We start from the raw sequence: 66114 nt of genomic DNA on the forward strand, positions 1-66114 counted from the left end.
TATTATCACTATTGTTGTAAACTTCCGTCGATAGTTCTTGCTATTTTAGCTTCCCATTGTTGCAACGGTTCGTACCGTAAGTGTTATACCGAAGCCGTCGTCATAACTATTTAGTCTTCGAAGAACTATACGATGTTGAGCTGATAGCTAGCCATCAGGGTGCAATGCGGCAATATGCTCGACATACTACCAGGTCTAATGACCTGTTTTGGCCTTCTGGGAGGTCGTTTTAAATTTCTCCTGTAGCCTACCTACTCTCGTTTATCGCTTTGTAGCTTCTGGGTAAATTTAATGGGGGCAATGAATGGCCGTGTCTACAACTCTGACTTGATATTCATATTTGCATGGGGCAGAATTTAGGATGAATCCTATAGCGCAGCCATGTTTTAACCGATATTTCCCAAACTGCCGTTAGGAACATAAATAACAACTTCACAATATGAGCGCGCAGTAGCAAGACTTAACTTTCCAAGGGAGAGTTGAATTTGACCCAGAAAAAAAGATAACATTTTCCTGTAATTCGGATTTACAAATAATCTATTGCTATTCAATTATTACCAAAAAAAAAAAAAAAAAAAAAAAAAAAACCTAACACTTACCTTGAACGAAAGTGCACGCTAGTGAAGCGAAGGTGGCCAGGTAGTTTTCATTAGTTTAAGGTAGTCTTATTAGTTTCTCTCGGACTGTCGGAATCACACCGATGGTCGAATTTCCTAAATAGATATTTTAAGTTCTACGTCCGGCTTTACTGTCTTAGGCAAGTGGCGCTTTATACGAGGTGCTGCCAGCATGAATCAAAATGTGTCTACGTCAGGCTTTAAATCGACACTGTCTCATTTAACTTTCTTGAGGCACGCACGTGAAAACCCTCTACCGAAGGTCAATAAACACACATTTCAAGTTACACGTTCGGCGCAGTCGATAAACATTGCTTGAGACTATAGTTTTTTTTTACCCTCCTCAAGATATCCTTAATTTCCTTTTCTTCTTAATGCATGGACGCTATCCCTATCAAATGGCCAGCCAACATCAGCCATAATTTTGTTTACAATTACACATTCTGTATTCATGCTAGCTGTGCTTTTCTACGCTTTATCGCTACTTCTCTACCGTTTCTGTTCTCAATGAGTTCCACTGTTCCAGCACGTATTCGCTAACTACCGTCTGTTCTCTCTGTATGTAGACGGTAATACAAAGGTAGCTTTATACTGGGATCGGATAATTGGGAAAATGTTTTACTCGCAATTATGAAAAGTATACTTGAAGCTTATACTTGAAGCAATATCCGCATAGTTTATTTTTTTCCTAATCGAAGGCCCGCTCTTTTCATTGCTGACTCGAACCTTTTTCCGCTGTAAACCTAGTCTCACGATAGATATGTATATGGGTCTGGTTCTTTTGCTGCTGTATGGCTCCCTCGTAGCACAGTCGGACTCTGAAAGATAATGGTGCGATCGGTTTACAAAAAGGCCGTCTTGTGCCTTTTCGTTTAACCTAGACCAGTTTCTACAGCGTTCGTTAAACTATCAGTATACCTACGCAAATATTTTTCGTGGCCTGCTACCGCCTCTCATGAAAATGAACGCGTTGGAAGCATCTGTGGTTCCTCTCGATGCTGGTGGTCTAAGTCAAACGGATCAGACGCCGTTAATAACGGAATTGCGATTGTCGCTATGGTCTCGTCGTTGTTGTATCGCATTCGATAGATAGATAGAGCGCAACGCGAATCTGCACTGATGAAAATGTCGAGGACGGAGGAAACGAATGTCATCATCCTATGTAGGCATGGATCTCCCAGTCAGAGAGAAGGAAGTCTTCAAAGCATGGCACTGTTTTTTTCCAGCAAATTATCGTTGTTGCCATACACATCATTTTCCTCTCGCTAATAACGGCCCGTTCTGTCTGGCGCTGTGTGAATAACGTAGGTTAACCAAGAATATCGTTTGAGTTAAGCAACGTTGAAAAAAACGTATGTTCGGAAAGATTCAAAAAAAAAAAAACCTTGTAAACAACATGTGATCCTTTATCCCCGTAAGAGGCTTGCGTTTTACAATTAAAACATCTCGACTCGATCGAATTAAGGATGTTTTTTTGGATTCAACTGGTGCTACTGAATTATATAATCAGTCGACCGTACGTATTTCCACGGGGTATTTTTCGGGAAAGTTTTTTTCTCGTTCCAACATAAAGTATTCGTTTTGTTAGCTATTGGTTGCGACTTACACGTCTCTTACGCCTTCGTTTTTAATAGCATAGGTATAAATAAATAGTTTACGCTGTAGCGCTTTGTTCGGTTGTAATACGACTTTATTAATAGGCCCAGAATCGATCGTCTTCTGGTGTTATAAAAGTATCAGCTAGCATAGAAATCTAAGAAAATCTAAGCGTGGCCTGATTAGGGTGCTTCGCTAGGGGGCATCCTCTAATGAGATCTTAACTTCTTGCGTTTTTGAATTCCTAAAGGATAATATATTCGTCCATGTGTTCTTCGCAGTTATTTTTTCCAAAATAAATATTGGTACATTCGCTTAAAATATAAACAAAGGTATACTCACCACCGACCCTTAATGGACGGAAACTATTGGTGCCGATAAAAGATGATTTCAATCAAATATCTAACGATTATAAAACGTATGTATTTTTTGCGCCTATAACCTAATGGCGAGCTCGTAATTTCTATATTTTATCACAGTTTTAAGGGACAAGTCAAATATACATTGCCTTTTACAATTTCCGATAACATTTTCTTTGCCTATTTTTTTCTTGGCTGTTGCACGGTGCGCTTTCTCGACAGGTTAGGTACAGTCATTTATTACTGAGAAGTAGTTGTTATGATCATGATCAGAGTGCGCCTACGGGCTGTTCCGACTACGACAGAGTCCGTCGCGAGCCGATTTTCTAACCTGCAGTGATCAGAACGGCCAACTCAATTTTCTTCGAAGGAAATTTTTTCTCTCTCTCTCTATATTTTTTTGAATTACTAGTACGGCAGAAAAATTCCGTTTTACTGCCTTTCAACGTCTGGCTCTAGCTTAGATCTTCTCCGAACTGCGATACTCTACTCATCTCAGTCCCACAGCTGTTGGCACGAGCACGTTTTCTACATATGGACCCCCATATTCAGGCGTGCGTACAGCAAGCTAGTGAACCCTGATACACCCACTCAGCTATACGTTGAGCAAAATACGTTTCAACCGTGTTCACCCTTTGTCTTTTGGATTCATCGCTCGGCCTTTTCGTGCGATTTCTTGTGTTCACTCATGCGAGACTCTTTCAGTCTCATTTAGTCGCCGTTTCAGATCTCTCTGATTAGCAGCGGTGAACTTGCGCATGCCTCCTCGGCACCGTTGTCGCCAGCGGATGTCTAATCTTACTGATCCTCCGAACGGAGCAGGGCCTGCGTACTCTGAATTATACAGCTCTGAGGCAACACAGAAGCGCAGGCCGGACCAGCATCGCTCGTAGGACTCTATAAGTCGTGTAATCCTGGCAGAACTAGAGTACCGCAAATGTTCCCCTTAGCCCTCCGGAACTAAAACCGAGTCTGCTCTTTGGTGCTGCCGAACACACGGCCACGGTATTTATTATCATTGCACTGTACGCGCTACAACGATATCTCCATTTATATTGAAGCAACGAGGGTACAGCTAGGCGGACTAGTTTATCTGCATGGAAAAGCAGCAGGCAAAGACAAGACATAAAAAAAATAGAGGCTGAGTGAGCGTCTGATTGTGAAAGATGTTTGGACACAAGGTCGCCTTATTGTCGCCGTGTAGTAGATCTAATGATCGTTTCTCGCTCTATCGTGGCCGGCAAGCGTGTTCGCATTAGTCGAAGCTGGGCTAGCGATTCCCAGTTTCCCTACCGACTCCAGCGTCCATCAAGTATTACCCAAATTCTCAAGTGTTTTCGTCGCTGGTGGTCTGAATGTGGTGCTCAGCTTTCTGTGTTCTGTCATTGTTGTGGCAGGATAAGGGAACAGTTGTTGAGTGTTCCGGATTGCTGTCTGCGCAGTTCGTCGCCATCTGTTGTCCGTTAAGGTTGTTGCTCGAGAGGATCGGAGGATCTTTCGAAATTGGTTCCGAATAAAGGGAAGATCTAGCTGCATCGAAAACACCGACAACGGTGATCAGGAACGATGAAAAAAATAACAGCTAAATGCAAAAACACGGCTGCCATTGTGATCAGATGAAGCCGTTAGCTACGCTGAGGTCATTTTTGGTAAGCTGATATTGATTGCCACAAAAACAAAAATGGGTGCCAACATCAAGGAGAGCGGAAGATCGCTCACATAATCCAATTAAATAAAAAACATAGTATGGAAATATAGGAGTGAAAAAATATTTGCCGTCCTTTTCCTTACAGTAACTTAATAACTTATTTTGCTTTCGTTTAATCTATAAATTTTGTTTGTCAGCTGAAAACGATCGGTTCGGCGAGAATTCTAGCTGAAACACTTAAAAATAAGTTTTCTATTGGGGCACGTAATAAATCTACAGTTAAGAGAAAAAGATCAGCTTTTCATTAGGAAAATGTTTACTTTTCAATTCTGTCAGATCCTGCTGGACTTATAAACGAATGTTTTTCAAACTTTATTTTTTCAAACAAAATTTAATGTTTTTATAAGTTTCAAATCGTGTTGTCGCTCGCCGCTATTAGCCCATTACTGCCTCGCCTCGTATAAGCCGAAATATACTTTACCCACGGCCGTTTATTAATTGACATCTGTGCGATTTGAAGACAACTAAAATCACAACGTTCTACAGTTGCTTTTACAAATCGATCATTCAGCGATGTTTGTAGTAGGGCTATTTCCGGATGTTCTAATAATTGTAATTTTTCTATGTACAATGTTTCTAGTTTCATCTGGTTATCGACTAGTTATTGTTTTTTTAACTTTAATCACTCACCTTCACACAGCTATCCAAGGGTATCTATCATTTGGCGCTTGGTTATGTCTCGTCGAAGGCCTAGCGGTCGTAAATCAAGGCATCCATACACCGGTTGAAGCTGTGAATAACGACACGCATTGGCCTGGAGATTCTAGCGATGCACGCTTGATGGTGACGAAGTAGCCTGGAAAAGTTTGCCTTCCGACTTGAGCCTTTGGCCTTAATGCGGAAAGTGTCACATTAATCGTAGCCTAAGATGATAGCTTCTTCGCTGTGAGCCTTTTTTACATCGGATTAGGCTAGTGTAGATAAAACTGGTGATCCGTTTGTGCTTTTGGTAATTTGTGGTAATATGGCTTCGGTCATGCGGTGTTCGAGTTGCAATTAACTAATACTGCTTACGACTGTGATCTAACATCAGTTTCGTATATGCGTAAAATGATCTAAATTTATGATATTTTTGCGGAAATGACAACGGAAGTGGGCAATTTAGATAATTCGCTATATTCATATATAATAGGTTGTAATTATCTGTCCTTCGGAGAACCCGGAGTTGTCATACCTAACCTTGCTCAGCCAGGATTATATGGCGGCCAAGCCCTTCGCCTGATTCAGGCTCTCCAACCGTTGACAACATCCGACCCAGTCAAGTATCGGCATTTAATGATAGATAAAGAAAACTAATCTATTAAAGCTGCACAATCATTATACATTTTCACTATATCCTTACTGACGTAATGTAGTCAGCTCTTCCCCAATAAGGCTGTCTTATTATTTCGCATTGTTGTAAATAATCGCTATCAAAGGCTGGCTTTCATCATATATAAGCACTTGTTAATTATATATAGTTATTAGTAAACGTATCTATCATGTATTTAGGCATCAGTAGCGTACTATTATTTAAAAGGAAGTTAGCCTTTATGTTATTATTTTTTTTTTTTTTTTTGAAATTCTCCGGTCTTGCTACAGCTTTCTTTTTGTTGGCCGTTTCCGTCTGCGATAATGCCTTTGCGTAGCAAGTTGGTTACAAGTAGTTACCTGAAATAGCAGGCTTAGCTCGAGCGGTATATTATTATCTAGGTCGGCAATTTAAATTGCTCGAACAAGTTGTTAAAAAGCAACACTCTTGTGCCGGGATGCCGCGGCTAACATTATCTAAGGTGTTATCTTCTTAACTTCAGGGGTTCTTCTTAACTAGGGTTCACCGTTCAGTTTAGTGTTAGGCCGAATTTCGACTCTATTGAACTGTAATCATTTACTTTATAAAAACTCATGTTTGCCATCAATCGCTCAAACGTATATAGGCAAACTCCATAATGACTCAGTGGGAAACGTGCTAATCTTCTAAGTGTTCTAAGTTCGAACCCAAGCAGAGACAGGCTTCCGTCTGATAGAATTTCCAACAGCGATACCGAACGTAAAATTTGGAATATAGAATTTAACCAAATTGCTCCGCTAGGCCAAATTGGAAAACTTGATAAAGGCAAATGTGCTTATGGGATGAAAGAGTTTTTTTGTCAGGTCATTTTATATAGAGTAGAACCAAAAACAAGTCGTAAAAAAGGGTTGGCTGAAGACTGATTTTCTTCAAACTGTCAAGACATGTTTACTCTATACGTATATGAATATATATGTTAAGTATATATCCGTATACGTACATGTAAAAGCCGAATAATTGAACACACCGCGTGTAGTATAAAGTTATAAACTGGTATTGGTGTTAGCGTGATTCAAAAAAAATAGACGTACGCTTCTAGACATCTAGATACGGTACGAGCTTTCTTATATTGAAGGTACCTAAAAATGAAGGGGAAGGTTTAAAATGGACCCTGTTCAGTACGGTAGCTTTTTTCGGCTGTGCGATAACGATACCCCCCGATGCTTTTCTCGTTTAATAGCGCAATGTTGTTCATAGCGAGCCCGCCACTACGAGGTCGCGCTTTGATACCCTGTCTGGCTGCGAGAGACACGGCAATGGCTTTAGAAGACGAAACGTTTACCTGTTTGGATGCTGTAACCCGAAGGCAGAATGGTGTATTTCACATGCACGCAATTGTACACAGTATATATATATATATATATATATATAACTTATGTACTGGGGTACATAAACACCGCGCATAACGGTGACGAACCCGACCGAGAGCCGAATAGGGCCTGACTAGGCAAGTGGGCGATGTAAGCAATGATCTACGTAATAATAATGTTGGTGCCATTACGCGGTGTACAGGATGTTATACAAGATTGTTACTCTGCTGCTAGCAACTTTGTATGTCGACTATTACATACTCTAAACCTCTAGACTACAGGTACAAGCACAACCCTTTTATTGGCGTTGTTGTTCTCTACAGGTCCCGTTGCATGATTGCGTAGGCTCATAGTCAGGCACACGAGTGCATTCAATTATTCCGTGTGTATAGGTCGCGTGCTATCTCTCACTAGATCTATTTCCCCACGTCCTAACTTTGCGCTAAAAGCTCGAAACTCTATGGTGGCTCGGATTAGAATTAGATAGGCTTCTTTCGAACTATGAACTACATGATGATGTGTTGTTTGGAGCAGTATGGCTGAAAGCAGGATCGTCGTGGTAGGTCGTTACCTCTAACGCGGCCCTCGGACGCGTACTACATAGCCTGTACGCTGAGTTTGGCACTGTATGCGGCGCGTTCTAGCGAGCATCGGTTGTACGAGCTGTGAAGCTCATCTAAACCTAATAGATGACCTACCACCCGACTTACTGAACCTTATTCCGGCCAATTTAGGACCGAGCTCTCTACCATGGATACTTTCAGGCCGTTATATCGCTATTCATGCAAAAGCGTACCTGCTTCCTTTAGCTGTACCGATAGGCTTATGTATTGCCATACGATATAATTATTTGTTACCTCGAGTGTAAAAATAGAAAGCAGGTAAGAAGAGATAAACGGTAAGGCGCAATTAAAGCTAATCAAATTCTCGTGGAGCAATTAGCAACAATATACCTCATGTGTTTCTATCTAGTGTTTATATCTAGATAGATGTACTAACTTCGTCAATAATGAAAACTTATTGTGAATCGGGATACGCCGCGTCGTTATTGAACAACACCTTAGAACAGTGGTTAACGGGGCTGAGAACTGCAAGTTTTTTGCTTGTGATAAATACGTTGTTTCTATCACTCAACTATTTCAAAAGATTTGAATATTACCTGTTAGAATTACCCGCACGTAGATGGGACCGGTTGGTGTCATTTGCCGGAAACAATCTGGTGTTTCGCTAATAATCGTGTATCGAGCAACAAGAACGTGGCCAGAAAAACAAATCCATATTGAAACTTCGACAGTTTTGCTATATAGGAGTGAGCTAGAAAGTCAAGAAGAAAAAATGATATTCGCCAACATATATTGACCTAACCTACTATAGAGTTCATTTTCTAGGTTCTGGACCGCCGACTTTAATAGATGCACATTAATACGTAAACTGTTTCCGATTAAATACTGATTTGCTGGGTCTAAAATAATAATAATTTTGACCATTTGTTTACGCTACAGAATTCTCAGTACTGCAACGCCCTTATCGCTGAGTAATACAGACATTTTTGTGCATCGTCATCTTCATATGTTTTGCACATGATGACCACTAGCGACCAGACGGAATCCGCCCTTTTTTCTGTCTCCCTTTAATTAAACCTTTAATAATTAACCTTTAGTAATTAACTTTGACGTTAGCTTACATTGTCACCCATAAAATCCCGCTACAATCTAACAAGCACAACACACACTTCAACACCGCTTGTATTATACTTTATATTATATATGAGTATTACACTTGAGCTTAGAGATCGATAACACCTTTTTAAGATGTACACTACATAAATCATAGCAGGAAGAATATTGTCTTTCGTGCCTTTCAGGCTTTGCTCCCGATCCACTATAGACAAAAAAATTAATTTATTCGAATTAAATTCTTTCGCGTCTATCGAAACACACATCATCACCTTGCAGCCATATGATCACACGTACGCGCCCCCATTTATGATCCTTACCGCTTTCAAGCAGGAGCATCGTCAATGTGCTTGCTGGCAAGATGCTCCTGAAACCCGCATATTGCACAGCGAAAAGGATCAGGTCATCGTCGCGCGAAAACGTTTAGCCCGAAAATATGTGTACGCGGCCTAGTGTCAGAGACGTCGGCGAAGCGCAAAAACATGACTCAATCCAATTGTTCATCAGGCTTAGGTGCCTCTCCATGAATAGGGACAGAGGGTCAAGGACAAAATGAGGGGGAAGACGAACAACTGAGAGACCAGGGCATGATGGCCCTGAAGCAGGCGAGAAGTTGATGAGGGGATGCGACGGAGAATTGGACGGATGAAATGCCACCAACGGACTTTGTGGGACGCCAGAGGGTAAACACTATTTAGTGGCGGCAGTAGCAAACACCTAACCACTCTAAAAATGCTCCTAACAATACCTCAACCGATCGGTCGTTGATTCTGCCCTGTAGTTGGGCCATTGCTTTATCCTCTAGACTTGTACTGTCCTGACTGCCCGTTGAACTTCTTGTTTGCTTTGGTAGTCGTTCTTTTATGGTATTCCATAACTTTTATTAATTCCGTTTTTTTTTCGCATCCCTCGACGCAGCGTCACCGATCACTCATCATCGCTTTTCTCAAAACCGGACATCGCTTAGTAAGTGAGCGAACCTCTGTCGTAGGGGGTCGGTCTGACGCGCCTTTCACTATTCTTACTTCAAACTCATAGTCAAACAGACTGGCTAATTCTCGAAGTGGCAGCTGGCTTCGAACGGCTTCAGTTTCAAGCGCCTGCGTCGAATATCTGCTGGTGCAGTAGAACCTTGTAATATCTCTTTTTACATTTTTTTTTTATCTCGCACTTCACTCGCACTCAGATTCTCCGAGCTTCAAGATTCGAAACTATGTATTCCAAAGGCTACTGGCGATCGAGGGCAATGGCGCAAAAACATGAAGGTGATAATTATTCCCAATGTGAGATAAAAGAGCCGCTGGAATGGGAGAGATGCACGAAGGCGCGCATCGGTTTTGGGAAACAAGAAGATATGAAGTGGTCTATGGCAGCTATGGCAGATTCTAAACGATGAGAAGTAATATCATCTTGCGGATGTCGACAACCTTGAAACAGAATGGGTATTAAGTGCCTATAGTCGAGGGGTACAGGTATTCGAGTATAATAAGCGATGGATCGTCACAAATGCAAGTGTAGTAACTTGAAGGTAGAGCCTAGCTGACAGATGCTTGATTTGTCAAGATAGATCTGTACTATTCAGCTCCAATTGTTCGTGCATGTTCATCGAAGGAAAGTACCAAGTAGAATTGAAGCCTATGGGGAAAAAATAGGTACAATGAAGTGAACTAGAAGTTCACCTAAATAGTAATGCATAGGGCAATTGTAAATTCAAGGTCTTTATCAGCATTAAAACATTAGGAGCGGTAATCCCATATACTGGTTAAGTGTTTATAGAATATACAACCGTTGATTGGGTATTCTTCGGCTAAGTCCAATTCGACTGTGAAGTCTGCAATACGTCGACGCCAATACAAGAAAGTTAGTCTTCCTATAATTAATGCCTTAAAGACAATTTTACCGTGTATCAATATACATCTGAAAATGAAAAAAAAATTTTTTTGTAGATGCGAGGGCACCAAAGAGGGAGCAGACCCATTCACATGCAATTTTGGGGTTTCGTCTGTTTATCAAGTAATACTTTCAAGTACTTGAGTTTGCAGAACAACTTGTTTTTTTAGGTAGTAGGTTAGGAAAGGCTTTTGAACAACGCATCCCATTCGGTTTGCAATTGGCCACACCTCAAATGCAGTAAATGGGTTGGTGTATATACCGCAAAGCAATGGGCGTTGATTTTATACAAATAAGAGCTACTGTTTTTGGTTATATCGCAAGGCTGTACGCATATCTATATCAATCTGATAGGCATGGCTTTGCGTGATGCTACTGGAGCTAGCATATTTTAATTAGAAACTTTATATTGCTGATTGCTATTAACATGTAAAAAAAAAAAAAAAAAAAAACATTTTTACCAAAGTTGCTAAAATAGCCTTCTCAACGGTGCCCAATAGGCATGTCATGATGCGAATGACTAACAATACAAATAATGCGTAAGACATTCTTGTCAAGCGATTGCTGCCATAACTACATCCCTTATATATATATATATATATATATATATATATATATATATATATATATATATGTGGGATGTAGTTATATTCCTCTATCCAACAAATGAAGGTCATTCGAATCGGATGATATCTTTAATTGAAACAAGTATGTTTAACAGTAATTTTTATCTAAGCAGCTTCAACACGTAACCTGTTCTTTGGACCAGTAACACTTGGCGTTCGTGATGCGACAGCACTTCTTTTTCTGAGGAAAAGCTTTCTCTATCCATTGTTCAATCTGCAAGGCCGACGCTCGAGCGAAACGACAAGGAAACAGACAAGTGACTAGGGAACAACTCAAACACGCTGTCGAGCCCGTTCCTTATGAAACATCATGGTTAACACCGCCAGCTGCGGCAGACTTTGCAGACTGCTTCATGGATAAGCGATAGACGTGAAGGCGTGTCACAGGCCTACATGGTCGCTTGCTACCAGCAACACTTCAGCCGGCTGGCATTGGCGCGCCGGTCCTTGTGACACGGTCGGACCTGATGCACATTCGATGTCACCCGGTTCCTCCATTGGCCTCTAGCGATCGATTATGGCCCCCTTAGGCTGGCCTTCCCATTTGCTCCAAGCAGATACAGGCTCTCAAACATTCTCTGTTTTCAGCGATAAGGCAACTACACCGCTGATACACCACGTCCTACAGCCAAGCATGAAACATACTTGCCTTTTCTGTGCAGGGCCAGCCATCAACAGCAATAGCAATTGCAGCAGTAGAACGAACAACAACAACAGAAATGGTTGGGGGATGCAGCAGATCTTATCCTGCAAACATTTCCTGAGTCATGTACGCTAACGGGCTACTATACAGCCAACTGGCAATAGCTAACAGTGGCCGTATTGCCAACTTAACGTAGTGGTGGCCAGTGGGAGAAACGAGTCATGTTGAGTGCTATAGTCGAGAAGGGAGCTGCACAGTGAAGAATCGCGGACAGCTCTGCCTTACACGTACTTAGCACGGAGCACCACTTGCTCAAATGGCTAGATCTTGAGAACAGGCATTCCTGTCGCATAGGCTACGCTTGAAACAAGCCTGAAATCCTGATATTCTTACCGTTCTATAAATAAGTCTACACCGAGTCCTCTGTGGAGAGCTTTGTGCCAAATGGGTTCTTTGACCCAGCCCAGGAACGAATGAATGTATGAACGTTGCAAATTTCACTGGATGCCTCTATTCCGATAGGGTCAATTCGCATTGCTTTGTCCAAGCTCCTTGTCTAAGTATTTCTTTGTCTTCCTGCTCAATCGAGTCGAATATAAATAACCGTATAACGTGACCTTGGGGCCAACACAGTTTTTTAAATAGATTAATGGAAACAACTTTTTTGTCGACAGAAAAATAGGAAAGGTGTATGCTCTTCGTATAAGTTCTACGATAAAAAGTTTCTCTCTTCTAACTAAAAAGTACGGGCATAAGCGCCGATATTGAGTATTTATAAGTACTCTATGTATAGAAATTGTCGATGTCCATTTATGTTCAAGGTAATTTTAGGGGCATCCAATTAAACGAAGACTTAAGATCAGCCTATTGGCAGAATTTATTCAATAATACGTCCTTTGGTACGTTTTGAAGCATCATTCATCCTCCGTTAGAAACTAAAGACAGAACTATGTGATTGTCAGTCCTGTTACTTTAACTTTCGATTGTCGGAACGCCTCTGCTTCGTATTACTTTCTTTGTCACGGCTCCGCGTTCTCATCATGTCAGCCTAACGATCTATTTCAACACATACATAATGTTCCAGTGATTAGGGCGAGTATCCCTAAGCATTTCGACAAAACGGAGCGCCGTACAAGCCAGCGTATGTACTGCGAACCCTGAAGTCCTTTCATTCACAAGATGACAAAGAAATTTCGCTATAGTTACCATAGTTTAAAACTAAGTAAAATTAAGTACAGGACATGATTGATTACTGACAACTGTTGTTTGCCTGCTAGACAGACATAAATGACCCAGTCAACTTCCTGGGCCTATGTTTATGCCTTAACTTTTCAAGGCTCGTTTGCTCAGCGTTCGTTAGATCTTGACGGACGGTATGAGGATATTAAAAGAAGACGCTATCTAACTATTAGGTACCGTACACGGTCCCTGTGACGTACAGTGGTGACGTGTTCGTCTACTAAATTTACCGACATCTAAGATAGTTCGGGTTCGAAACTCGGTGCCAGCACAGGTTTCTTTGTAGCAGAAAAAGCCACTCGTTTGAGGCAATACACAACAGCAGCATGAAACGTAAACTTACAGGATAAAATGGATTTATTCTTTATAAGGAAGCAAAAGGCAGCTAGAAATCGTTGAAACGCGCATGTGTATGAAAAATACATATATTTCATTTTACTAAATCCCACTTTACCAAACTTTTTTACCACTTTACCAAAAGTTTTTAGCTTTTTTATATTCCGTTTATCATATTCCCCATATGTTTATAAGCAGTTTAAACACACTTTAATGTCGCCAATTTTATTACCAAAGCCCATGACAGCTAGTGTACAGAATAGTCTATCAGAATATAATGTAGAATACGAAATAAATTAAATGAATGAGCTACTGAATGAAACTTTCTTAATATTTCATTAATCTAGTTATTTCTTTCTCTCAACTACAACTAAGACCTGCCGAGGTAGCTCAAATCGTGTACGCATCGCACACAGAGCGTCTTTTATTAGTAGAGGACGTCACAGAAAAAAGACGACGTATCTTCACGTTATGAACGGTCATTCCATAGACGCCCAGCGATAGATAACGTAGACCAAGCAATGACAATGCTCTAGTTGCGACGGCATAACAATACTTTCCGATGAACGGCTTTAAGATTAAGGGAAGTGGAAGTTGCCCTGCTGGGAAACTTCGTTCAGTACGCGTTAGAGTGGGAGCTTAGTTAATACTAGCGGTTAACGGTGGTGATAGTGGAGAGTGTATAGGAAAGTGCTTACTAAGATGGTCTATCTCGGCGTGTATCAATATTGCACGATTTGGCAGATGTGGTGATGGCTATACTAACGACAAACGGACATGCGGGGTCTTTTCGGGCGAAACAAGACAGGACGAGGGGAGTGCATTGAGGAAATGGGAAGCGGAAAGTTGGGCTTTACAGAAGGCGGTCGGTTGTTTGGTCAGTAGTGCCCTAGGGTGCTGACACTTTTGTGACGTTCTCACATCGCGGACGGGGCTTCGCTGGTTCGTCGTCTCTGCAGACGTATCCGAACGCTTACCACTTCCGATACGAGCGTCTTAAGCCTCTCGCTCTGCTATGACCCCACCGCATAGATATGATGGCGTTCGGCGACCCATCGGGACACAGCCCAAAGGATAGAGGAGCGGTAATGTGACAAACTAACTCGTAGAGCAACTGTCTTGGCTTAAGAAGACGAAGGCAGTGAAACCAAACAAGGAGTGCGTAACTATGTCATCGAAGGACGCCCTTATCGGCTGCGGTTAGGGTATCACATCGTATCAGAAAACGGTCCTTTGATTGACTCGCGATTCGCAAGGTAGTGATCCAAATATGAGAAAGGTCTGGCGAAATACAATATACCGAGTGTTTTCTAATCATTTAGTCGTAACCGTCTCGTGCAAGCTGATATTTCTCTTGGATATAGCCTTTATACCACTATATACAGTTACGACAAATCGATTGGAATAGTACTCTAAGGAAGGGCTCAAAAACCACATGTGCTTTTCTACGTGTCGGCTAGCACATGTATGTTCCTACATGGAGCTAGGAAGGATCGGCGACTCGCTTAAGCAAAGTAAAATAAAAAGCCATATTCTAGATTTTACTTCTAGAGGTACTTTTGAGATAGTATGTGCATCTCTGTTAGGAACGAGATTCCGTAAAAATTGCAAATGAAATCTACACCCGTCTATGCATGTAAATATGCGTAGATTCCACGTCTTTTGAAGAATTAGGAACCTGTTTACTCCCTGTGGTAAGATGCAGTATTTTAGTACTATCGCTAAAGCTCTAAAGCAGTTAAACTATCAAAAAAAATAAATAAACAAATAACTATATTCCGAAACACCTGTAATACGTACATACAGGCCAGCTGACTGTCACTATTGAGCATCCCAATTATACCAGTATGTTTTCCCCAGGAAATGGAACTCCCGGGTCACCTTTCGAAGAAAGTCACAAACCTTTGTTATCGTCAGACACGTCGGGACAACCGGGCGTGGCTGTCAACAGAGCAAAGCGATTTGATGTCAGAGAGATTGGCTTTAGACAGAAAGACAGATAGGTATATCTTTTCGCGCGATCGGTATTACTGGATTATGTACGCAATATATATACATATATACGGCACAGTTATCTCTGTCCTGCACAACGTACAACAGACGGCGACCAATACCTACCGACAAGTGACGAAAAAATAAGTACAGAAGGGATACCACACGGTGTTCAGCTTGCTTTTGTCTCTGCGCACATGATGAGTGAGCAAAATGTCATAATTTGCTGTCGTAGCCAGCTCCAGTTGAGCTGCCACAGTGGGTGTCCCCAACGGCAGTGGGCGCAGATACTACACAAAGGGTAGCGGAGATGCGCGATAGAGGTGTACAAGGTACGGACCGCAGGTATAGGTGGGATATCGGGGGCTCCCGGTGCACCGGATTGGACGCGAAGATTGCGCGGACCGCTGCAAACAACTGGGTCGTAGCAGGAAGGGCGTAAGGCAAAAGGTAGTAGGATGAGATTGGCAGTTGAAGGGGGGCTCCGTGTGGGGTTCGCGTCTCTGACTTCCTGGCCAACTAACGTCAGGTGAGTGACAGGAAGGTGGCGTGGAGCATCGAACAAGCCAGAAGAGTACAGATGGGTCGGGGGAAACATAGTCAGACGCCTTTGCAATGTAATGGACTTAACCATTGGCTCCTTGCTTTTAGGGAACATAGGTTCAGTATTTTTTGTGTATGCTCAAGTCACCGTTTGTGCCTAAAACACCTCAGTATTGCTTGTGTGAATGCGACTGTTTATCCTACGTTAGTGTGCTGCAAGAGGAACGAACGGTATAGACGGAGGATTTGGCGGAACTGTTTACTGCGCATACAGTGTGAAAGAAAGTCTCTTAATGGTTTGAAAATATCACTTGACAGTTTAGGAGTCTTTATTTTACATCTGATTCAGTAGCAAGAGTGTCAGAAATAAGAGTAAAAAAAAATCGGTAAAGGCATTCAAAGTGACTCTATCCAGGTGACTGTCAAGAGATTCACCCTGTGTGCAGTTAGAACTATAATAGCGTTTATTCATGGCAACCCGATAAAGCACAGGGCTGGGCGATGTGGGCCAAACTTGAACGGACAGCAGGGAGATCCTCCTTGCTAGCTTCCTGCTAGCAATCCCTCTTAGTCGAACAGTAGTGGACAACGCCTGTTTCATCAATGAGAACAAAACATGAGACTAAGCTGCCGACGGGGACATGAGGCCCACCCCGATCAGATATATATATCCACAAAGAATTAACGAGATTGTCAGGGCTAAAGCTAAAGTGAGGGCGGAGACATACCACGCGATACTGTTTTATCAAAGCGGTTCACATTCCCGTCGGGTTATAGGAACCAAACTATCAAGCTAGACAGTTACTGAGGTTCTTGTGAATATCGGGCCACAGCACGTACTTACGAGCGACCCACTTACATGGGCATGCCAATACGGATGATTGAAGACAACGAACAGTATGTAAAGAGACCAGAAGCGGTGTGTAACTGTGCAGGCTACCACGCGGAAATCATATATATGTGATCGTGTGGGGTGCCAGTATCGGATGGATCTTACTGCCAGAAAATCAAAAGAGATAGTTTGGGGAGTTGGCCGAATTAAGAAATCGTTGTATGTAGATTATGTGCAATTAAAGGCACAAAAAAGTAAAAAAACAGGCACACGTGTATATATATAAATTATTACTAAAGTTAACTCTAAAAGGTGGCTGCACATTGCCAAATTTTCTTCAAGTATTGACTGTCGTTACGTATATCGATATATTCAACGTTTTTTTCCTTGTAATTTTTTAGTACAACTGCTACAGTCATAATGTATAATATCACATGGTATGGCTGTCGTTACTTTTCTAATGTAATTTTCACGTGACCCCTAGGGCCGTTTAAAGGGCACATGAACGTTTACTCTGCGCGTATAGATAAAAAAGAATTTTCTATGAACCATAAATAGCACTGAAAAAATGGTCAAGGATATATCGCAACTTTATGCAAATTCGACCGTTTATTGGAAATTTCCTTATTAATACTTAAACAAGGTGAAGGATACTCTTCGTATGATTGTAACATTGTACTGCCATACTATATATAGCCAATGCTAAGTTTACTAAAGCGGGATTGCTTAATGTCCTTCGTCTCAGTCCATGACAAAATCGACATCATGCATACTGCTGCTCCGAGAACAAATGATCCGCTCAGGACCTCCCAAAAGAGCTTGTTTTATGTGTCGGGCTGTGCCTGCCAAACGAAATGGTGATCAGTCTGACATGCATCTAGTTTGATGTGCCGTTCGAACTATTGACTTATGCATGATTCCTCGCCGACAAAAAACACTGGGCAATCTCATGTCACCAACTCAACGGGGTGTTACCATAGCGGGTTGTGAAGACCTGTCACATATATTTGATGTGAATAGAAAAAGAATACGTAGTTGGACTCGGTGCTTCAGTGTTGAGGGGCCGTCCTGCGAAATTGCATAACCACTAATTTATCGTTCACTCCGTTACTACGGCAATAATAACTGAAGCAATCTCGTTCATATAGTGGGTATTGCCTTCTTTTGACCTAGAAGGGACAAAAGAATCACTCGATTTTCAACTAGATCATTTCAATCAGGTCGTGTTAGTCATCCGACTAATACGTTTTAGATAGGACACTAGCAAGGAAAAATTAAGGACAACCGAGAGTGTTCTAGCAACGATTAGTGCAAGTGCTAAGACTACGTCTCGCGACAATCGTCATTGCTTCGGGGCGTTTCGTAATGCGTCCAATTGTGGACCATTGGAATCACGATGTGCCGGTAAGCTGTCCAACAAGATGATTACGCAAGTTTCGAATTCGAGCCAGAAAATCGGATCAACGTGAGAGGGGAATCGAATACAGAAGAAGCCATTCGATGTTTTCGGTTTCTGGATGTTAACGCCGGCGCGCTTAATTCCTACTTAAAGAAACGTGCACCGATAGCGGCACCTCCGTTCCATAATGGCGGGAGCCTTAAAGCGGGCTCTCTTTTATGGCCTCTCACGATTCACAAGGAAATATTCTGAAACTGGATACCGATCCTTTTGGACCCTCCACGATCAGGTCGCACTCAGGTCGTCCGATATCTATCCGAGTGGCAGCACGGGGAACGCAACACCACAAGGCTACGATCATTGGCCATTCCCACTCTCGGAGCCCCCTATTTGCAAGCACATTCATTTCGCTAACCTTCTGAACGTCTTCTCTTGGGCACTCCGGGCCGAGTTTTGACCGGTAGTCCAATACTTGCAACGTCAGCACCCTAGTCTGATCCACATAGTTTACTCCGCGCAGCCTTAGTTTCGATGAGCATTGCTACTTCTATTGGTGACAATGGGGAGCTCCTCTTCTTACAGTCAACAAACTTGCAAAGCGTGCTTGGTGCCTGGCCAGATCGGTCGCTACCTAGCAACATTGTTGCTCATTGTGTTATTCTGAGCGCTGCGTCAGCTCATGGCTTTTGCTTTCCTTTGCACCAGGTCGCTGCTGAGCATTGGGTCTGGTTACGCCGATGACGCAACGTAGTGGCTGCGCGGACTTTTCGTTTCAATCCAGATTAAACTTTGCTCTGCTCTGCACTTTGCCAGGTCCAAGTCCAGCCCGAACCAGAGCCCCATTGGCCATGGGGATTTATCCCTGGATTCCTGCATTCATTTCTCCTGGCTATATTCGCGCTACTTTCTCCTCATACTTCATTTGGCCCACCTGCGCGTGAATTTCCAAAGAGTTTCCGAATCCTCGTCGTCCCGAGGCGTGGACAGCCCTCGAAGGCTTGCGACGTCGGTTTTCAGTGGGGGCGGCAGAGCACCGGCTTTACTTGTTGCAGATACCGATAGTCGCCCCGCGGGAACTTTCACGTAGCCATGCAACGTACACAAACACAAATGCAACAATATCCGACAAAGCCGGTTTCGTTGGATCTAGGAACAGCGTAATTTTCTTTTGCGGCTCCTGTTCGCACTCATCGTCCTGGTCCCTTTCCTAGAGTCATTTCGGTCTTGCTACCCCCAACGCCCTACTATGATAGTAAGGTGAAATTGAATTACCCATTGAAACGCACGCAGCTGGGTCCATGCAGGCTCTTGCAATTGAAGTGCGATGTATTAGTGATACTGTAACTGCCCCCTGCCGGCTCCTTCATTTGCCTTACGCCGAACTGTGGTTCTTCAACGGAAGGCGTCGACGACTGAGGCCCAGGCTAGTGCGAGTACTCGTTGAGGTGTTCTGCAAGAATCACTGGGGTTGTCGAAGTGCCGATGGGAAGAAACTGGAGCAACGATTATTCCTCCGATACAATCGCTCGACAGTTCTCACGATTTGCTCGTACGAGCGCGCTTGCAAGGTGGTTCAATCAAACGGCCGATTACGGTCTCTTGGCCTGCGCTGCTCCACATTTGCGGCAGATATTAGGTTATCCTACCGAAGCGGCTGCCTTACGCGGCACGGTCCTGAGCTGGCCTGGGATGCTACAGTGTATGGGAAAACTGCAAGCAACAATTCTCGACTATCCTCGACGTCCTCATGCCGATTGTACACAGGTTCAGGGTTTTCAGGGATACAATGATCGGATCAACAATTGTAACGCGTACAAATTTATCGTGGAGCTGCAATAACAGTTGTCTCGTCCATTCGTTTCTAAGTAAACGATTACTAATACGATAGTATGAGGAAGCAGTGTGGCTTTTTCCTGAGCTTGTTAGCACAAAGCTGGAGGGGAACATAAAATATGGAAACGTCGAGATAGGAACATGATTCTTGTAATTGTTTTTTTAAATTACGAGCTCGATGATGCTACAGTATAATTATTATTATTTTCTACGGTTACTAACTAGTATTACAAGCGTGGATGATTCTACTGAAAAGAAGCTTTAAAAATAGATTACATGTGGCAAAACCTCAATTTTTAGTGCAATGATCAAAAGGTGAAGGAAAGAATAATTCAACAACAAGTAAATAAGATAGACTTGTTTCCACCTTTTCTATCACCTTTTGGATTTTCTATCGTATCGTCTAACATAACGTTTTAAAAACGCTGACCTCCTTTTTTAACCTATTTTTAATCGGTGCAAGACGTTTAGACACGTGACGCCCACAATATCGAAATTGTACCATCTTAATTACAATGCTATAGTATATGCACGCTCGCCTGCCCGCATGCATTGTAGCATTGAGAGACGTTATATATGCGTTACGATATGATTAAATGATACGTCTAGGACCAGATTGAGCTATGGTTATTTCTCCAACGCGCATATGTCTAGCCATATATAGAGCATACATTGTGTCAGCAAAAGTAAATTCACATAATGTTGACGAACTATATACTGGGATGGGGACTAGTCATTCAACCCACGCCGGAGCAGATAATAACGTGAAACATTACTGTTGCTTAGTGGTTACGTGGGTAAGATATCATTTTTACCTCTGGATAAGACATAATTTCTGCTATTTCCGCACCGTGTCGTGGCGACATTCTCTTCAGAATAAAAGCGAGCAATGTTTCTCCTATAAAGGTTCCACATATCCATCTTGCGTCGGCAGCTATCGGGCACGGGTACCCCTAGATTTTTTGAATCGTCTTGTCTCAAAATTATGTGAAACGCGCGAGGACAACCGGTGATTTTCATTGCCTTCACAGGAGTTCCATAAGAGAGATGTTTCTCTCTTACTGTGCGCATTCGTTATGCCACGCAGACGTCGTAGCAGAGACACAGGCAAACAATCCTAAGCCTTGCGAGTCGTTGAAAGATATAAGGAGTAGGCTCTTGACAACGAAGGGAACGAGATCGGACAACCTTAGTAATTAGCAGCTCAGAGCGTTTCCTACCTAGGGAAACTTAAGGTAGGCACACCTGTTTCAAAATAGGGCAGTACAATAATATCCCATTCTATTGTATGTATATGAAATAACGTGCAGAGCAGAATTCGAAAGTTTGCGAAAAGAAGAATTCCTCGGAAGCAGTCACACCAAGCGCGAGAGAAAAAAGCAACGATGTCGGGTACTCACGCGAGGCTGTACGCCTCGCGGGTTGGCTCTTTTCAAGTGGTGAGAGACAAAACAAAGAGAAAACGCGCATCCATTGCAAGCACGGGAGAATTACAACCCCTTTCGTAGGCTTTCGTTGTTTTCTGTTTCGGCAGCGCACACGTAAAACCTCCGCTTTTTCTACGTTTATGATTGGCGTTAGAAAATATGACAACCTTCCACTGGCACTGCTTGAATGTGGAAAAGATGCCCACGATAGAAATGGTGCGCTTCCCGCTAGCCACTGCAAAACGGAGTCGCCCGGCTTCGTTGGGTAATCGAAAACGAGCTATCAAATACATATACTACTAAAAAAAAAAGAAATAAATTCAGACGTCGCTGGGCAGTCGGCACACGAGTAGTGAAAAGCTGGAGGGCACAGCCTGTTAATCGTGGTACAGTTAAATGAAAAACGCCACAACGGAAGATACGTGTTAATATATAAATGTGTCACAGAGAAGGATTATACAAAAGACTGCTTAGACTCCCGCCTATAAGGATAAGGATGACACAGCTTCAAGAAAGAGACGCGTTTTGTTTAAATAAATGTGGTCTTCCTGGAGGAGTCGTGGATTGGTAGCTTCGACAAGATATCGATGATCTTCAAATATCGATCCGGTCATTCAATGTTCTGTCAGCATTATAGAAATGATGTAACTGTGCAATTATAGTTATTATTAGCTACTATTAGAGCTTTTAGAAAACGCAAACAAACTTATGTACAGCGACCGAGACAGAAAGTACTTTAACTGTAAACGTTTACTTTATTCCCAATATACTAGAAATCTAACTTTAAGTTAGCCTCTCACATACTGTAGAATATTAGAAAAATAGATAGAAATAGTATCGACGACTCTATAAATACTAGACTCTATTAAAAAAACGTGTTTGAACCACTGACTTGTTTTATTTATGTTTTACATTTGGCCAATCTATTAATCCATGCGTAGCGAACCATAGTGCGTTAAAGTCAAACGAAAATTCTGATAACTATTTCGCCATCTGCCTGCGTCTAGTGATCAATTTGACCAGGCTAGAGTTTGTAATTTCCGCCAAAAAGGCCACGAAAGAGCATATAAACCCGATAGCCAAAATCACGAAACTACCGAACAAATCGTTGAGCGTCAGATCGGTAATTATTTCCTTTTCTTGTTGAAGGCAGTTGTACGCCCTGCGAAGGAGCCAATTCAATGATTTCTCCAAAAGATAGCTTTCGTTGGATCTGCGAATTCTATCAATAACAAAAACGAATTTATTGATGCTTGTCTCTGTCATTTATCATTACCACTTAAAAAGAATGACTGAAAAGGTTTGGGTGTTAGCAACGTTTTTTCGTTGAGAGATCTTCCTGTGGGTGTTCAAATGAAGAACGACAAAATAGCTTGCAACAGTTCCGACCCAATGCGAACACGTCTCACGTAAAGCGTTCAGGTTAAAGAGTGTCTTAGTACGGAGGAACCATACATTGACTGCGGTTTTGGTACGACGAATCTTTTTACTTGATAATAGCTCTGCCATGGGCACGTTGGAGGCCCACAATAAATAGACTGTCCGCACTGAAAGATCGCCTTTTATAAGAAGAATACTGCCTCACTAAACGACATAGAGCTATAGATTTAGATGCAAACTATTCGACCATCCTCAGCAGGCCGAAGGAACCATATACGAAAGTTATATTTGGATATATATATAAGTTGAGGGTCATGTCTTTGAACTTATCAACGTGAATTAACGAGTTCGCTAGCTGTTTTTTTGGTTTGCTTAATTTCCGAACATGTCCAGCTAGCGTTGAAAATACTTTTTGCGGCATTTTTCATTCTTCTCGTGCCACACTCATGTTCACCCGTCTCTTCCCTGGAGAGCTTAGCTTAAGCAAAAGTAATAACATAATGGAATATTTATACAATGGGACAACTCGACGAGGAACATGTGACCGTAAAATAGCTGGAGGAATTACGAGAACACCCGTAGAGGTGCGTGCCCTTACACCCCAAAATTCCATGAGGGACATCTAAATTTTTGAACAAAATGATTAAGTGGGTACGCTAAGCATACGGTCGAATCGAACGGACGGCAGAAACGGCCGGCGAGCATACATACGGAGACAATGCGGAGCGAGGTCGAAACTATTGGAAGTTACTACTGACTATTCTATTGGAAGAAACCTTCTCGCAGCCAGTAAATAGGATAGTATCTGGAGTTCGCTAATCATTTTAATATACTCTTTGTTTATATTGGGCAAGTGCGATTTACATAAAAGGACTATTGGATTTCTATTTGATTCACGTTAAAGCCTCACTGATTTGGCGTTGGTCAACGTCATTTGTAGAAGCGTTATACGTTTGGCGTATAATGATACAACGATTATAAATTATTGAGAAGTTAAGTGAACTTACCCCAAGGTAATCAGACGACGAACGCTGTCGGGCAGGGTTCGGGAAATAAACAAGAAGCCGACTAAAGTACCAAAGTTGGCCTTTAAAAAAGACGACAATTAACAGCGGTACCACAAATGGTACCATAACAGTTTTAGAACAACTACATCCAGGAGTTCAACAACGTCTCAAAGCGTATTATATTGGTAGGTGAGGTCAGCTGGCCAAAAAAATTCAGCCCAATCTAATGTTTTATGTGGAAGTTACTTCTCACATCTAAAAATAAATATTTGAAATACATATATTGGGTAAAATGTGGAAATAATACGCTTTTGACCTATAAATATTGCTAGAAATATGTATCTGGAAGAAAATTAGATAGAGCGGTAATTAAAGACATACATTAAAAGAAAAATTATAAAACTGAAAAGGTTAGACAGTTTCTTCCCCTGTTTATTAGTAGTACCATAATGATGATTCGTAAATTAGACAAGCTATAATATATAGTATATAGATAGAAAATGCAAAATGGCTTTTTCAATTGTCGTCCGCTTGCACCGTTCTAAATGTGTCATTTACCTTTGTAATGATTAAACGCGGGCATACGCCACGGCGATGCTTTTGAAACTTTTCGATCATGTTTACAAACATATAATCGTCCCCGACAATAACGCGCTCCTGTCGCTCGACTTCCTCAAGGCGAGGGTAAAAGCTTGACGGGACAGCGAACGAGCCTGTAATCGGAATATGCTGACGATTCACCTTACGGAGCAAGGGTGACTGGGCATTCTGGAAAGAAAAACGACAGTTACTTACAGATAACGTGTGAAGTGATTGTAACTATTTGACATGTCATTCTGTTATTAAGTCTGTTTGTATTCGGTTTATTTTTGTCTTCCGCAGTGTATTGAAGGTGGGTGTACTGGGTGAAGTGGATGCTAAACGATGTTGCCGAAGCTTATCGTTAGAAGGTAAGCTCTTAAACGTGGAAATGGAAAACAAACGGGTTATTCCTCTGTTTTGGGCCCGGAGCGACAGATGTGTAAACGTTATCGTTGTTGTGTTTGGTTGTAAACGAGTAAGCCCTCCACCGCTCTAAAACTGTAAATCAACAAAGGTAGTACATCTTCTTTTATTATTATCTTCTCCCTTAGGTCACCTTCAGCCGAGCTCTTCACTTCCACTACTACAGGCTGAGGGAGTGGCAACCGAAAAAGAAATTGAAGTTTCCAGAGGTGACCACAGAGTATCTTTGTGTCCGGGACCTCTGACAGACTGTTGAAAATAGTAATTTACCTATGGTAAATAATCTTGTAAAAGATTTATTTTTTTCTACGATTTACTTTAGTGCCCATTCACAGCTTATAAACTGCCTGTAGATGTAATTCCCAAATCATTCAACTGAGCCAAATGTCCCATGGAGAAGCAGTTAGGGGAGCAAAGCCCGGAGATGATGCGTGCACAATACATCAAGTCTTAGATAATAGTCATCGACAAACGTAAACATATTGTTTGGTTCTGCTGCTACCTAGAACACATCTGATCAGAGATTTTTAGACGACAACTCACCTTGAACATTAAACTCAAGGCGGATCTGATTTCGGCATAGATGCGGACCTTTTTAAACCGGAGTACGTCTTCGAGTTTAACGATATGATCCTCTTCCTCACGAATAGCCATGCTGGAGGTTAATTCTCCACTGAAGATCACCATAAGTTGCATAGGCATGGCTAGCATGAAAGCTAAGAATGCCACCCGTAGCCAGTTTTCATTGCGCTTCAGTGGCTCTTCACAGCAAGGCACACGCAAAGGAATACGGGTAGAAGTGTATTAAATAACATTACACATTAGCATCAATTCAGTAGATAGGATTTGGGCTGACGTAAGTACCTGTACATTTTTTGGCTTTAAAACCCTCATTGGCTGAAAAACAAATACAAAGTCTAAGGAACAGACCACGTCTATCCTAGCAACTGACGGAACTAAACGTGCTGCACTCGTCTGCAATTTTTACAAATGCATTTAAGCACAATAAAAGTAACAGCAACAACTCCTATAAGCTCTTGAAGCGGCTTATTATCCCTGTTTGTTGTCTATTTATTAAAAAAAGAAAAGTACCTTGGGGAAAAAATCGTCTCCAGAAGTTCCAGATATAAGCGGATAGAGTCGCAGGTGAGGTTCCAAATCTCCCTTTCACTATGTATCGATCAAGGAGAAAGATACAACAGGCTGCCACGTTTATGCTTGGAAATAAGATGTACCACACGTCTGGCTGAAATGCCTAGCAAACGGAAACAGGCAGCACACATAATTGTACTTAACTGTGAGATATTTAATTATTTAGATTTCATCAACGTTCATTGTAACGCGCGAGGGGAATTAAATCCTATTGACTATATGAACGATTAATAATAGATCTGAGATTGTCTCTACGGTAATGCAAAGTTAAAGATATGTAATGGCCTAGATTCGAATCCGAGCATAGACACAAACTTTACTTCGCGGTGAAACGATTTACGCGTCTAAAGTAATATCAGACAGCTCAAGTACCGAACGTAAAGCTAGAAAGAGGGCCTTTCGTTTACGTCCGAATCGGCTTGCCATTCGAGAGAATGGTAGAGGTTGTTCACGAAATCCCTCAACACGTAACACAAAATTAATGTAAGTTCTACAGTAGCGAGGGCACAGTTATCCGAGGCAACGTTTGCTGGCGGTTAAGAAATTCGAAATAGTTATTTGTTTTATTTTCAAGTCTAACTGATGTTTCTATAGACGATATAGCAAAAGTCATACCAGGCACCGATGCGTCCAACACGAACAGCCCTACAAACGCTCGCCCGAAACGTCAGCGTTCGTAATAACTATATATAAAATGTCCACGGAAGAAAACCTATTGTTAATTATTTGATTTCGACAATCCTTACTTACTACGTATCGACGAATCATCTATGCAATCTGCTGCCTTCGAATTGCTGTCTGAAAACGGTGCGCTGGATTTGAACCCAAAATAAATCGTGCCAATAGCACGTTTTAGCAAATAAACATAAAGAGAGGCTACACATTGACAAAAAAAATCAATTAAGGCAATGTGCCGTCCTATCCGGACATCGTTCCCGTTTGGGTGCAGTTCTCACCCGGAGAAAGTTGAACGGGTGGATAACCTTCCGTGCTTTGGCTGTCAGCAACCGATAAGCACTTATCAGTAAGATAACAGGGTCCACAAATGTAAAACGATTTTCGTCGCATATGGCTACGTTAAGGATGAGATGTGCCTCCTGTAACAGACAAACAAACTCAAACGTCCTTTCATTTTCCTCCTTAGTTTTTTACGTATCCTTTGAGGGGACGAGCTTTTTAGGGTTCTCGTTTAAATATGCGTCAGAGATGGCCAGTCAAACAAAAACATTTGTAGCAAAGGATAAATTAGATATTGCCGAAGCAATGTCATGCGCTAGAAAAATGCAAGAAGTCTGTTTGGATTTCTGAAACAACTCGTAGGAGACGTAAGTATATGACGCATGGGCTATAGCGATTGATAGTATGATGATTATACGAAAATTTTAAGTTAACCAGTAGACGGTTTTGATACTGCGTCTGAATACGGTTCGGAAATGTGACTCGAATTTTTCATACACACTATGAAATCATAAATGTAAAACTATCCGATACGTCACAGTGATATAAGCTTTCTACACAAAGGCTTTATAGCATCACTCAGGTGTTTAGAACTTAGACACTCACTTACCCCACTTTGCACCCGGCCCAAAATACCTGAATGGGTTCCATTGCCCATATCAACTCCGTACGGCTCCAATCTCGAACTCACAATGGTCGCACTAAAGTAACATGAAAGAATCTGCTAATCTTATCCTTGCTGCATTACAGAATCTTTCATTACGTAGCACTAGTATATACATTGGCGTCGCTATCAAGCTTGTTGACCCAACTGATTGATATTAGAGTATTCAGAGAGCTACTGATTCTTATTCTTAGAGGAACATCTTAATTAGCTTACTTCCGAAGCTTCAGGGCAGCCATAATCGCTTCGAGCGTAATGACCAGTGGTCCTGCGATGGTTACATGGGTTGTGGATCTGTTTTGAAAAATGAACGGTTCGAACTGCGATAGGTACGTTGAGAAGTGTACGGGATCCGTTTGACAAGAGTGAGAAAGCAAACGCACAGATTATAGGTTAGGGCTGCGATAGAAATTGTTAGTGCCGAAACAACTGGTAGTAGAGCTAATCGTCAACTGAATTTTTGGATTATAAATATGCCACTTAGTATCCTCAATCAACGCTTACTGGGCACTTTTTCAACTAGTACTTATGAAATCAGACCTAACATTAACACTATTCCTGTCTAAATGATGGCTAAAACCTTTATGCTAGTAAAACCCTACTTCGTTGTGTACTAAACACTACCTATGACTCCGCTGAAAGTAAGGACAGGACCGAGTGCTCAGCAAGACGTGTGCTAATGGATTCGATTATTACTGGTACCGTACGTGAACGCTGGCGAGTCGGAGAAAACCATCGTCGAGTCCTTTTTGCTCGCCTAGAGGGAACGTACTCTGACGGCAAAAGTAACCTCTAGCGAAGTCAGGAAAAAAAGCTGCGGATGTCATGGTGGGTCGGATGTGCTCCCTCACGAAACAAGCGTACTGACACGTACTGATCTCAGATCACATTGAGGTTCAGAGCGAAGGACACCTTAGCGGGCCCTCTATCTGTAATCGTTCCGTGCTGTTCGAGGGATTCGCCTCGGTCAAATTGTCCAAGCTTGCCTTTGGCGTAACAGCGGCACTTTACGTTCTCAACGAACGCAACATCGTTGAAACCTAATAAAAAAAGGCTGTGCTAGATGGAGTGCACAGAGGTAAACTGTGTTCCAACTGCGTTTAACGATCAAGTCGCTGACAAAGATTCCTTCATTCCTTTCGTATGATATTTGTCTCTAAAGCTCAATCGATTTGACGAAAATGATCTACCTGCTAGTTTTGATCATTGCCCAGAATAGTACGCGAACGATTTCGCGCTGCAGTTTTGCATTAGTCAATTACTCTTGTTCTTGAGCAGATCGAAAATACAAATGCATATAACACGGAAGGGCGCTCGTCCTCCCCCTGCTCCTCCCCGCGCCACGGGGGCATTTCTAATCCTGTTGAGTGAATGGCACGAGCGGTTCATCCTGTCAGCCCAAGGAGTTTGCCTTGCATTTTGTGATTGATGAAAAGGTGGCCGAGTCCGATGAAGGAGACAGAAAGAAGCGTTTGGTGTGTCCAGTATCATGAGGACAGTCCGTCCAACGATGATTAAATGCGTGTACCATCTGTATGCCCATTTCGACTAAGTAATAATGGATTTTGTTCATATTGAGGTTGACTCCATAAATCATTTAATTACAACGGATGTTGAGGATAAAATAAGCTATGAACTAAGGCACATCGAGAAGTCTACCCCTTTTATCAATGATCTGATTTAATAGCTGTTCGTCATTTGCAAGCTATTTAAATGCCATCTGTTTTACAAAAGAATTAAATGCAGATGATACTTCATTGCTAAGATATGCTCTGATACTGTGGGACTGTCACCCAGTAAATGCTGAACCAGTTCAAATATGATTTATTACAAATGTTATTAAAGATGCTCAAAGATTTCAAAAGAAGGTTTGATATTACCGGTGCGATCAATGAAACATTTGGACCTAGGTAATAATTACAAAAAAAAATAGTTTTCAATTAAAAATGCAACTTTTTTGTAACTTGATTAGCTGTTACTGCACGAACCTATGCTGCGCATGGTAGTCCTGAATTTTTGATGCAAAGCTTAGCGGCTCTTTTTGTCCAAATAACTTAAATAAATAACCAAATAAATAACTAAATCAAAATAATTAGTCTTTTTAAGATGGTGCGACACTTTACATTTTCTTGACTCTTTGGAAGGTCCTTTGGCCACTTTCAATTTAAGTCCAAAACTTAATTAATTGCGTTCGGCGTATTTAAGCGATATTTGATGTACGGTTACTGCAAAAAAAAATTATCTAAAAATTACAAGGGAAAATATGAATAATTAGTGTATAAGTTAAATCTTGAATTGCAGCCATAATCAAAGTGAACGGAGGTTATATCGACTAAGCCATGTCCCTAAAAATAACACTTTTCACACAGGCAAGAACGTTCGTCGAAATATTTGCCCTTTGTTTAGATACAATTTAAGAAATAGTCCGTAAAAAAACAATAAATTTTCTTAATTTAGTTTATAATTATTTTAACTTCAGGCGAGCCCATGTGTAGCCCAAGTTGAGACGTTTTTACGATTACATATATATACTATGCGGCAAAAGAAAAAAACGATTATCCACCACGGGACCCCCCTTATGAAGTCTGAGTTGCGTGTCTGCTGGGAAGCCTTATTATACTCTTCAAGTTTAACCTAAAAGTCAAATTCATGAGTTAGAGTTTCTCTATTTTTCTTGCTCTACTTAGTTTTGGACAGGCAGTATTCTTTCAAATTACGTTAGTCATAAGGGTATCAACACTCGTTTTCCTGATGCTATGTAAGTTAAATGACACAATATCTTGGAATGCATATAGTATTCCATATATATGGCCGATCACCATGAAAAATTTGTATAAAATTGTTTTACGTAAAACATATAGTTTACAAAGTCGAATCAGTGGACGCCTCGGTGTGAATTAGAGTGTAGGTAAAAAAAAAAGTGCTTACAAATAAATGTGTCAGAAATTTAATTTAAAAGAAACTTTTATAAAAACACACACACACACACACAGGGAGCTCAATAGTATAGCAATCCGAAGGAATAATATAGACCTATGATGTTTGTCGGTAACTATTTTTCACTCTAAATTCTTGTCAAGGTTATTAATTAATTTAGAAAACCGATCTTTTTTTTGTTTTACTAAGAGATAAGTTTTTTTGGCAAACGTGATTATCAGTCGATACTATCAACGAGTTAAGATGTGTGAAGATGTATGAAGATGTGTTCATTGCTTGCTTATATTTGAATTTCTATCCCATAAATGTTTCGTCGCATTACCAATCATTTCTACCATTTAACCTACAATTAAAATTTTCTAATTCTTATTGTAACGTAGATTATATGGATAACGATACTTATTATTGCATACGTAGAAAACACATAACGGCCCCACGAAATAAGATTAAAAAAAAAAGATGATAACTGCCCTATGGGGCGATTATTCAAGCTCAAACTGTTTGTTCTTTTAATGAAAATCGATATAGAAAGTTAATTGATTTTACAATACAATAAGAGCAGAGCTTGCGTTGGAAATTACTTCGCCACCGCACCTTAGAAAAATGTTTGCGTTGGTATATACGTAGAATAACCTATGTAAATCTAAACATACCAGTATCGGGGCATTCATGGCGCATGAATGAAAACTGTCGTCTTACGGAAAAAAAACAACTCGTGTTTAGCGTCTACCACGAATTGTAGCAGTGGCTATGGAATGCCAACGACAGGGCCAACAGCGACTATGATCTACCAGAGACGAGGGGCGATCGAGCCGTTAATGTACCTCTGCATTATTTTGCTATGTTATTACAACTGTAAATATGTAGACATAATACACGCAATATCACAATTTAGTACATGTTTTCTTAAAAAAAAAAAAAAGAAAAGTACCTCATTTTATATTAAAGCGGGTGAAAGCCTCGTTACAAGCGCGTTCGATCAAAAACGTCTAGACCATAGAGGGTAAATTTTTCACATAAATTTTACATTTTACATAAATTCACCTTGAAACAGTTTTTATGTTTTTATTAAGTCGGACTTATTCCGAACTTGATTTAGGACCGGCAAATTGACATACTTGAAGAATCCATCGTAAGCTTAAGTTTATCTATCAGTGGACTTTGACTAGCTTGAACACAGAGTTTCGTTTTAGGCCATCCTCTCGACAATTACTCCACAGGGGACTCCAAGTAGATCTTAACTACCGTCAGTTTATTTTTTACAATCCTTCTCGGACTAAGGCTCCCCTAATCCAGCGCAAAATCACCTCAAGTATATCCTGCAAATCTCATTATATCTTTTACGAGAGAAATGTTCTCGGTCCTTACTGTAGCCACTTGTATGAACAGTTTCTGGTAATGTCCCGCGATAAAAAATATCTGGGCGAACCCGCAAGACATGACAAATACATTTATTGATCCAGAGAGAACTCTTCGATTAAACTAACCGATTTGACAAGTCCAAAGAAACTGGTCGACGAACGGATCTACGTATATGTAGCAGCTAAAAATATTCCATTGCACTCGTTGTACATACTCTTCTGCTCTCTTTTATAAGCCGCCGGAAGTTATTAACGTTTAGTTAATCGTATATATTAGGATTTATCATACGAGCAAACAGATGCATATTAAATGTTGTACGATGCCCTACAAATAAAGTATTCGTATGGGTACGATACTCATTGTTAATTTGTTTTCGTTCATTGGGCACTCTTTTACCCACTAGCAGTTGTGTTCGCATTGCTGGTACGTGCTCAGAGGGGGAAGCGCATGTCGAATCTCAGTAGCAAGAATCAGTAGCAGAGGTAACTTGCCTGCCTACTAAACTTACGGATGTGTAGTGCTCTAACTTCGAATCCAGACATAGACACACTCCGTTTCGTGCCGGGACGGGGTAGCAGTTAGAACTAATGTTAAATTGCAGTACCGGACATGATGCATATAGCCTGTCTGCCCGTTCGAGTTGCAGCTGAAACACAAATGGTAAAGGAAAACCACGAATTAGGCCCTGCATGATTGATTAGTCCAAGCGGGCTATATACATTAGGGGCCCTGAGTAATAACCGACAAAGTGCCGGCTCCTTCATAAATCCTTCTGCTAGATACCATGTCCACTTGGAAATGGCTAAACGAGTTCCGTACTTGAATAGGAAGATGATAGCCCTAGCGGTTTTTCTTAGCAATTTACATACTTTGATGATCGAATGAACTTCGACGAAGGGTAACGCAATCCGACGCAGACGGAGTTTACCCTCTTTCGCCAGCGCCGGCGGCAGATGTCCAAAAAAAAAACTCTTACACGTCTAATCATTTGATCATCGTCTGCCAACGTACGTTCCTATTCAGATCACAGAAGTGGCTGACCTAAGCGAACAGAATGAACAATATCGGACTATATACAGATCTAGATGGAACATGTAAATAGTTCGGACGAATTATAATGTGAACATATGATACCCCTTTACTTGTAGATCATCCAGCCGACACAAAAGCATTTTGTTGGTACGCGCTCAGATATATACTGCAACTGAAATTACGTGCACGTTCTACGCACCTGTGACCGAACTAATGCCGAAAACGTTGCTATGAAAACGCCACTATGGCTCGGGAGTGTATCTCAATAGACTGATTTTTAGAAGTAGTTGATGTGAAAGGTGTAACGACAATTCGAAACTGGGTCTCTCGTAAAAATACGTTAGTAGCTGGTGATGAAAAAAAAACTTGTCATGGCAATTAAAGGCTAGAATATGGCGTTGAGTTGACCTGTTTTCACGCTTCCTCCATCTATCATAGTACGCACGCCTGTCTGATATCATGCTTACAACTGATACCTTCGCTTATCGCTGCTTCGATTCTATGAGTTGATCTGTTCGCTTGGTGCCGCCTCCGCCTGGAAAATCCGGTATATCGAACAAGCTATACCGCTTCGGGCTATCATCTCAGTACTGATAGAAATCTAACTTACCTATAAAAAAAAATGATTTAGATCAACTAGAGATAGTAATGCTATTCAGCAGAGTGTATTTTTACAAATACATGTTCAAAGCAGTCGTCTAGTGCACAGATGCGCAACACACTTTACGGAACGAACTCTATCTAACTTTATTTGAGCTTTTCATGGGCGCAACAGTTCGCTGAACCCAAGTGTTGTACTAATTAATAGTCGATTGTAGTTTTTATTGATGTTTTATTATATACGACAATTACTACCTATTTTTATTGCCACATTTTTTGTATATACATACCTATGAGATTCGAATTAGTGACGTTCCAGGCCATCGTATTTATCTTGGTTCCAGGTTTTTTTTGGTAATGGTCTGATGGTGTGGCGGTGATTCAACGATCTGAAAGAACGATCTGAGTACTTGTCTAAGGTGAAAGGATTTGTTTCCTTACACAGTATCATGTTATCCTGAGCATCGCATTAGCTTGCAGGATTACTATTATGACAACCGTATAGATCCGAAAGTAAGAATGACTTCCTGGAAGTCAACTAGACTGACGTTCGATGAACGAAAGCTGCCCCCGATAAATGAGCGTTCGCCTTGTTCACCGAATACTGGATGGAGTGTCCATCTTACAACTGCTTCTCATTTCTATTATATATTTCTTCGTTCACAGTACGAGGGTAGAAATGTTAATAACTCATCCTGTGCTAAATCTAGAAACGGCAAATCGATAGCACTGAAGAGAAACGTTGGGTAACATTTGCGCCGCAATAGATTATGTCTTTTACCGTTACCATTTCTGTTTCCCCTGATTCTCACAGTTGTCGTACGAGTCCATTTTGGTAACCCGTTCTCTCAATAAAATTAATACGATACTTTGAAATTTATTCAGATCTGCTTTAGGTCCTATATGCGGTTTTAGAATAGCTGGGCAATAACTATTTCTAGCATGGAACAAATTATGTCTACAGCAAGCTCTGAACCTGGACTGTTCGGTATTTTCCCAGTTTGTAGCTTAACAAGTTCCCGCTGCACTATCAATAAGACACCATAGAAACTTATTTTTCATTTGGTCATCTTCATGAATGAAACGAGAAGGGTTTTCTCGGCGCAGTATTGTACTGGCGTGATTACATACATGCGCTTTCAGCAATTTATTTGAGAAATGTCGTCCTATGTTGTAGGTAGGAAAAATATTCGCAAACCGAAGAGGCAGAAACGTGCGCTTATCTATCGGTTATTGCCGCGGCTGTAAAAAGTCAAAAGCTAATTAAGCTTTTTTAATTTTAAGAGCTTTTCATGAAGATAGGTTTATTACAAGTACAAAATATGTAGGTCGTTTTTTCAAGGGAACGCTTGAGGGTGAGCTTCGATATTGTGAGCGTCATGGGTAACTGTACAGATGCGGGAGGAGGTCACGTATGGAAACGTGGTCCTCAGGTTCGTAGTAACTCGCTTAGTTATCCCTCAAAAATGAAGCTTTGTTGATTAATCTAGCAGTAAACAGCACTCACAACGATGAAAAACTGTGTTCGGCAACGGTTTAGAAAACCACAACAAGTACCTCATGACCAATACTATTACATTCCCGTCTGATAATGCTTCTACTGTTCTAGAGACCCAGCGTCCGCGCGCAGACGTCCGCGCGCTCTATTCGCAGAAGGTGCGAACGAAATCCGTAACGCACGTTTGTATCGTAACAGTACCGCAATAGGTTTATTGTCTCAACTTATGTTAGGTCATTACTGGGTATCCGCATAATAGAATAGGGTACCTATAACGGTGGCTGGTCACCGAAGGTAGACCTAAATAAAGCAGGAAGTAGCTACCACAGGTCCCATCGAGGTCAAGCGGATATCTTCATTGGGCTAGGTGCAATGTGCGTTTTTGCATTAGTCATAGCACCCCCTTATAGGTCAGGTAAGATTCTGCGCATGCTTAAACCCCGCCAGATGGAAGACATCAAAAGCTATTTATTTGAAACAAACTAAGCAATTAATATTGTCTGTATGAAAAAGAACGCTTGTCTCCTATGTAATGTATTTACAATGACTGATAGGTATTATGTCATGTCTTCCAATCCTGCTAGAGAAGACACAACGCGAGCGACGTACAAGGTTATCTTTAGGTGAGCTTAAATTAAGAATAGCAGTATAAACTGAACTGACATACCCTACCTGCGCCTGAGTTCGTCGTTGAAATTCCCTGGATATTTTTCTACGAACCTTTTTAGGCAAATGAAAGCAAGGAGTAACCAGGCTCTCACCAAACTGAATATCGTAACCTAAAATACGTAGTACTATGGTTGCATTTGACAAAGAAATTACCCTCATAGTGAGGAGTTATATATACTAGTCACGCCGATAGAATGACACATATAAAGAAGCTTACGTTGCCTTAGCGTTTTAACGAGTTCTGGAACTGAAAGTTGTGAAGCATTTGAGGATCGGCCAAGGAAAAATTCTTATTACGTTTAGAAGCATAACGCGGGCCATGGCTATCTTTAAATGTTGTTTGAGCTCTATATCTTAGCGTAACATCGAAGCGACCCATTTTTCAGCCATAGTCTGTTGAGGAACACTTACAGTTGTAATCATTTTATTGTAGGTTCGATATAATTTTCGCAGGGTGATTTTTTTATGTTATGTTCCATAGATTTTTTTTTATCAATTTCGTTTTCTCTGAGGATCATGCAGTGGTCGGGTTAAAAATAAGTACCTACATGATATCTAAACGAGAACAAGATTCGACATGGTGCATCCGAAGTTTTTCAATTAGGTTCTTTAACATATTCAACCTCTTCGAAGTTAAGCAAAAAGCTCAAAAAAAAAAAAAAAAAAAAACGAACCCCTCATGAACAACTACGTTGCTCTAATAAGTCGAAAATCTTCGATCTTCGTTTTCGTACTGTGGCTAATAGAACCGCCCTACAAAGGCGTGACGTAAAAGTACGTACGATTGATATATGTAAACACTATGCACAGGACGATCGTTCTTCATCTTGCTGGTCGTACGCTGTCAATAAAATATCTAAATTTGAAGTATACATTCCAGTTATGAGCCACAGGTATATATTTATGGAATAGCAGATTCTTAATCTTGTTACTTTAAATAAAGCTCTAGACCCCTTCAAATCAGCTCTAAGCGTTTGAGAAAGAACGTTCTGTGGACAACGACAAAGAATATTTTCCTCGGTATAGATAAATACGCATATTTATAAAGCGGAGCAACAACTACACATAGTTGTCCCACACATAGTTATGGGGAAAAATGAACAATGACAAGGCTATCTAAAGGTAAATTTTCTAACGGTTCATGTAGTACCGACATTGAAAATAGAGCACAAACCGTAAATTTAGTCGTATATATAAAGCGGGACAAAAGTATCTTGACAATTTAGAAAATGTTAACTTTATATTTTTTAATACCTTTATTTCTACTACGTTTTATTGTCCTGCTCCTTTAATAGGTAAAACGAAAACCTTTGAAATGTTAAGAGACTTCTGCTCCATCGCGTATATATATATATATATATTGGGTTGTCAAAAAAGCACTGATTGTTTTTAAGCTAGAATGGAGGTAAATGTTTTCTGCGTCCTACAAAAATACTATCCAACTAAATATGCGCCATTTTGATTAATCAACGACGCCGTAACCCTATCATTTTAAAATGAGTGTAGCTTCTAGGTGAACGATTGTGACAATTGATCTTTGCATTTTTCAATTTATGTTAAACGAATGCCATTAAAAAAGCTTTGCAGAAACCAAAACAGATGATTTGCTGGTGTTAGATTCGAACTATATGGCGAGTGAACGCGCTAGAAACTTATTGAAGTTTTCTACATTTTTTTTACTAGTGACTAAAGATGTATATGGTCTGCCATCGTCACGGTGGTGGATGAAGCCCCTTTTTGTTCATTGGCTCCGGGTCAATTTTTTCTCCAATGGCTTATTGTAGTCCTACTCGTTGTTGATAATATATAGAGATCTAGATCATTTTGCTGCGCGGCAAGAGCTCCTTAATACCCTTTAACCCCACCTTTGGCATCAGTTTGAGCTTCGCCACAGATTGCGAATTGCATATTTTTTTTCCTTATTTGCGGCACTATTATCATCACTGCCTTAGAAATGGGCCATATTTTGTTGCGTCTCTGTAGAACTTTACCAATGTTCGCCTTAGAAAAATTATAACCCGCTATTATCTAAAACCACTGTTGGTTTTGTGTTCGCAATGATTTAACTCACTTTTTTGGTAATTAGTCGACCACTACAAAGGGCATATTTGTCATCAAAATTTCCAGAACGGAGAAATAACACCATCTTCGAGGACACTTTATCGCGCCTGAATTGTAAAATATAACAAATTTTGAAGAGATTTCATTTACCTGCAAAACGCTCTATTTTAGGTTTGAATTCTAACAGATTTCTTTTTACCGTCAAATCTCAACTTTCAACCCGACTCATATTAACCACCTATCTAGAAAACGGTCAATTCTTTCTTGACAATTCAAATTGTGTGTGTGCGTATATATCTAGTAGAATATATGATTATTTTGTTAATTTTTTTTTTAAAACTTTCTTTCTCTATCTTCTACTGTCAGACCATTGTGCTACTTCATCTAGCCGGGAAACCTATTTGAATCCTTGGCTTTCCTCACAAGTTTCCATAGGCCCACACACCGAATAATAATAAATCAACAGCCTTCAACTTCTTAATTGTAGTGCTTCTACTATCGAGTTACCACAACGGAGGGGGACGGTCGTTAAATGGATGACCCGCCCATCTCATTAGGTTAATTAAACCCTTTATTCCAGTTCTTTGAGCAATGCTAAAGAAAATATGAATTATATAATACGCAGGTATGAATTATGTGAAAGGTACCAGCAAATAACAGGAACCTTTGGTACGTCGGACGGCAATGATTGTTGCTTCAGACAGATGACGGTTTATTATGGCATAAAATATATACTCGGGATAAATTCGAAATTATTAGACCACTTGCATCGCTTCTAAGCTTATTGTTTGGCGCGTTACTACCGCACTATCATAAACAGTTCACCTTGACAGAATAACTTACTACAAACTATCCATACATAGTCGGCAGATGTTTATAGGCGTGATCGAGCAGAAATATACAATTAGGAGAAACATGTCCCATACTTTTGGATTAAACACTTACTACATCAGAGACTAACAATATGATTACGTAACTCAAATACGGTTTTGCTGTTTCGACTAATCTATGTCAAAACACAGAGTAAAATACATAGGATAAACGTTAGATGCCTGATTTTACCATAACGGTTTATTAAAATGAGGTTTGAGTTCGGTATAATTGTTGGTGAACAGGAGCTGGAAGTAATTTATAAAAATTTCAAATAATCTACAGTTTTCCTTGAGTTGAAGGTGGGCAATGGGTGCGTTATGATTCCAAAGCCAATTGGGTCTACAAGTCGAAGCTGACTTTCTATTGGGACTGTTGGACTGCGAAAAAAACCTGCATCTCCTGCAAATGTTAAAATAATCGCCTATGGATTTTTCTATAATAACGCAGAGCTACTCCCGTTAGCGTAGGCGCAGCTAAATACTTTAAGAAAATAGATTTGTTTTAAAAGCTACTGAACCTTTTAGTCGACAAGTGTATATGCATAGGTACCTGCAATAGACGATTTATAAGCCTTTATAATATAGGCATGATAAAAAAAAAAAACGACCGATCCGGCAGGCTCAGAGTGACAGGTAGCGCGTTTGGTATTTTCAATAAGTAAATATATATTATATAAAAATCATAAACAGATAAATATACCCATCTTTGCAGCACCCGTATTTGAAAAGTTTTCATTTTCTATTCCTTCCATGACCAACAAGAGTAATGCTGATATGTAAAACAAAGTAATAAACGCAACTTTAGTTCGACTAACTTCCTTCAAAATAGCTAAACGAAATAGAAAGTGTCGGAGACAAAATATCTCTGACACTTTCTTTGAAGCCAATGCGCATATTATTCAAATCCAGTGACTTTCCAGCTCCCTGTTGGCTACTTATACATCTGAACTCAACTAGAACGTGGGCTGTGCAGAATTTATTTAATTACATATTGGTTTATATCAGAATAAAAAGGCTGACCCCAATGATTTATTGAAACGTAGGCAAACGCACGGAATGATCAGGCGACGTTATGTACGACGTCGCACGATGCATGTACACTTTTTACCTTTCATTTAACAAACAATGAAGACTTACCTTTCGGATGTTTAAGTATGATTACTGATGGCAGAGATTTTGGTAAATGTCACAAACTGCAACCATTCTTTTTAGACCTAATAATTATTGATGGTAATAGTGATTTGTTTTAATAAGTTTAAAAAATTAGCGTTAAAGTTTAAAAAAATTCCACCACGGTTATTATGTATTAAGTTACACAATTTATCTAAAGACAAACTAAAAGCTAGAATGTATCGTCATGTTACGTTTGCGCCGCTCCATATCTCGAACCTGTGTTGATGAAAACCTAGCGCCGCTGGGCTCGAGTCCGCCTTCAGCACTGATCGATCTGGGTCGAAAAGTAGCTTCGTCTCAAATCTAGCACGAACTTCATAGAAGCAATTGTATTTATCTGTGGGCAGATAAGGAGGAAGAAGAAAAAATATTCTACCACTCAAACACGTCATACTGCATATGGCATCATGCCAAGTATGCGCTAAGGAAAAGGTAATTTGCCCATTCATACGAAAGAGCAACTCGACGACAGCAGAACATCAATGGACGAACACTCAGTATTCTCATAGCTGCAGCAATAGACCCTGACGCATATCTATCTGAACGATGTAGTCCAATTGTCGACTAGGGTAATTTTCGAGATTGATCAGAGATGACTCAAAAAACAGACCGCAGTTATTATTTCCGTTGGCACAGTGCCTCCACCCAAAAGTCTTCGCCGCTTACAGTCGATATATATATATATATATAACATTGCTAATATCAGATTATTTTACCGCATAAATAACACGTGTCGGCATGTGTACGTTATGCATCGTGCACTGCAGCGTAAATAACGAACGTGGGCTGGATCGCTAGGCGACCACAGCGGCGAAGTAGAACAGTTGCTTGAGATGAATTCAGTATAAACCTATCGGCTATGAAGGCTTAATCTACCCCATTGGTACCCCCCGAAAAATGTTGATCGATTAAGTATAGTTGTACTGACTGATGTGAATTGAGAGGTGAGGCTTAAATTTGTCGCTCCGCTTTGTCTTGGTCACCATGCAGAAACGCTGATATATATACTCTTCTATGTACAAGTACCACATTAGTCAACCTTCTTTTGTTAGCGCCGTACGAACAGTATGAGACGGAAGTTAGTTAAGCGGCGCTTGTCCGAAGTTCAAGTTGAACAAGTGTTTATCCATCGATGTCGCCGGCACAGGACAGGTGTACCATTTTGATGAAGAGGTGAGTTTTCTATTTGTTAACATGGCCGCCGTAATGACACAGGTATTGGCAAACAATATGATGTTTATGAGTGAGAAGAATAGAACTACTACGTCTGGACTATTCGACTAAACGTATCTTTTGGCAGTATGATACGACCGTAACGTTTAAAAATGCAAAAATTTAGAGGCAAAGAATAAGACAAGCTTGCTTATTATCAGGATAACTTAACGAAAACGCTTTTTTGGTTCAAACCTAACCAAATATGCAAAAGGCAAAACAACTCTCGCCGCAGAATATCCTTCGTAATTATCTTTCAGTAATCTTATATGTCTAGAGTCGAGCAGACGTGCAACAACTGAACAGAAAAACCTCTATTTCGAATGAACGCATCCTCGTTAGAACCCTACTGTTCTAAGAAAAGATTCGGCCTTTGTATTCATTTAATCTAGCCCTTATAGCTTCTGTTTAGAGTCGGAAAGGACAGAATAAAGTGCGAGGCAGAGCTAACCTTCGATCGAACTTGAGGTAGGAAAAAAGGCGGCACATTTTTCTGCAAAAGTACCGTTCACTTTTTTGATGGTTTTTAATTCAAGTTAGTATTGGAGAAAAACTCCCATCGAGGTTGGTCGTACCGTAAAGTTTTGGGGATGCCAACCAATCTAGCAACATCTTGAGTCGACATGAATTAAAAAATCTTGCCTCAGAGCTTTTGAGTAACGTACAACTCAAGCCAATTTCGTAAAATTTATTGATTTCTTCCCGACACTTTTTCTGTCTTGTCGCTTAGTGCGTATGGTGGTGACACATTCGATTTTGCTGGCACCCCCTTCTCAAGCAGTTCTATTTAAATTTGACATCGAAGGCACTGGCAGTAAAATCCCTCAGGGGGAGCGAAAAGTTGGTCCAAACAGAAACCCCCTAAATATCGAACACCACGCCTCAAAAGTATCTTAGCGGCTGCGTTTGTCTTGGAAGATTCGAGTGTGACGACAGTGGGGGTCATTCGAATTCCTACTGCTAAACAAATATTCGACCATCAATCGTTAACAAAAAGCATACCCTACCAATAGAGTTTACTCCATCAAGCCAGATACATCACATATACGCAAGATCTGTACCTAAATACCGGAAGGCCCTGTCGACATTTAGTAGGTTATTGTAGAAAATAGATGCATAACCTAGAAAAAATTACGAGTCGGGCCACTTGCGACCTACTATTTAGCATAACTTAAAATTAGCCTAATAATTTTATCATTTGTAAAGGTGAGACGTTTCGTAGTACTATATACCCTTTAGGCTACTCGAGTTCAAGAGGAGGCACAACTGTTAACGGGTATTCCATGGTAGGTTAATGTGTAACATGTTAACCTGTTAATCTTAGGGACACGTGGTGGTCTAGGTTCGAATCCAGGCGCAAAGTTACGCTGCGATGTAATGCCTAACGGCGATGCTGAATATACAACGTTTATATACCTTGGACATTTGCATCCAAATACCCATTTAGATACACATAATTAACCACGAAATGCAGAATCCTTAATCTAGCAATATATACTAAATTGTACACCTAATAACATAAAGTAACTTCAGCGTATCCTATGGGGTTTCCACTAAATTAAGTACATGAGCCAGATAGCTTGCAACGCAGGTTAACGGATAGAGCGCAACAAGGCGTCATTGTAGGATGCATATTGTGGGATAAAGTATGCTTGAATTGCATTGGGTCCTCTTTCACCTCTTGTGAATCCTCCTCTTGAGTCTATTCGCCAGCTTCTTCCGATCTTTCTCTGTAATGCGCCCTGGCAAGAGATGACACGTGTCCATGATTGGTGATCATTTAAACGCACCGCCGTCTTTCCTGCTCGTGCAACTCGCTTTTGGGCTGCGCGAAAGCATTCAAAAACCCTATGGATCAACGCAGGAGCGTCCAATGTGGCACGCGGTGCCTCAGAGGCGAAATTTACCTCTGGCTTTCTACCATCGTCATTTTGTCCAGTGTCTTACATCCCTCTCCTTGCAAAAGGAGGAGGCAGTTAGTAGCATGGATAGCATTACTGCATCAACTAACGAGAATTACGGGGAGTCTCCTTTTCCGTCCAGGATGTGGTGTGCCGATCTGGTATGACAGTGGGAAGCTGGCAAGGTCTGCGCGTTTGCCAAAAAGGCTTACAAGAGAAAGACAGGGTCTATACTTTAGGACGGTTGTGCACGCACGCGTTCGTTTCGCTTTTGCACTCTAAAGCAGAGGCACTTTCGCTATCTACCTTAATTTCTAGCTTTTATATGTAGAAACGCGAACACCGACCCACTACGAACCTGAAGGCAGCTCAGAAAAGTCGCACGAACAGCATTCGTGCACGTCTCTAAATATCACTGGCTATGATCCTTCTGTCTTCAACCGAAGACTATTCCTAGACAGTGAGAAAGTGTCATAGTTTTATCGGGCACAGCCAACATGTTACAGGATGAGGCTTAGAAGTCTCCGATCTCACTTCGACGCCGCCTGGAACGGACCTGGGGCAAATTAAAATGAATACCGTATCCTCGTCTGTATGTGGTTCGTGCCGAGATATGGAGACGTCAAACGGCTCTATGAGTTCTGTTACCGAGACCGAATGCGTCACAACTTCTGAGCAGAACACAGCAGTTCGGCCTGCCCCCAGAGGGTCCAGTTTCACGAACCTTTTTGGACGTATGACAATTGCTTACGGATAAGGGCTGTCTTTTGTTCACTTCTCTCTGCGCAAAGGGTCTATGGGTACATGTGAGAAACCCGTCGTGGGATTTACGCCTAACCAAGTTGGGGGAACACATCTACTGATTCGTATTAGTTTACGAAGCACTCTGTAAGCATAAAATAAGTTAAGTGAAAGATTGAGATTTAGGTCTAGCTACTCCTCGGCCTAGGTAAGGGATGCTACGACAGCATTGCACTCCTACGGCACTCCAAAGGAAATTAGGCGTGATAATTTATCGAGGCCTAACACCTCTATGCCCACACAGTCCCAGGCATATGGAAATGAAAAAGAAGGAAAGAGGCCCAACGAGGTGAAAATCTTTGAAAAAGCTGCAGCACCACCTCCACTTTCACTAATGATTATTAGATTGGGAACCATCTGTTACCTATGCCTTCTAAGGGCTGATGTGCACGAGGGCTTGTTGCCTGTTAAAGCGTACAAATAAACGGGAGTGGGCTTGCCGAATCTAGCTTGGAACGACAGCTTTCTACCAATGTTTTAATCGTTGTAATTATCATTAATATTATTACAGTTTATTGTTACAGCGCCTTTTCTATTGACATGGGATCAGATTAAGCTTTCGTTAACACCAGTGCTTGTAGAGACCAGGTAAACTACATAAACTCCGCCTGAAGTTGATCTAATGCAGATCTATGGGGCGCTCCGTCTAAAGCAGTGGATAATTCTCATCTACGAGCTGCCTCGAAATGAAAATAGATATTTAATTGAAGTTTTTGCATCTGCTAGAACGAACATGTTCACTTAATTCAACCGCGATTCGGTTGGTTTTTAAATCGGGGCCTAGAATTTATAAGTGAATTCCAAAACCCTTTTTCATATATCTACAAGTAACGATTTATCTTGATAATACGATACTGGTACATTTACGCTAATCAAAATTTTCGCTCAAACACCGGATTCACACCGTATTTCGTTCTAAGATGCCGAGCTGAAACAAGAGCCTGTTTTCAGTGAAAGCTCAAGTTATCTATCTAATGGTGCTTTTACGCAACTTCCTTATGTGTTCCACCCAACACATACTTGGTTTGCCGTTTCAGCGTAGTTATGCAGTAGAATACTATACTTTTTTTCTAACAGTTTGGCGACGTGGCGCCATCTTTACTAGGTAATGCTTTATAGAGTCTGACCACAACTAAAAAATTGAGTTTGAGTCAAAATGGGCAAGATATCCTTGTACTAGTGAATAAGCCTGTGATCCTTTTGTCAACTAACTTTCGCATTAACGGTAAACACTTTTCGATCGAAATAAATCGATAACTAGGACCGGATAGGTTATGTCAAAATTGCTTTAGAGATTAGAACAATGACGAAGTCTCTTGGCCTTTACGTCTTCAGCCTAGACCTATTTGACCTTAGCAGCTAACCTGGAATTCTCGTTAGTTGTGCAATGCATGCGCATTAAGAGCGCTGCAGGCTCAATTTTCAAGATACCAGTGTCCTTTGAGACGCATCTCTCTGCATCGCGATCACTTCTATATGCGACTTTCGTTGGTTTTGCTCCGAACAGTGATAAGAAAGCTCAGCACCGACCACTTACCCTTCACTGTAGTAGCTAATCGGATCTACGATCCGCAGTGATTTCGTCATAGAGCCAATGACTTATTCTTCAGCGTAGGCTGAAAACTAGGGCTGGTATTATCACGCTTAGAGCTTTTGAAAGAGACAGCTGCACCTTTGTATGCAGCCTTCTGTCTACGCTCAGCTACTATAGTATTTACAAGGTGGATGGATTTGGGACACAACGAAATAAAGGCATATATATATATAAAAGGGAAGGGAGGTTCCCCCAGCGTTTAGCCGGAACAGGATCATTGTTCGATGAGTGAAAAGCCGATGCGTTGCTTTCAAATATCGACAGACTTTCACCCCCTAGTAGGTCGTTTGACTTGGCCCCGGTTTGACCCTTCACATACACTATTATGGGCAGAATGGCCAGCCCACGTCAAATATTGATAACAGGACCCGGACGATACAGGAAGGTCTATCCACATTTTGCCTCGAATGAATCAGGACAAAATGTATGAGCTTACAGTCGTGGATCGCCATGATTGGCACGATCAGCACCAGCAAAATGACCATTGTCATTGAAGAGAGCTCCAAACGAGCAGACAAGGGATACTACTTCGTTTTCACTTAAACAAGTCCGCGACTGTTGAGCGGGAGGCTAAAAAGTATCCACTAACCGATAGGAAATTAGCGAGATAAGCCGGCACACGAAAACTCTATTTTTCTTTCGTGTGACTATCGGCAACGTCGGCTATTGGCTTTTTACTGCCGCTTCAGTGCGAACGTTTAAAGAAGCTTAGCGCGAAGAAAAGAGAGAAGACAGATGAGCGTCTTGCAATCAGCCCAACAAACCTCTGGTAACGATTGTACTGAGGCTAACGCTATTGCACCTTAATGGAAACGGGCCTTGAACGCATGCTTCTGAATAGAGTGAAGATTCTTAATCGATAACCACGAGCGAACGGTTAGTCGGTAAAGCGGTACGCTATGGCTGCTCGTAGTAACAATAAAGAATGCTACATTACGGGAGAGTTCGAAGAGAACGAAGATCAACGAAGATTTAACGAGGTGAGATTTGGCTAGGAGCACTACTGTTTCTATAATAAGGTTATTGAGGTTGTGCTAGGATCTGGAATATGATGGCTTGTAGGTTGAACCGTGCCCGAGCGTTGGTTTAAGCAAACGGAATAAGCTTACGTGGAGCTATTATTTTTTCAAGCAGTCTGTCAATTTCATATCGAACGCACGCATAAATACTTCATTTAGTGACCAGTCACATACATATCATTATCTATAGGTCGATGAGTTGGGAAATCTATCCGACTCTGACTAGGTCAGTCCTAACCTAGGTCACTAAGGATAATACAATGATAGGACTAATTCTAAAAAATGTCCAACAGGAACAGGGTTAGTCACTTTTTTTTTTATTGTTTAACAACAAATAACGAACGTGGCCCTACAAGGCCAACAACAATAATAATAATGTACAAACGAATACCTGCGTTAAATGGCGGCAAGTTACCCAAAATCAGTATCACATTCTAGTTGAAGGTCCTTCGTCACGAATTGTTCCCTCTCGCGACCGTCTGATCACATGAATCACCGCGCGATGGCACATGATACTGTAGATTTGTCACTTGAAGCCTCGGGTGTGTGAGCCCTTATTGTTTCTTTATCCATAAATCACAGGCTCGAATTATACTCTCCGACTTGCATATCCTATTTTCTTCCCGCAAGGGGTGCGTTCCCTCAAAGGGAGGCATACTCACAACTACGCATAGTCAACAAAGACAATGGTTAGACCTTGATCTCGGAGTTTGATAGAAGCTGCATCCATACATCGGCCTATTTTACCCTAAGAAACGGTGAAGCAGTTCTTATGGCCACCTTATAAAACGGCTGGCTCTGAAACAGTATCTCCACCGGCAATGGCTAGATAGTCGCAAAGTCTTCCTCGTCTCCAAAAAGCTACTTCAAGCAACCCAGTTAGCTAGTCAATGCTGCCGTCTGATCGAAATTTCCTGTATGCTGGAAAGCTCTACAGTGCAACAAGGTCTGCGATGTTAGACACAACCGTGGCGCATAAGAGATGTTATGATAACCATTACAAATACATTGGAAGAAGCGACATCACGTTTTGTTCACTTCACTTAATCCTACCGACGTTTGGATATCCTATCCTTCATCTCAGCTCATTCCTCGGCCATTCTCGCACTTCCAGGTGAAGTTCGCTTTTTTTGCCATCGGATGTTGCATAATCCGGCGTTTCCACATTCCCTGCTATCCAAGATAGCTTAGCAAAATTATACTGGAACTTAACCCATGGCGCCGAGATTATGTAGATGCTGGCGTCATCTGAGATAGCGAAACCTCTCCGAAAAATAGACGCCCGTAAATAACCACATCCGAACGTGCCTGGGTAGGTACAGGATAGTCTGCCATTATTCAAACTTTAAGCCACTTGGAGGAGATCTACCCAGTCAAGGCGAAAACGTAGCTATAGGGCTCTAACATAACTGTAATTTCTAGTTATAGTTGAACGACGTGAGCTATAGTTGAGAACCTCACGATTCTAGATACCTATAAATAGATAAAAATGTTAATTTGGTCCTTTTTGATAACTGGGTCGAGAAACTCCAATTCATGGTTTAACTTTAGGAATCTCAGCAATGTTATTATAGCAAGGGACTTTAGTGCGCATGCTACTCCTTGGAATAAGAGTCACACAGCGCGTGGAAGTACTGGATGGTAGCTAACAACATACATATAATTAGCAACGGTACTCATACGTTTAAGCAGAAGATCTTATACTCGACAATCGATCTCACAATTGGTTCCACGATGGTCAAGCAAGAAATTGTGAGAAACTTTCCGACCATTTCCATACAATATACTACATTAACAGCCGAATGAGTGAAAACATGTTGACCTTCCATTTGAAGTACAATTAACATTGACCCACATAGATGTTTGAGATCGTAGAAAGGATTAGCAGGCCGCAGGAGGACCCGCCAACACAGAAGTTCGTTGCGATGCTAAACAACCCCAAGGGGAAGTGTAGAATCTGTAAGTGGCAGTCTTAAGGAGTCCCCTAATTACTACTGGCGAACCTTCGACATTACAACAACAATATTAATTGTGTGAGATCACTGCAATTGTTACGCTCTCAGAATGCTAGGCACTAAGTTATGACTTATGAAGCCAGATAAGAACAAGTAATTCGGTACCCTAGAAAAAGCTCGTAGATGAACTAAAGGCACGAGTCTATAAGGTATTTTATTAAAACTAAAAACCGAAGGTGATTTCAAAGTTTATTCGCTCAAACAAACGATTGACACAACCTAGATCCCTCGTACAGCGGCCGAGGACACCAATAGTGCAATCGAATCCTTGAAACGTAAACAGTACTGAAAGTTAGGCGGCGCCCTGGCAAATCTGTTTGAGGAAATAATTAGACAAAATACGGATCTAATATTTTTTATGAGGTTATAGATAAGATGACAGAGTCATTCTATTCTAAGCGTGCTAATCTCATATGAATACACAAATTTGGTAGAAACGACAGTGATTCATCAACTTACAGGTTTATTAAACGCGATTAATATGACAGCGAAAAAGATTATAACCGACAAACTGATCAGGAGAACGGTACTAAACAACTTACTTCAGATATATGAGAAAGAGCTCGACATCGACTGCTACTACGTCGCTGTTAGAAATGACAAGAGGCGAGATAGATAAAACAGGTTGCAGGAGAGGATTATGTGCTCTAGCAGCGTTTTATTTTAAAAACTCCTTCGACCCATCACGAGGTCATACTACAACGACTTGAGGAAAAGCACGTCGAACCCTATCTCAGGGGGGTCATAAGGAGTTACCTAAATAATAAGCGCATTGTAAATGAAAAGACCACGTTGAGGTTGGCCTTTTCTCTAGAATATAGGTTATGATGACATCCTGTAGCAGGACTATCTAGACTTGGCAAAACCAGTAATGTTAGCCGATGATTTAGCAGCGGTAATAAAAGGTACAGACAGTAACAAACTTCAATACAAAATTAACGACCTGTGCCGACATTACCAACACTTGGATCAACGACCATAGCCTCGAACTACCCCCGCAAACGACGAAACTGGTAATACTCAGTGGGCGAAAGAACGTAAATGATGTAAGTATTAAACTGTATGGTCGTACTGTCTTACCAAATAAAAGCATCCAACACCTAGCAACTATTCTGGGTAATGTGTTAAGTTGTAGAACACAAGTTGATTATGCTATTAACAAAGCCGTTAGTGCGATTTCCAGACTAATTAAAATTTTCTCCAACGCGGACGGGCCCAGAAATAGACTTCGAAAGATCTATGAAACAATGGAGGGCTTGGTTGTCTTGTACTGAACACAGACGTAAAGGAAAGCATTATACAAGAAAGAAAACCTTACCAAACCCGAACGCGGATACGTCGAATATTTAGAACTAGTTCCTTCGGTGGCGTAAGGCAAGCAGTGGTATCTCAAAGAACGATATATGAACAGAAAGATATTAGAAAAGAAACACTGCAAAAATGGCAGGGGAGATTGCGACAGGAGTACATTTTTTTTTTAGTAGATTTTAAAATCACAAAAAGACTGATTTAGGATACAAACGATAAAATATGAACAGCAACTTACCGCAAATGTTAAGTGGACATTCATTTCTTGAGAACGGTCAGTTTCCTATTAGTAAATCACCTGATACCTTGGGCAGATAGTGCACTAACGGTGTTCACGACTCGGTCCAATACATTTTTTGGGCGTGTGCAGACATTGGAGCAAAACTGAAAGAGGGACTGGGGACCACCCCATTATTGACCAGTTGGTCCTCCCCTCCGTGCATGTTAGATTCTAGAAAAAAAATTGATTCAGATGTGTCAGTTTATAGATGACGTTCTTAAGACTATCGGACATAGTTACATGAGCGCTCTGTTCCTTCGCCCATCTCATTCTTTCTTTTGCTAGGTAGGAGTGAATGTTGATGCATAGCCAGCTTCGCCTTCCCTGGTCGTCTGCATCTCCTGTTAACAGATATGCTATATAGAAAAGTATCTCTCTAACCGGAGCGGTTTTTAGTAAATAACCAACTCATAAAGCTAAGCTTCAGGTTCCAGACCTGGGCGCTCACATAATCTGGGTAGATTATACAAGGTGTGCATAAGGCGTTTCCGTCATTAGCAACTTTCAGAGAAACAAGAAAATCCGTTTTGAGATCTGTTCTTAGACAGATTCTTCTCGGGTTCTACTCCGGTATAAACTGTTGTGCGTTATTTGTTTATTTATGCAGTTCACCATTTAGTTACACAATGCTAAAATATTCTAGGGTACCAATACCTGTATGCTGACGTATTATAATTAAACTGATTATATTAATAGATCTAAGAATCTTTTTCATTGCTAGAAAACCGAAGTACATCGAACAACTAAGATTACCACGGCTTCGCCAAATGTCACACATCTACATTCTTCTCGATTGGAATTGCTCATACCATCGTCAAAATGAAAAAAAATCGTTGCAAAAATTTTAATTACCTAAAAAAATTTTACTACAGATGTCCTATAAGGAAACCACAGAATATGCGGATTTAGTAAGTGTCCGTATTATAATGATATCTTAATGGAATTCTGTTGTACTTGAAGGTCGCAGGCCAACAAAAGCTCCATTTGCCCGCAAAGTCACAATTCTGGACTTTGGATTATCTTACGCAGTATATGACTTAATCGAAGGACCTTATTTTATCGAAGGAAGTTATTTTAAGCAATTTCTGTGGATAAAAACTACCAGATTATATCTAGAAAATACGCACAGGTAAAACGGGATTTCAATCAATTACACGTTTGCTAGTCTGCTCATAAATGGATTTATTCGTTTACCACCTCGTACCACTTGTTGGGGCTATTGTTTCTGAAGAGCTGCATTTACAGGTTGGGTGGCTAGATTTCGATCTATAACCTCTAAAACATTGTGTAACGCGTACTCGTTGACGATGTCTCTGCATCCAAAATGGGGCCGGGCCGATCGCGAAGACCAACTCGGTCATCGAAGAAAACTCACTCAAGCTTTAATTCTATCAGCACTCAAAAATCTACCACACATTTGACCTACCACCGCCTATTACGTTACTTCCCAATTTCAATAATGAGGGACATATGTTTGCATAATAAAGTAAATGTCAAGCTTTTTATGAAGGGCACATTTGTTTCATTCGTTCGATGCCAGCTGGTGGCCGAGATGTCTACTACAAATATACATACAGTGCGATGAACAGTGGTTCCTCAATATATTTCATAAAGTGTGGATTTCAGACAATTCAGCACCGATAGCCAACTTACGGATAACTTACAGATTACGCATTCGTGGCAACGTTTTCCATTCATATCAGCGACAGGGACAACCAGCTAATTAGATTTGTATCGCCTTCCCCATCGGGTCCACTTAAATTCATGCGACGCTCGCCACTCGTGCTGGTCCACGCACTTGACTCCTGTGGTGGCTTGTCATCGCTCGCGTCCTTCAGACGTCCTGTGAGTGGAACACCGAATCGGTGAGGTGGCGGTAAAATCCAATTAAGCAATTTGTTGATTCTCTCACATATGCAACTCGAACGCGTGGGCAGACACTCTGATCATGACAACAGCGACCAATAACAATATTCGGAGTAATTTTAGACCCTTATTTTTATTTAGGCTTTGTGCGTAAATTATCATCTGTGTGCGCGTCTGCACAAAAAGAACATGGAACATAGTTGAATAGCGGCATACAGTTTACAAATGTCTGCTGAATAATAGTGTTACTGTAAACATACCATAAACCGAAGTAACACGGAAGATATTAAGTACGTCTGTCAAGCTTCTAAATCTTCCTTCGCTATATATTCTCCGCATCGAACAGCCGTAATACACACGAGTATGACGAAGTAAACTTTTTGAGCTTTCTATTAGGAACGGCGTGAAGCATAGCAGAAAGCGATTTCTTGATGATCCCCACCAAAATCATCCGTGATATCCTTTACAAACAGTAGTCCTCGAAACTATTCGAAAGAAAGCTACCCCTCTTACCTAAAATTCAACGTATAGATATAATACTGTAGATATAATTCGGCCATATCGAGAACTCCTTGTTACTCGAGCGACAGTAAACGCTCACAATATGGTCTCGTGCGACCCACCTGTGCAGGGCTAGATATTGCGTACGTTGATTTGTCTTCATTAAAATACGCGAAGTCTTGTACCAGCTCTCCAAACCGGTCGGGAAGGCGGGACGTTCGAAAATACAGTCGAAGTCACACCTAACTTCTAACTTTTATTGTATTGTGTTTTTATCACTTGTCGTGTGGTAAGATTAGTGTTTTCTGTAGTGTACAAGCTTTGGTTTTGCGGCGAGCAAATGATCTTATACAATTACTGCCGAGATGAACAGTTGGTTAGAGGAATCGGAAAAAGGTTCGAGATCCTGTATTGGTTTGATGAGCTAATTTCAGGCTCACTTTACCTAAATTACTAGAAGACCAATACACTTTTTCCTTCTTTTTTTAATAGCCTTCTGTTGCTAAATCGTCAATATCCTAACTAAATAAATGTTTCGAATTCTACGTCCGGTATTATCGTCCTCATGTATTGCTTTAACCGATTTACAGCTTTTTCTAGCATAAAATAAACCTAGTGTTTGTCGTCATCTGATTCCAAACCCGGTTTTTGTTCAGAGCGCCTGGACTTCCGAACTGCCAGATGGCGCATGATGAAATTGATGATACTAACCAGTTGATAACTGACAGGTCCGATAGTTCCGTTGACGCCTAGAAAAAAATGTTTGGGACACGCACCGCATCGCATAGCGGAACACGTTACAAAAAACACCTGTTCAAGTACGCCTTCCCTGTAAATGTCAGCTTTGAATATAATTAATGGCTAGTCAACAATAGCTCTAACAACACGAAATTCTGGGTTGCGGATAAGCCTTCAATAGACTGTTTATTCAACGCATGTACGAATGAATTTTCACAAATGACAGTCACTTCGATTAAGGGGCCGCTATAATTGTATAGTTGTTTTCAAGCATATAGTTCCGAAAAGTTTAGATTTTTTCTATGTTGATTTCCCTTCCAATTGATCCGCTATCTGCTTAAATCTGAGTAACGTTTTCTGATGCCTCTGTTTCGTGGCTCCGCTTGTTCGAGAGGGCACACCACGTCCCGTGGTATAGGCTAGCTTCAGGAAGCGGCACACTTAACCGTTGGGCCGAAAGAAAAAGCTCTTGTTTATTGATGTACTGAGATGCATTCATAACACCGGTCAATAGTAGCTGACCTGGTCGAAATGCGAACAATTTCGTATCGTTTAATCTATTGTTCCTTGAATTGTAGTTTTTCCAGTTGTTAAGTGGATCAAACGGGTTGTCCATCTTTGAACGGAGCTTTATCTCCGAAATAACAGCTTTACAAAAATAGTAAAAAGACAAACATTATCACCCTCATGATCTACGATGACCTGTTGCCTTACAACTGGTCGATATTGTATATGGTTTGACAGCGAAACACTTGCGCGTTACTCTCCGGCATGCTTTGTTGGGCACCATATGGTCTACCATCTTTAGCAGCGTTTCTATTTCCCTAATCCCAAACTAATTAAAGAACGGTCCCAGTTCATTTTAGTCTATTATCTCTCGAATATCGTTTGTGGCCAGAGAGAAACGAAGAAAAGCTATAAAATTGCAATTGCTGTTTTACCATCTGTCTCGTTCCTTTCTTACCCTTGCCATAACCTTTATTTTTATCGTCTTGGCGGACTAAAGTCAACTGATTCTCAAAGATAGCTGGGAACGAGCAGACGTTTTACCTGACAATAACGTTAACAAATAACTACGATAGATATTAACGAGACAAGAAGGCACGCTACTTCCGAGAAATCGTATAGTCTTCTATAACGTAGCAACAAGCGTGCAGGACGTTCATTGGGGCATAAAAAACAAATGAAGATTCGTGTCAAAGTCGCTTTGCAATGAACACGTGACGACACTGTGCACATGTACATCCTTCTCTGTGATGCGTCCACAATATTCGAAGGAATTACACCGCAATGCAACACTTTTTGCGACTTTAGGTCCCGAATTAGGTCGAGCCATATCGCAATTAAAATAGTCGATCATCGGGATAATGTTTTGGCTTCATGCCTCATACTCGTATGACAATCAGATGATAAAAACGTCATTAGATAACAGTGTTAGATTGTTCGTTGCAAACCGATTTGGCAGTAAGTAGGTGTCAAGGCATAAGTTGATCGTTCTCAAATCGTAATATCGAAGTAAGGCATAGAGCTTCTTCCTTAGACTCGTTTTTTTTTTTTTTTCGCGAGATTTTATGAAATCCGACGTTTCATCTCAGTGTCGTCCAGAGTGCGTATATAATAAATACAGTTGCAGGTTCATTGGAAAATATCTGTTCTTCGATAGTTTCGTGTTTCCCGCTGTGCCGAATTGCTATAAACGGGGTGGTACGAGGTCAGTTCCCAATAGCAAATTCTGGTAAACGAATTAAACGCAGTGGTAATGCGGAAACTCGACTCATTGATTAACAAGTCCTCATTCCGCTAAAAACATACGAACATTAGTTAATTATCCTTTCTCTTTGGTGTTTCTCCACAACGTATATATATATATACACACGTACATACATATAGCTCTGGGGTGCCCTATTCTATCATTTGATTAAATCACTCTTTTAACGGGACTGGTGTGAATTCCTGGTGTGTGCCGGAACGAATACTACGGGAGAAGACATTGATGAAGATCGCAAATTTTATTTACAACAAGGTAGTGGTGCACCTACACGCTAATCATCGTAGGAGCCGCACCTTAATGCAAAGACTGAATGAAACTTATGCGGATAAATATCGTCTAAATAAATGGGCGGTACGGGGAGGTGCGCTCGAACGTATCAATAAGCAGCTTCCACGCGGCACGATTCGACCCAATCGATACAACGTTTCACTAAGTGTTAAAAATGAAAGGGGGGTGTTTTGTGTGCGATGTGGACGAATAATCCATTTCTACCCAGCCAATGACATGTTTCTATGCACGCATAACCGTAGCGAAACATCTAAATAGAGCATGTAATTAATGGCAAAGTCTATTATAGAAAGCTAGCAACATGAAAACATGTTTGCAAAAAAAATAGCCGACCGCTATTGACCTAAACTAACAGGAGAAAGTGTATGTAAATTCGTTTGCACCTGGATTAACAACTACGTTTAAATAAAAATAACAATTATAATCATTTAAACATCTATATAGGCTGGATACCAAGGGATGTCGGTTAAAAACATGCAAGTTAACGCGGTCCTTCACTCGCAAATAACAATAAGTTATTATTGTTACAGATATATCTATATGTAAGCCCTGCCATATAAAATTTTTCTAGGCTAAATGAAAACATCATTTCAGTCGATGTTGCCGACACCGTTAATAACGCCACTGTCATATAGTTCTTGAAAAGGCTCTATCTTTTCGGCCAAAACGACTTGATAAGCCAGCGCGGATCAGTTTCGTAATGTTACGGTGGTGTTTAAGAAAAAAAACTCAGCTCACAGCGCCATATTTGTCACAGAGAAATGACCACGTTGTATCTACGTAGACCGAGTTGCTGAGATCGGTGTGATTACTCGAAAAGTCGACGACGCAAACAAGACGCGCCCGCGCTTTAGCGACCGAATGTCAGAAGACTACAAAGCAGTACAGGCACCAAGCGTCAATCCGACTTTAAAATCTTTTTAATGCTAATGAATCACTTTAATTAATCGTTAAAGGAAGGAAACGGATGCGCCAAGTGGGTCAACTAAGCAGAGAGGCAGCCCTGCTAGACCCAGCGAAAGTGTGCGGAAGTACACAAATGACCATTATGAACAGTTACAGTTTAATCAGTACGTGATGAGGCTCCTCGGAGCTCCAATCAGCGATTTTGAGTTAGGCAACGTACGAAACATGACCGGCTTGCGGTTAGTCATAAATGCTTTATTTGTTTGTGCTGGTACACTAACTAGGTTGTACTAAAGCTTTCCATTTTCATAGATTGACTCGTTGAACCTGAATGTTACACAGCTTAGTTTTTAATGCGATAACGTGAGTTACTTGCTGGATCAAGTCTTTTAATTTCTATATTTTACTTCTATTTTGAAGCTGCTAGCAGATTGCTACATTTATGAAGCGTATCCACGATATTTCGGCAATCTATCAGCGACTGTTTTTCCAACTGAACGAGATTCTTCATTATTTCTTCAGTAGCATTCCTAATTCGTTTTGACCTACTTGTATAATATTCGGGAGTATCCCCTAAAATTCGATAGGCTCGTGCAACTTCACGAAGTCAATCCTTCATTACCTATTTTTTCTCATTCTGAAGTTGACGAATATTCCTTTTTAGCAACTCTTTGCCGTTTATCGTTATGACAAATCCCCGATCAACAACTCGCGCGCCACCCTGTGCTCACATAAGTTCACTCATTTTATTCACCTTGTGCTATTAGTTCTATTACCTTCGAGCCATTTGTGCTACAGATGTCGACGTAGTCACGATTACTGTTACTCTTCACGCCAGGACTTTTGATGCGGCTACTGACGCTCAGTGTCTTCACTTGGTTACGCACCAGAGGCTTTGTTTCAGATACTTTAGCCCTCAACATTGGCAGCGTGCAGCACTATAGACAAAGAAGCCTATCTCATACATATTCATAATATGCCCTTCTCGTCGTATCGTGGAAAAGCTTCTCTTTTCCTGCAAAATAGGTCCCGCCAATCCCTAGCCGTCTCGCCGTCCGCACTGCATCAACAGGAACAACAGCCACAGCTCTTCCGCCGGCTACTATAATGGATATGTTGTATACGTATTTTCCCCGCTCCCTTCTTTTTAACACACTATCATGCTATACTAGCACGGTATACTGTACAGGTTGGGCCGCTTCTACTTATTCCACAACGGATTTACATAGATTCGCTGTGGAAGTAAGCACCCAGCCCGGTATCGAGGTTTTCCCTTAGCCCTGGGCTTTGCCTCACGAGGTTACTTACCAGATCTGCTCTTCTTGCGCAGTTCCTCGTATGTACTTGAGTGGGTTGGCTTGCTGGTTCGGCTTTACATAGAGCAATTCGTTTTTGTAGGCAGACTGCGAGAGACATACACATGGTACATCACTCCTCCTTACGGAAAAAAGGTGAAGAATAGAAGCGTCATAGGTCCTCCCCATGTCGCTACAATCAATATAGCTCCGTGGTAGAGTGGTTAACGTTAGGGACGCGCGATTTCCTCTATACAATGGTACAAAAACAGCACCACGACTTCTATCGAAGGTAGAGTACACGAAAGATGAAAAGGAACTTAATTTTGCTCTTATGGCAGTGTTACTCATCTGGCTAGCTACAAGGAAGACAGGTAAAATACGAAAGCGGTCGCGCCGACTGGTGCCAGCTACCGAAGGACTCTGTCTTTTCGCATCTTTGCCCACAACGAGGCATCAACTGTAGAGAAGTGGTGGCACCACAAGCCTTCGTAAACTATGCGTGCTAAACACCATGTGAAAAAGATGTCAGCAACAAGAAGAAAAAAGAGACAACGTCATGGACAGCACTCGAGCATTCGTATGCCGTAGCGCAACGACCATACACACCTATGCAAAGCAACCATGCTACTGCGGTCGATGCAGTAGTCGTAGCTCTGGCTTTCAGAACTTTACTGCGAACTTTATAGTTTAACCAGTTCAGCATTATCCAGCGTAATGACCTCACAAATCTACTAGCCATTTATATGAGCTTTACTTCGAAGTAACAGTCACGAATCAAAATCAAACGTACAGCATTCAGGGTTCAATGAATGGGAATTTCACAATACCGAGCAAATACCCTAAAAGCGAAGCTTGGCCTGTGCAATGCATTGTTGTTTAATTTATTTGGCCGAGAAAGGACGAAATCTTTTTTACCATCATCAGCTAATGATGACAAGTTCAAGCCCTGAGAGAATTGAGTTAGGTTGCGGCGAACGACCCAGAGATGACGCACGAGGTGTACATATTAGTGCCGAATGCAGCTCTCACTAGTCCGGTCAGTACTATTAAATATATATCATTCTGTGTTCTGACTTTAATACTGCCGCTAAGCGTTATTTCGGACAACCTCTTCGAACAGCACAAAACAAACGGCACCTTGACAGGCGCTTCGTTTCGACCAGCAGCACTTCGTAACTGTTCCTAGGTTTCATAGGACCAAACTCGCTACGACTGCACCACCTCGGGAACACTGTTCTTTTGCTATAATTGGTGTTTTTACTGTGCGAGGCTTTTCCGTTGCGGCTTTGCAATAGTTGAAGTTTGCTTGGCGAGAAGACCAGGTCTGCTGGCGTGCTCCACGGCAGCGACAAGACACATATGGTCTTCGCGTTAAATAAAACCTAGGCATAAGCAAGATTTCGGGAGCTAATGATTGTCCATGAGCCTTCCATTTTCAGGTGTAGCTCGTCCTGGCATTGCTATACGAAACCTGCATTCGATTAGCATTATTAAGTGTTTGCTGAATGTGTCGGAGGTATCTAGACAGGTGCAAGTTAGTGACACAAGCTTATCGCGGTAGACAGACTAGCTGAAAGAGATGAGTTAGTGGGAACGAAGGGTTGCAAAAGGCTGTGTTAAGCCATTTAGATAATCATGTCGGGTTCCCCTTCGTATACGCTAAAGATGGCTGTGTCTGTTAAAAGCTGAAAGAACTGGTTGTGTTGCTTCCTTAAGAAGTATCCAGAATGGCGGCTGTCTATCGCGAAACTGAACAATACCTATTGCAAAGTAATCGCACCTTTTATTGAGACTTATATGTGTCCTGCAATTCGTCTAGCTGGGTGCGCTATCTGCAATTGTGTAAAGGCTCTATTGGTGAAGGTCACTACACAGGGTAAAAATCTTTCCTGTCGGAAAGAAATAGAAGTTGTTCAGAGATTTACCTAACGGTAGAGGAAGAGGCATGCTTAATGTAAACGGACAAAAATGAAAGACGACAGGCAATGAAGCAGGCTTCAAGGTGGAAGCAACCCTATAGATAGATAGATGAGGGCATTTCCACAATGAAATGCGGCATGTGTATACGTAATAAAAGTATATCAGCAGAAATCACCTAGATATCTAGTTAAACAAATGGCTCAAGGTGAAATTTCAATAAAGTATCACACTGGTCATTATATTTTTATGGTACCTTTTTTGTTTACGCTAATTGTATAGTATCGAGGTGTAGTACGCTCGAAGTATATAACTGCTTTGCGTTAAGGGCAATTGTTTCGCTAGACGCATAACAAAAACGAGTCAACGAGAAACAAGAAATAGTGCAGAGAAGCGAATTGCAGAGGCTGTCTGCTATCGTTAAACACCACGCTAAATTTCGAATCAGTAACGCTGTAGGCTCATGAAACGTTTTTGTCTCTATTCGTTGATATTCTACGACGATATTTTCATACTGTGATTCTTATTTTGTGGATACACCTCATATCTATTGATATTTTCATCCGTGCTAGGTTTACGATCCGCTTATATCAAAGTAACTATTGTACCCATCCGCATGTTGACGTTAAAATAATTTAAGCAATTGCGCAATATATAAATTCAGCGAGGATTTCGACTAAGTTTTAATATTTTGTGCCTATACATGCATGATTGTATACGTCGAGGAGCAGTTTGGGAGGTTTAATTGTCTGCAAGCAGTGAATGAGACCCTTAAATCACTAGTTCGTCAGCAACCTCTCGTTTTGACGGCTCCCTGAGGAGCTATTGCGCAATGGTACAGCCCCGATATGCCACCGGGAGCCTAGACACTGGCGAGTTATGCGGGCTCATTCCTGTAATTAATTGGGGTATCACTTTACCCAGCAGTTGGGGCTTGTACTTGTGTTCGCATAGTTGAGTTCGATTCTCTGAGAACGGTACAGCATTTTTATCTGCGCTTGTGGACACCGTGGATCGTATACGTTTTGTTGTGGATCACACCGATGGTCGACCATCGTACCTCTCTCACTAAAAAAGGTGTTACAGCTATTACTAATAGAGCCATTGTGGGTCCCACGTATGTGCCATTTTGTAACAGTAAATCAACAACGATCTCCGCGTTTTCGGGATTCTCACTTCTGTTAACCTAGGTCTTGCCCTATGGACAAACGTAATGAAATAGAATGTCCGCGACTAATTACGAATTTCGGCTTCTGTCGCTGTTGGCAGACACCTGAAATTCTCACTCCTTCTCTTACTGAATGCGCCACTCACTATAATCACATGACAGCCACAGTGGTATCCCAGTGAATCAGCTCAGTTCTACCGATCTGAAACAGCTTCAGACCTCTAACCCAATGGCCGGAGTTCACGTTTTCAGAAGCACCACGCCTAAATCGTTATTCCTATGGAGGATCTAACCCTTAATTCGTTTTCGTCTATGTTTTATTACTCGCACTCTCCCTCTATAGCTATATCTGTAGAGTTGAGTGTATTTGTTTTACCAGACGTCACTCTGTAGCTCTGAGTGTGAGGGATGTGCACAACTTAATTACAGTTAAAGTCGGGCGGTCACGTTCAAATGCGGCGCGGTCGGTCGGTGCGTGCCGCTGCTGGACGGGTCCAAACTGAACTACTGAACTGATGCACACATCAGTCTTGCTCGATATGACTAGTACGAGCGTCATGACTAGGACTGCTTAAGTCAGCATGATGATGATGATGACGAGGAACTCGTCCCTGCATGACGAAATGCTGCCCCCTGCAACATGGCCAGAGGGCTTTGGTGCATTCATAGGCACTCCACTATACTTACGAATGTAGAGAATGTGTTGCTAGAGATGCAAAAATTGGAGATATGCCTTTGACCAACGGCGAAGGGATCGGTAGGCTAAGGGATGAAGCTAGCAATGCGCCCTGCGGAATACGGGTGAAGACCATATCACGGGCGCTACGTGACTCACAACGTGCTTTGGTCAGTCGGATAGAGTTTAGTCGGCTGAAACAGGACGGAGTGGTTCGGCGAGTGAGAATTTATTCGAATAACGGCGACAGATAGCGGAGTAATGAGAAAAAAAGAGCGATGATCAATATAGAGTGGTTTAGTTTTACTTAGAGCGAGCTAGGGTAAAGTTAAGTAGAGGCAACTTATTCACAGGCTTTTACTTTAGGGATAGTCTGTAATCGTTGACTGGTAAAATGTAGACTTTCGGTGGGGGCAACGAAGAGAATGGCTATGAGTGTTGAATATACTGATGATTCTACAAAGTATACGTGGCTTGTTGATCGGAACGAATGGAGGGCGAGAGGAGGTACACCGTTGAACCGATGTGAAAGATTCGTGAGGAGTTACAGCGTCGTAAGGCCCTATAGTTGTTAAAGCAGCATCTCGTTCCAGCTTGCGCTTCATGGAAAGATGAATATAGGATACGATTACATGTATGAATCGCACAAGTGTGTATGAACTTAATAATCTAATATCACATGCATTTATAGAAAGGGCGGGTCGAAAAGGGTATGGCTTATGAAACAAATTCAGTGTAGCATATGTTATACATTTATTAAGAAAGTAGATGTACATGCATACGGCATGAAGCTACAGAAGGGAAAAATAAGATTTAGATACGCAAACCTAGGGCCACTGCGTACAAATCGGAGGGTTTAATAAAAATGTATATATATATATATATATATATATATATATATATACGTATATATGATTGTTTTTAGTCAGATCTGTGTCTCGTGTCTGTCGCAGCATCGTTCAGCGTTAGCCGTGAAAAGCCGCCGGTTACCTGTAAACTATGAATATATTTTATATTTTTGTTTAATTTTGTTACATTTTTTACAGTTATATTATGTGTGTGGGATAAAGTACGTTTTGTCATGCATCGGTGAGGGAAGTTGGCAGACATAAAATCGCGGTTCGCCACAACGGAAGTTCAGACTGTGGTAGAATACTCCCGTAGAGGGGTAACAAATGTAGCCCGACAATCTCATAATAAGAAGGGTCTACTTCGATTGTAAATCAACTCCTTTTTTGCTCATAGGAAAATTAATCTTTTTCTCACTGGTATACCTCTACTATTTAACTGCGATACATTGTTGATTTCTTAGCATCATAATTTATGTATATTGTACGCTATAATTTAATGCCCGCTTTACCTTAGCCCATCCTGTTTCATGTCAGTAAAGGCCAGCTGTCTTGAGCTGTGGCACCGGCTAACCTAATTACATAATTCTATACTTTGACCTAATTTAGGACGTAGGTTCCCTTATGAGGAAAATAAAAGAATGCAAAACAAGTGCAAAGTGGCACAACCACTAAAGGTCTGATCTCATAAAGGTCTGATATCAAACTTTCGAGTGACGGCATCAACTTTGAAACGAGCCTAGTTGCCTAACGATATGAACAAGAAACCACCACTCTATTCAGTATGAATAGGAAACCTTACCTGAAACAAGTATATCTAACCGAAACGGTATATTCTAGTCAGATAAGTCAGCCTTTCTCTGACTACCTCGCATACGTATCATTGAAACGACTTAACCCCCGTATCCACACTTAATTTTTGCGAACGCTCGCCTTGTTATCGAAAAGCTGTTTGGGGCGGCTGCTGGTGGGGTGCGAACTTTTTTCCTATTGCTCATTGACAAACCCAGAGGAAGGGTGTTATTCGGAAGACGTTCGCTTTCTGCTTTTCTATCTTTGTTAAATAAAATAAGGGGTCTTCAAGGGTAAGTCGCTAGACTGGGAGGTAGTCAAACCTGTGGGACGCCAGTAGCAGCATTAGAGAAATCAGCGCTAAAGGAGAGCCTGCAAGAGATGCAGCTTCAGTGATGGGGTTTGGCTTGTACTTAAAGTCCTATTGCGTTGAGTGTATCCCCACCTGAGAACACGTGTGCTTACCTCTATGAGATTAGCGACGTATATCTCTCGTGTGATGTGTTTTTTCTGAGAATTCTCTGCACGGAAGGATTAAGAGGAACCTGTACTGTCCTTACAATGATTAGGTAGCTAATCAGGAACACGCAGGGATTACTAAGGGGCAAAGGAGAAAGTCCTGCTTCGCACTGCTCCGTTTGGATTCCTTTTTGCTTGTCCTGCGTTCGCCCTTAAAAGAAAAAAAACTCATTCTGACCCGCCTCCCAAACTTCCATAAGCGAGACTTCGTTCACTATCGTTATATCATCCACGACAGACAGTATTCCACCATTTTTGAGACGATACCTATAACAAAGGCTGATGACAATATTCTATCAATCAGTTCACTTCAACCAGCTGCAAACGCGTACTCCTTAAAAAGACACCGCTTCATTAACCGTCCCGAGCCACCGTCACCCTCCTGGTGAATGCGTCTTTTCGCGTTGCGTAGAAATGCGTGGTTCCTTGAACTATCTCGTTGTGACGCGAACCGTCGGTTATTTAGGTTTGGATCCTACGCCGTTTTGGCATACTCACGGCATTCTCGTTACGATATAGCTTAGTCTAAACTAAGAAGTTCAATTTCCCAGGATGTCTCAACACGAGTAGAATGATATTTAGTTTCTCGACGTATAACAGACATAGTCGATTGCGCTAGAACAAGACGTAGTGCGAATTTACGCCGAAAGGGGGCGTAGATAAGAGCTTGTCTGAGTAGTGTTGTTCACTACCGTACGATGAGGCAAAACTGCCTCCGTCCTGCATAAAGCGTATTACAGAAATACGTTATATGCGAAAGTTAAAAGGACCTTATCTAAAGGCTCACGTGCGTCTAAATAGGTTGAGTGAGATAAGCGTATTATGGAAATTAGATTTTACGACGAAATATTTGACATTGAATTGACATGTCGCCAGGTGCTCAGAGGCATTGGAGCAGATTTGGCACTTTGTAGGACGCGTCACCTTCAAAAGGTGGTGAGGTACTATAAAGTGTATATAGTGTATATACTATAAAGTGTGTATGCGAAAAGGTTACGAAACATTCTCGGAACTACTGTTGTCTAATACGATAGTCTGTGGACGGAATGGCTTTAGGCGGCACGCATAGGTGCTTCACTGTGGTGTGCTCCCTTATATGATAATTACACATATACTAATTAAAGACTAAGATACCATTTCCTAAGTAATTTGATCAGATTTTTTCTGGCAAACGTTCTCAAATGGCATGTGCTCACGTCTCAGTTAATGTTTTGTGAAGACAAAGCTGAATTACCAACAATTAATATTTCGTTGCAAGAAGTTTCTATTCGTGCGAAAAAGCCATGCATTGGCGCAATGAGAAGATAATGCACTCTTCCGAGAACATATAACCGTGCTTTTTTATTCTACTTATATTATATAAATTGTTAGTTTTATATCATCAAATCAATACATTGTAACCCTTAAAGGTGGATTTGTCTAAGAGAAAATAGCTGTTACATATAAAGCCATATATTCTAAAGAATGTGTAAGAATATAGCCTCATTTAGGCTGTAATATCGCTCATGGCCATTCATCACAGAAATAGCCAAAACTATATCACCATATAGATAGGACAAATAACTCCTTCTAATAAACACGTTATACAATGAATTTTTTTACAATAAGAAGTGTCTAGGCAAATACTAGGTGCTTTAAACTTCAAAAATTATTTGATATACCTTGCAAGTCAGTGATCCATGAAGTTCATAACCTGCCCCGAAGCGTATTCACAGTTTCTCTGTGGAAGGCTCGTTCATAAAGAAGCTTAAAAGACAAGCTCCATTTTTTGTCTGCTTGTTTTTTGTTTCACGGATTCTGTTTGCTGTATTCAAAAGTTACTCTTGGTACCCCAAGACCTCAATTATTTGAGCCTTGAACAATTTTGTCCCCCTCTAAACGCGTCGCGGATCCTCAATTAAACTAGAAGAATAAGCTAGTCTGCCATTTATTGACAAGCAATGTAATACATGCCATTTGAAAGGCGGATATAAGGCAGATGAAATGCAAAGAACGAGGCGCTATCAGAGGTAAAAATAGAAAGTACGACTTGAGGTTGGGACATCTACTCCACGCTACTTTCCTATTCTTCCTTCCTTTCTTTTTCACTTGACAATGCTTTTTTCCGATGCACCGTTGAGCATGTCTGCCTATGCTAGGGGGCGACAAATTGATCAATTGAAACTTGAACCCCACAAAAGCGCCCCTGCGTGTCTCAGTAAGAACCAGGGGCGGTGACCTCGCATCGGATATCGGACGCCCAGTCGTTGTGTCTGCGATTGTGACTCGTTGGCTCTGTCTTTAGTCGTACCTCTTTTTTCGTTCCGTACCGTCGCACGAATCACTCACGAATCGTTCGAGAAAATCGAGCTGAGCAGAGCAACTCGGACAGCTCGGTAACATACAAAACCGAATAGAACAGAATGTGGACAAGACCACTTCGTGTGAATGAAGAAGGGGCAAACGAAAGCGTGGAAAGATAGAACACGGGCAAGCATTGGAGAAAACGGGGACATCTAGTATGTGGGAAGATTTTTTTCATTTAACGAGAAGAAAGAAGTACAGGAATAGACAAACACAACTTAAAGAGAGTTCAGAAGAACAACCGAAGGAATCCAGGCCAAGCAGTAGAACTTGTGTTGACAGAGAATCGAGGAGGAGCATTAGCTATATCCACACAGTTTGACTGGCAGAATATGTAGAGAATTAGTACTACCAAAACCTGTAGCACCGAGATGAAAATCGAGATATTTGTACTGCATGGTTTTGTCCTCTACATATCTATGAATGTGCATGTTTCTCTACCCTCTACTGTACCCTTCTCATCTCATAGGTAAAATCCCAACCTTCAAGTCCTGCCCCACCGAACTGGTCGTTTACCTCTTCGGATGCAATAGGGAATCCCTAGAGCATGAGTAGGGATTACCAGATGCGCAGGCAGGGGCATTGCCGAAGCAAAGAGACAGATACGGCTTTGAACGAGTAAGCGCTT

General features: G+C 41.2%; 1 protein-coding gene and 2 long non-coding RNA genes across 3 annotated transcripts; 1 reads left to right on the forward strand and 2 right to left on the reverse strand.

Annotated features, from left to right (window-relative positions):
• Positions 1 to 22237: 22237 nt before the first annotated feature.
• On the reverse strand, positions 22238 to 28715 carry LOC111243724 (uncharacterized). The gene is made up of 9 exons (XM_086980762.1): positions 28229 to 28715; positions 27738 to 27841; positions 27468 to 27558; positions 26857 to 26997; positions 25841 to 26003; positions 25292 to 25509; positions 24302 to 24511; positions 23744 to 23823; positions 22238 to 22578 (listed from the first exon to the last, which is right to left on the reverse strand). The coding sequence occupies exons 1-9, from the start codon at positions 28346 to 28348 to the stop codon at positions 22338 to 22340; spliced, it is 1368 nt and encodes a 455-aa protein (XP_086836888.1). The 5' UTR covers positions 28349 to 28715; the 3' UTR covers positions 22238 to 22337.
• LOC111244772 (uncharacterized) lies at positions 23794 to 25250 on the forward strand. Its single transcript, XR_002671061.2, has 3 exons — positions 23794 to 23928; positions 24626 to 24693; positions 24877 to 25250. It is a non-coding gene; the product is annotated as an uncharacterized LOC111244772 (long non-coding RNA).
• A 2161-nt stretch (positions 28716 to 30876) lies between the features above and the next one.
• Positions 30877 to 33935, reverse strand: LOC147757860 (uncharacterized). Its single transcript, XR_015319900.1, has 3 exons — positions 33743 to 33935; positions 32329 to 32466; positions 30877 to 31311 (listed from the first exon to the last, which is right to left on the reverse strand). It is a non-coding gene; the product is annotated as an uncharacterized LOC147757860 (long non-coding RNA).
• Positions 33936 to 66114: the final 32179 nt, after the last annotated feature.

This window comes from Varroa destructor, unplaced genomic scaffold (assembly GCF_002443255.2).
Source record: "Varroa destructor unplaced genomic scaffold, Vdes_3.0 BEIS01000002.1, whole genome shotgun sequence".
NCBI lineage: Eukaryota > Metazoa > Arthropoda > Arachnida > Mesostigmata > Varroidae > Varroa > Varroa destructor.

What these genes read in the sequence shown, in the direction of transcription:
- LOC111243724 (XM_086980762.1), bottom strand. Translation starts at nt 28,348, where the DNA reads ATGACATCCGCAGCTTTTTTTCCTGACTTCGCTAGAGGTTACTTTTGC. An exon ending in TCCGACTCGCCAGCGTTCAC is followed by an intron (nt 27,842 to 28,228) that starts GTACGGTACCAG and finishes TACCTATCGCAG; the next exon opens with TTCGAACCGTTCATTTTTCA. An exon ending in CGTCGTCTGATTACCTTGGG is followed by an intron (nt 22,579 to 23,743) that starts GTAAGTTCACTT and finishes TGTTATTGATAG; the next exon opens with AATTCGCAGATCCAACGAAA.